General features: G+C 37.3%; 2 long non-coding RNA genes across 2 annotated transcripts; one reads left to right on the plus strand and one right to left on the minus strand.

The window, feature by feature from the left end:
• Nucleotides 1-16105: 16105 nt before the first annotated feature.
• On the minus strand, nt 16106-38135 carry LOC119716333 (uncharacterized). Its single transcript, XR_005264184.2, has 5 exons — nt 38052-38135; nt 36500-36543; nt 33792-33870; nt 32338-32404; nt 16106-16202 (listed from the first exon to the last, which is right to left on the minus strand). It is a non-coding gene; the product is annotated as an uncharacterized lncRNA (long non-coding RNA).
• A 19-nt stretch (nt 38136-38154) lies between these two features.
• On the plus strand, nt 38155-44867 carry LOC140002254 (uncharacterized). Its single transcript, XR_011808576.1, has 3 exons — nt 38155-38578; nt 39880-40091; nt 42020-44867. It is a non-coding gene; the product is annotated as an uncharacterized lncRNA (long non-coding RNA).
• The last annotated feature ends 27222 nt before the right edge of the window (nt 44868-72089 follow it).

The following is a 72089-nucleotide window of genomic DNA, read 5'->3' on the forward strand; positions in this document are numbered from 1 at the left end:
ACAGTTAACAGTGAATAGCCTCCTACTTACACCATAACAGTTTCCTTAAGATTTTGAAGACCAAATGGTAGCCATACCATCTGTTCTTTGATTCACCAGAAAACACCAAAGCAGAAGGCATCTTCAGATGTATTGTAAGTCAACTTGATCTATTCAGAGGGCCGTGAGATCTAACTGGTAAGTTTACTAGGTTTCTCAAGTTTTAAAATGCTGCAGTTATCATCTCAGCAGTCAGATTTACAACCCATGATCTAGAAAAACCTTCATCAAGACATTGTTTAGTTGCAGAAAGCTGAATTAGAACTTAATTTTTCTGAATTAGAACTTAATTAGAACTTAATTTTTCAGTCCTCACACCCCTCTGTCCAAGTTCCTACCATTAGACACCTCACAATCTCTCCCCTTGGAGGTGAGAGTAACAGTACCTTTTATGCTACAACAACTTTCTTGAGGTTTTGTGATAGAAGTGGAGAAATATCTATACCAGTTCTCATGAAGAGACCAAAATTGCTGAAAGAAATAATTTAATCTGTGTGGAGCTTTCAGGACCTAAAGAACATCAGTAGAATGACCATCAGACACTATTTCCTGCCATCTTTTTACTTATTTATTTGCTTTGTGTGTGTGTGTGTGCAACTACTTAAGTTTTAGAAGGCTCTTGAGGAAAAAAATGATGATAATACGTGAGGTTGAAGTTTATCTTGACTCTTGGGTAGATTGTTCCAGACTGTATTTGAGTGTAGAACTTCTGAACTTAACAATGAATGGGGGAATGTGGGAGTGAGGGGAAGACATGAATAATTACATATTTTTTGTGTGTTCCTAGGGTCCACTGCTTTTCCAGATAAATTTCAATAGATCAGAGAGTCATCTAGTGGCCAAAAAAAGGAATTTTGAATAAGTTTTCTACTCATGAGTATGACTGCCATCAACTCTCCTGTGGTTCATCTCAGACACTGGTGGAAATCAGGCATCAGTGGATGGAATTCTCATGAGGATAAAATAAGAAGGGAGATATGAAGGGCTACAAAGATGAGTAGAGGACTGAAGCACCTGTTGCATGAGAATAGGCTGAGAGAACTGGGCCTGCTTAGCCTGGAAAAGACTGAGGGGAATCTTTTATTTATATAACTCATCAATGTATATAAATATCTGAAGGGAGGGTGTGGAGAGGATGGAGCCAGTCTCTTTTCAGTTGTGCCCAGTGACAGTACCAGAGGCAATGGGCACAAACTGAAGCACAGGAGGTTCTGGCTGAATATGAGAGGGCAATTCTTTACTGTGAGGGTAACAGAGCACTAGAACATGTTGCCCAGAGAGGTTGTAGAGTCTTCTTCTCTGGAAATATTCAAAACCTGCCTGGATGCCATCGTGTGCAATGTGCTCTAGGTGATCCTGCCCTGCAGGGAGGTTGGACTAGATTGTCTTCAGAGGTCCCTTCTAACCTCAGCCATTCTGTGACTCTGTGATATAAAACCCATCCTCTGCTCCAGAAAAAAAAAAAAAAGCAGTGCACTCACTTATGCCAGTTTTATCAGACAGATGAAATGTGAATTTGAGCGTTACTACTTCAGAAGCTTTAGAGTACTAAGAGTTAGAGTCTCAGTCTGACCACAAAGACTATGTTTTGGTAGCACCATGTGGTGGTTTTACCGTACTGGGCAGCTAAACCCCACAACCGCTCTCTCACTCCCCCTCCTTTAGATGAGGAGGGGGAGAAGTAAAGCAAAGAACAACTCACGGGTTGAGATAAGGATAATTTAATTAAAGGGAAATAATTATAATAATTAAATAAAGACTACCATGAACTAAACAATTTAACTAAAGGGAAATAAAAAGGGAAAGGGGAAAGGGAGGGGAAAAAAGGAAAATAAAAAGAAGGGAGGAAAACAAACAAACAAAATAAATGAAGGCTATATGGAAGTGCAGAGGAAAGAAATTACTCTCTAATTCCCACAAATGAGCGATGATTGACCACGTCCTTGAAGCAAGGCCTCAACGCACGCAGCCAGTGTTCGAGAGGAGGACCGACGTCTTCCAAACGAGAGCCCACCCCTCCCCTCTTCTTCCTGTTTCCACCTTTTATTGCTGAGTGTGACATCACATGGTATGGAATATCCCTTTGATTGGTTTAGGTCAGCTGCCCTAGTGATGTTTCTCTCCTCACCTTTTGCCCACCCCCTAGGAGGGTTAGAGAAAGGCCTAAAACTGTGCCACTGCTGCTCAGCAGTAGACACAACACTGGTATGATAACACTGTGTTCCAGCTACAAGTACAGAGTACGGCACTGTATGGGCTGCTGCCAGGAAAGTTAACATTCCAGCCAGACCCAGTACACACCAGTAGCTTAAGCTAAGTTTTATCTATCCACATAACTAAAAGATAGATAGTATTCACAGTGGAAAAGTCCCCCCAGATTTATCTTTTAAGGTTGCCTCTGTAAGTACACAAAGTAAATCAACAACAACAAAAACAATAGGAAATGCCCTAGGTTATTAGTTTTCATGATTTATCCTACTTTATCCTCTTCCATTGATCAATGAATTGTTGAGTCTTTAAATTAAGCTTATAATTCCAAACAGCCAGATTTAATATTATTTACATTTCAATTTTGAAGTATTTTTGTCTTACTAAATCAATTCAGGTGTTCCTCTGACTCACTAATCCATCTTTTTAGAGTGACCAACACCAGAGACTATAAGAGAATACAGAGATATTTATCTTCATCTTCTCTCTAATTTTACAAAAGACACAATATTCTTTCCACAGCATTCATTATAATTAATTATAATTCTCAATAGTCTAGAGAACTTACAAATGCCCACTCCCACTTTGTTTCCCATTAAGTTCTTGTTGCAGAATTTTCCATGGTTTGATATCCTACTTCTATTGTTCATGTAAAAACATGTTTTATACTGTGACATGGCAAGAAATTCCGAATCCACTTTCAAAATATTACCAATCGTTTTCTATCCTTAGTTTTTTTCACCATGCAAAGAAAGGGAAACATAGTGTAACTTTATTGTGAGGTTTTCTCTGGCTCTTTTTTGTGACTATCTTCTGAACCTTTTCATTTTAGCTGTGCTTTTCTTTGTACTTTTATATACCTGAGACAAGCTTCAAGTATTCTATACTAATTTTCACCATTGTTTTGTATAGACATTATAAATGTGTCCATGCACATTATATTTTTTTACACATCTTAACATCTTTCTTGCTTTAAGAATCTTAAGTTATTAAGCAGTTCTTAAATTCTTAAGATTCTCCACTGGTTTTATTTTTCTACAGATTATGAAGAGTGCTGGCAGTCCTTCCATATTATCTGACACAAATTTCAGGCCATTTAAGGCAGATTAACTGGTATGGAGAGATAATTTATACAGTTGCTCTAAGCAAATAGTTTCAGAGTCCAATTGTCAGATGTTATTATAAACTATTGAACTCAAGAACTTGGCAAAATACAGATGAAATTCCAAATTAGATTAAAGAAAACAAAAATAAAAAAATTTCCTACCACGGCAATTTAAAATATTTTAGAGTAATATTTTCAGAGGAAAACAACAATTGAATGCAGGCTTTCAATTATTAAAGCTTTAAAGAAGTTGTTAGGCCTCAATCCAAATTGGATATACTATATATACTATTTTAGTGTCTGTTCTGATTTCCTCCCACATCTCTCTTCCTTCCAAAAGTCCAATCAAATGTTTGGATCACTGCTTCATTTCATAGAATCATAGAATCATTAGGGTTAGAAAAGACCTTCAAGATCAGCTGGTCTAATCATCACCCACTGTCACCAGTGGCTGACCAATGTCACCCACTAAACACCAAGCGTCCCTAAACACCAAGTCCAACTTTTTCTTAAACACCCCCAGGGACAGTGAAGCCACCACTTCCCTGGGCAACCTGTTCCAATGCCTGATTACTCTTTCTGAGAAGAAATGCCTCCTAATTTTCAACCTAAACCTCCCCTGAGTTTCAGTGGATTCACACTGGTCAACAGGCTTTTGCTTTCTTCTCTCAAAGTACTCATCCAGCGCCTAAGAGACAAAAGCAGGTTAGGCTTTGGTGCTCTGAGAGAACAAGCTGATTATGAGAAAAGTGCAGCTATGTTTTGTGCTACCATTGGGCAGGTTTTCTAAGAATGATGGAGTAAAATGCTACTTCCCTGCTCCTCTAAGTGACAAATGGTATGACTGGTGTAAAGAGGCATTCATAATGTTGCAAAGGCATTGGCAACTTTGGTGCAACCTTGGCCAAATGTGACCAAAAGAAAAAAAAAAAAAAAGAAAAAAAAAAGAAAAGAAAAAAGAAAGTTGGTGTTTTCTTTCTTTCCTTTTTTTTTTTTTTTTCTGTCATCTTGCCTTTTTTTCCCCAATAAAGTGTCATGTGGTCACATCTTTAGACACCCATGCAGGGTAACCTTCAGCAATTCCACCACCAGCAATGGATGCACAGCTCTAATTAAGTTCATTTTGCTTCATCAGACATTGGTAGAGATGTGATATCAAATAAAGAGTGGATAAGATCTCCTACTTGCCTGATTCAGCCTAGATATTGAGAAGTAGTTATGATCCACAGTGCCCTGTTTAGAGGTATGCAACAACTTTTTTATTATTTGTGGAACACCAGAAAGCCACAAGCTTTCCATGGCAGATTTCTTGAGCTCTTAGGCTTGACACACATGAGACAAATCTTGAAAATATTCCAGAAATTATACTCCACATTGTACAATGCTGGACTACTCAAAAGTCCTAGATAAATAACACATTATCCTCTTTATGGAGCATGCTGACAAAACTTGTCATTTAATTTAACCTTCAAAACATCTTCGCTGTCTCTCCCTTAGATACAATTTGTGAGTTCAGCAGGGAATATCATTACTGAACAATGAGTGTTTCTCAGGAAAAGAAAAAAAAAAAAAAAAAGAGAGAAAAAACAAAACAGAACAGTGAGCTTGGAGAATAAGCAACCTTTTCAGTTTTCTCTCACTAAAGTACCCTTGTAAATTTACTTGAACTCTGATAAGAAAAAGATAGCTGCATTCAAGAGGAGTAAGGCAATGTGAGTCACAAGGAGCATTTATTCCCTGAAAGAAAGTCAGGAAAAAAAAAAAAAAAGAAAAAAAAAAAAAGGCACAGTTCTTTTACTCTATCATCAATAAGGGTCCAAAATATTGGTGGTGCTAGCAAGAACCTAACTTAACTAAAAAGTGCCCTAGCAAGGAAAATCTAGTCTTGCCTTAGACATGAAAATATTAACAGTTCAGAAGCAGAATCACTGTGTGATTTCACTCTAAAAATTATTTCAAAGAGACTGCTAGTGTCAAACAGCTGGTTTGGAAAGACAAGTGGCTTACAAGTGTTTGTACAGCCTGCTCTTTTTTATTCTTTCTCCTCTTCTTCTGGATTCTCAGGGAAATAAATGCTTTGTATCCATTTGTAGCATCTAACATGTAATTATCCCTAAACTGTGAGTGGCAATTGAGTCAGGTTCTCTTAAGCACATACACAAATTATTAAATAAATAAAGAAAACTTATTTTTCTAAAGAGCAAACTGACAGTAGAAAAATGATGTGAAATTCAGTAATTAAGGAAGTAAATAGATGTGGAGCTACGTATTCTAAAGATTTGATGTGATCAGCAGTATCCACAATTACAGAGTTTTTCAAAAAGTACTAATGGCAGTATAAACAGTTACAGAACTGAAAGAGCTTAGTCTACAATATGCAAAATATGAAAACCTTCTCTTGTACTTTAGTAGGAGTAATGCTGTCATAAATAGGGTCTAAAAAGCTTTTAAATGAGCACTTTAGCTTCTTTACACAGCCTATACTGAACACCATTAAAATAAGACATTCCCATCTCATCATTGAATATGGTGTACAGCTCCTAAAGGGAGGAGTTTCCACAGGTTTTTAAGCCATGAAATAAGAATTAGGCAGAAATATTATCCAGTGCAGAATGTTATTATTCAGCCTATGATAATATATCAGCTTCATGAATCTGGAGGAACTGGAAAATCCAGATCTTCTGCAAAGCTGTATGGCAACAGTAAGACAGCAATGACCATAGCTTCAGTATTACCAGTAATATAGCAAACACTATAACATCATAACTTTTTCCCTCATTGTCCCTCTTGACCTGCTGGAGAAGGCAGATCAAGGAGTGAGAGCCACAAATGCCTAGATCCTCAGACAGTAGCTTATACTGGCCATCGCAATGTATCTAAATATACAGATTGCTCATTGGAAGCTCCTCAAATCCTTGTTTCAGACACGTTGAGTCTTCACTTTAGTTTCCAAGAGGATTTCTGCTTCTCATGAGACAATAACTGAACAGACATCAAGAGTCAATTTAAATATTCCAAGAATTTGAAATATCTTGAGTGAAAACTTCAGGTGGGGAATGACATCTTATTTTTTTCCTTCCGTGCATGAATTATGTCTCCAGGATTGACTCTCAATTCTATGGAGAGATGTCTGATCAACATTTCACATTAGTGTCTGTCTGGAGACTGTCACTTTGCTTTTTATTAATGTTCTGTTTCTTTTTCTATGCATTTATGAAGATTTAGTATTATTAGTGTGTGTTCAGAAAGAGTCTTTTTCTACATAGCTTACATGACAAAAACATTCAAAATTCAGTGGAAAGGAAAAGGTAAAGATACAATATTTTTAAAGCGTTTGAATATATCATCATAAAATCAACAGTTTCCAGTGACAGGCAAAGCAATATGCACATTGTATGTTTAAATTAAATGCTTGAAAGCTCTAAGGTTCCTCTGCAAACCCGTTATTTTTCTGTATGAATTGGTTCATAATTTTTGATTCCACTAATTCTGTATTTCCATGAAATGGCATATTAATCTGTGTGGAAGACTACAATATTTTGTTTGTTTGTTTGTTTGTAAAACCTGTTTAACTTGGATCTATGTCTTTTGTTTTCATTAGAAGAAGGGACAGAAATCTATCTGCAATACTTTGGAGAAGTGATGTTTATAATTGTACGTGATTCGTATTTACAGAAAATTTTTTCAAAGGAATTCAATTTCTTTTTTTTTTTTTGTTGTTGTTTTTCAGTCTTCTTCTAGAAGTGTGTAAATGATTATGTCTTGCTTTATTGATGTAACTCAGATAGGATGCTTCAGTCAGTCTTTAGCCTCAAAAGGGCTTATGGTGATGTTTTTAGAGTAAGAAAATCTGGAATATTTTAAGCAGTTAAAATGCTTTCATACTTTTTTTGCAAACACAAAAATTTTGGTCTTTGCTATACTGTGTACATTACATACTTGCATTTTTCTTTCATTAGCTTTGAAGTACTTTTTGTATCAAGGGTAGTTCAGTAACTTAAAGAGAGTGATATTGCTGAGAATGTAAAAAATAAAAAATCCAGAAACCTGTGTAGACATGGTCTCTTCTCAAAGAGACTTAAAATCAAAAGTAAAGGACACCTCTGAGATTTCTTTCCCTCCAGTATTTGTGAGACTCATTTTCATTTTATTCAAACCAGACACTAAGCAGTTACTTAATAGACAAAGAAACCAACTTTCCATAACAAAACTGTGGAGGAATAGATTCTGTGACTGTATAATGTAATCATGTACATTTCTTTTTAAAACTACGTGCTTTTGTTCTGTTGATTAGAAATAAAGATATTCCTAGCAGTGAAATTCAAACTGAAAAATTGCACAACTTACTATTCACTCAAGCTCTGAGTCAATTATTTGTCTTGTTTCTTTTTCTTCCTTTTTTTTTTTTTTTTTGGGGGGGGGGGTGGGGGTTGTATATAATGCACAAAATGTTCAAGCCCCGCTGGCAAACTTAATTCAAGTCCTTTTTTCTACTGAAAAATAATCATACATAGCTATCTCTGATACTTACCATTTTCCAGCAAAGAATAAAATTATTTGCAAACACTCTCTGCTATCTACCTCAGCTGTATACTCGTGTAGCTTTTATTAATTTGAAGCCCGTGAGATGTAATGGTCTTCACCTGCACAACTGAAATTAAATCAATTTTGCTAATTATTTCCAAAAATAAGTAGGATTTAAAATGTATTTCATTCCCTTGCTGCTCTCCATTGCCTAGTCAGGAGAATAATTCAGGTATCGGAGCGTAGTTGTATACTTCTATTTCACATGTTGTAGGCAATCTGAGGCATCAGCCTTAAGCTGGCAAACACAAGAGCTATGCAGACAATCCACTCCATTTTGGAGTAAGGGCTGGAAGCAAAGTGAAAACAGCATCTCAGACAACACTGAACACTCATATTTAGGTATTATTTATTTGTTTGTTTTTATTGTTTGGAAACATAAGTGCTGAGGTCTACTCCTTTGCTTACCCCTGTCACCAGAGTGGTTCCAAAGAGTGTTTATCAATATGGTGATAGGTACTTTATATATATATAAATATGTACATATATAATCTTTCTCACTCATCACAGGTGGGAAAGATCACAACCAAAAAGGAGGAACTGGTGTGTCCAGAAGTTATTCATTACACCAGAACAGATGAAAAAGATGTTCAGGATGAACAGGTTTCTTTGTTTCTCTCTGTAGAGGGAGCTTAACTGAATATTTTCAGTTAGACGCCTTATTTTACATAGCTGAATTTAAACAATGCATTGTATCCTTAGAATAAGACTTACTGGGAATCAGAGAAAAAAAATAATAATTTAAATGTGTCTGCCTTTTTTATCTAAAAAGCTTGTCTGCCTTTTACAAAAAGATAAACTCCCATCCAAGATGAGTAAGTTATTTGAGTGTAAATGCATGAACAAAAAGTTTAGTTTGAAATGATGTAAATGAGAGCTGAATAGTCAGAGCAATTGCAACAAACTAGTGAGTTATTCACAGAGGATACAAGTGTAGCTCCCAGCTAGAGAGGGCTGTTTCTTAGCTCAGGCTGTTGCATTTAATGTTCATAGCTCTTGAGGTTGCTCTCAGTCCCTGTCATACTAACCGAGTTCAGCTGTCACAGAGATGCTTGCAAACACAAAGCAGAGAAAGTAAAACTGAGATCCTTGATGGTGCAGGAGGATAAAACTCCTTGTGTTGCTGTCCTCTGCAGTAATTTTCTGCACGAAAGACTACATGGGTTCTATGAACCCCATTTCTGTGAAATTAAAAAGAGCCCAAGGAGGAGTTTCAAAGGATTCATATATCACAGCTGACAAATTACAATCCTCTTTCTTATGATGATATTTATCCTCTCTGGTAGAAAGCTACACCACATCCACCAGTGAGTGTACTGACTAGAATTAAACTATACATAAAGTAAAACATTATTTAGATGTTTGATTTTTAGCTATGTATTTAATTTTATCTTCTGCCAGTAAATCAGAGCGTGATTGAACAGTCAATATCTATCTGTTCCTAGAAAAATAGGATAACAATTTTTTTAGGCTCCTGGGACCTAGCTGAAGGAATTATATATGTTTTGAATGTTTCTCTTAACCTCTTGTTGGAGATGAATGAAAATAATAGAGTATAGATAAAAGTATATATGAAGATAACATGAGTCTTCTGCGAGAAAAACATTGTTTGTTTGTTTATTTATTTATTTATTTATTCTACCCTGAAAGCTGCAGTTCAGGGTTATTTACCTTAGGAATCTTCCTAATAGGTCTGGTTTTTTTAGAATCATTTTGGAAGTTGTTTGTTAGTAGAGAACAAGAATAGAAAATAAATTGTTTTTTGTTTTCTGTTGTTTGTTTTTTTCTTTCTTTCTTTTATGACAGAGAAACATGAAAGTGGAAATAACATATGTTTGATGTAGACACCACTCTGAGAAACAGTGTGTCTTGTAAGCCTTTCTTGATCTACTGTGTCTCTGCTGTCAGCTAGGTCAGAAACCTGTTTGAGCAAGTAAGAAATGTATGTCTCTTTTGTCTTATCCATTAAGTTGTGGACACAACTGTTGAGAAACAACATCATCATCTTCAGAAAGATGGTGATTTCTCCCCTCTTCTCTTTTATTTATTGCCTCCATTGCACTAGTGTTCACAAATGGTACAAGGCCATTCTGTGATGACACAAAACATGAAGCATGAGGAACCATCCTGAGGAATTCACAGTCTCATTTCAGGCAAGACACAGACAGCTGTGTAGATAGTAGTTTGGTCAGCATTAGCCCGTAGCAGCCCTTGAATGGAGGACTGCAAGTCACTAAGAAAAGGAGGAAGATAATGTACACAGAAATCCAAAAAGGTAGCTGTAAGCGGGAAAAATGACAGTGGCAATATGCTATATTTGTTTACACACATACACACACACAAAATGTCCATGTGTCTATCTTCTGTTGTAGTTAAAAGATACATACTGTCCATACTGTCCCTGGAAATAAATATATTTAGTTTTTATTTCTTATTCTCCTTCAATCCTTTGCTTTCTCCCTCTTTCTTTTTTCCTTCTCTTTCTTTCCCTCTGTCTCCCTGTCTCTTTTATTATTTTATGTTCAGCTGCAGTTGGCTGCTGATAATTTAAATTCATTGCTTTGTGAGTGCCTTCCTATTAGAGATAAATGACACTTCACAAATTTGTTACTTGTTCATTTAACAGCTGCCACTCCTAAGTCTCTATGTTGTAGGTATCTGGAAAAATGTCATGTTCATATTTTGTACAGTAACAGGTTTGATTTTGTGTTTAAAAAAAAATAATATATATATATATATATATATATATATATATATATATATATGTAGAGAATTGCAGTTCTCCGTTTATGGTCATTTACCATTTACTGCCAACTTCTGGCACCAAACACTAAGTCTACTTTTGTTTTTAAGAGATGACATGATAGAAATAGCAAAACAATAAATCACAATTATAATGCTTGAGTAAACATCAGAAATGTTGATTACAACACAACAGCAGCAGCATTCTTCTTTGCAGAGACATGATAGCCATCCAAATCCAAAATTATGTTTTCACTTTTAAAATCATGTATGAACTGCAAATAAGATTATTTGGCACTTTTTAAAGAATGAGTTAAAGGGGATTAAAGAATGTTAAAGGGGATAATAGAAGATCTAGGTTTAGTGATAAATCAAAATTCAATATAAAACAAAATAAAAACATTCTGCACCTGGAGAGTATTGAAATGTCCTGACCTAAGTAAGAAGCAACTAAGCACTATAAAGGTCCTCTGGGAATCCATTTGCCAGTATAAGGTACATACATTTGGTTACAACTACATTAAAAATCACACATACAATACTTTTAAAGATGCCCTTTTAATTTTTGACTTATGATTGCTCAGTGAGTATAGATTTGTGTTAGCTACTTTGCTTCAAATTTCTTCTCTTTTTTTTTTTTTTGCTTCAATTTTCTTCTCCTTATTTCTCCTTTCTTCTCCTTAAATTAAACAAATTCTATTAAAAAAAAAAAAAAAAGGTTCAATACTATCATTTCATAGATCAAGGTTATTCTCACTGAGGCCTTAAAAACACGTTATAAAATATCATTGAAAGTTTTCTGAAGTGTTTTATTTCCTGTTTCATTTATTAGCTATTCAATAGCAACTTTTTATACATTTTTATTGTACACAAAAAAAAAAAAAGAGAGAAAAAAAGAAACAGAAACTGTGCTTTGATTAAATTAAGTATATCTGCAACTGTAGCTGAATCCAATATTAAGTGTCAATAACACTAATGCATAAACCTCTATGCATTCAATAATGTTCTTGAGGAGCTTGAACAAACAGAAAACTACTTTTGCTGGGAAGAACCAAAATGCTTGAACCTACTCCTACTCACACTGAATACTTAAATTACAGATTACAGTTATGCAGCCCACTGAAATGCACTGAATTTAGATGCCTAAATCTGGGTCTGGAATTATTTAAAATATATATATATACACATATATAAAATTTGGAAAAATAAATGCAAAATCACAATAAATTAGAGGCACAAAGATTTTGAAATGTAACCTGCCAGTGACTTTGAATTTAATAGCAGATTTCCTCAAAATATTAAGCTTTATATATGTTTAATAAGAATCTTGTCTGTAGCAATATTCAGGGAGCAAAACTATAAAAATCACTCAATAGGCCTTTTCATAAAATAAAATACATAGACATTTTTAGATCAATATGCAGAAATTTGACTGGCTTTTTTTTATTACTAGGGGCAGACTTGAGTCACTGTAAATGAAATCTCAGTGGTAGAGCTGGATTCAGAATCAGTTAAAAAAATGAAGAAAAACAAATTTCTAGGATCATGTGGAATCACTCAAAAGTTATAAAATAGCTTAATTAAGATTAAATACTTCAGTTACCAGAGATAAGTCCTGAGGGAATGGCATGAAGCTACATTAGGGGAGGTTCAGGCTGGATGTTAGGTGAAGGTCCTTCACCAAGAGGGTGGTCAGGCACTGAAACAGCCTCCCCAGGGAAGTGGTCACTTCAGCAAGCTTGCTGGAGTTCAGGAAGCATTTGTAAAATGTTCTCAGATGTCTGGTTTGATTTTTGGGTAGTCCTGCGTGGAATCAGGAGTGAGACCCAGTGATCCTTGTGGGTCCCTACCAACTAGGGATACTTTGTGATTCTACGGTTTTAAGTAAATGTAGTAAGTAATTATTACTTGCTGGTGACTGTATTCAGTAACAAAATAACAAAGTGACCTTTAAAAAAACGTTTGGGGGTTGATGCAGAAATAGTTGAAATGTATAAAGAGGGACATGGATAAATATGACATACAGTAAAAGAGCTCAACATCAATAACTAAATATCTTTCTTACAAAGGAAAAGTGTGCTGCACAGAGCTGATAGATTTCTGTGAACAGGTGAAATAGCACATATATATGGGTGGTCCGCTCAGAGTTGCATACACAAGACTCTCACAAGCTTTTGACAGTACTCTTGTCAGAAGGCTCTTAGAAAACAGTTTCTTACATTGGTAAGAAACAAGTTTCACTTGTGGATTAGTAACTGATTAGGATAAAAACAAGGTTCAAGCCTAAAAAATACCAATAATCACAAAGGAAGGAGGTTACTGAAATCCAGACATGAGCATTGAATCAATAAAAACAATTCAGATAAGGAGAGAATAGTGAGGTGACAGTCTGCTGATGATACAGTTATTCAAGAAAGTCAAAGCTAACACTGATTGCAGAGTTACAGAAGTGAATGGGTAATAAAATATATAAGAGATTCAGTGTTGACAAATGCAAAGTAGTAAGCACAGGAAAAACTGCGTATAAAATGATGAGTTCTAAATGAGCTATTATCACTCAGAGGACAGAATTTTGCAGTCATTGTAGATGTTTCTAAGGAAATGCCTACTTAACAGAAGTCGATCAGGAAACATAAAGTTAAGAAATTATTAGCAAAGAAACTGAGATCAGAACAGGAAACAAGTTTTTTTTTTCCACTATGTGCAGCTGCATCTTGAACTCTGCCTACTATATTTCTTAAAGCACAAAAAAAAAATGTGTTTTGTTTTGTTTTCAAAAAATATAAAATAAATATATGTAACTATTTCGAAGTCTATTAAATACAGTGTTTTAGATTCAAACTCCAGTTCAGCAGCTACTTCAGACATTGCTGCTAGGAGCTAGAAAACATAGTGGAGAAGAATCGGATTTATATTCATTCATAGTTGTTTGTTTCTTTGTTTGTTTTAGCTTTGTTTTAGCTTTTGGGTCACCCACAGTGTCAAGGGAGGAAAGAGTGAGATGTTCACACTGGTGCTGATCCAAAGCACAGAAGGTAATCTTTTACAAGGAATTATGTTCATGAGTAAGCCCATTTTTCTTCTGTGACTGTACAGACAAGCTGAGAGAACCCCTGTCCTAACTAAAGTAAATAAATAAAGAATTCCAAAGTCGGGCAGTGCAGTAAAGTCCCTTTACCTTTCTTTGTATCACATCTGAATATTTTTACTTTTTTATATATATATGTTATTTTATTTGATAAACCAGATTAGCCTTCTAATTCAAAAATAAATAAAATATATGACCTTATATTTCTCAGATTAGTTCACTTATGTAGTGATGAGATAAATTCCTTACACATTGAAGGGACCAATTCCTGAATTAGGTAGGAGCTACTTTATGTTAATAAGAGTAAAGCAAACTCAACAGGAGCATCTTAACAATAAATGAATTGAAGGGTGAAAACATCAGCTCATTATAACCCAGACCAAAAGGTTACCATGAGAATATTACTTCAGTTCTCCTCTAATTCAATAACTACTTTTGATGGGAATTAGACTTGGTTCCAAACACAGAATATTATTACTGGGGGATTCATTAGTTCAGTGAACTGATAAAAGCCAAGTATTTGTTGAAAGTACTTGAAAATCTTTTTAGTGCAGAAATGAGATAATCATCAGCTGCCTAATATTTATGTGAACAGCTTGCCTGATCTCAGCCAAACCAGATGATCAGGGGTTGCAAGCCACTAAAGTGTGGTCAAAAAAAAAAAAAAAAAAAAAAAAAAAACAAACAAAAAAAAAAAAAAACAATAATAATTTCTAGCAAGTTCTGACAGAAAAAAAAAATATATATTCTCTTCTGATAAAAGATTTGAATTAAAATGGCAAGTTTATTGTTGCTGTTCTTTGGTATTCTGTTTTTATCTCTCCATAGCTTTGATCAGTGATTCATTTGAATTCTTTTTGGATACCCTGCAGTTTTTGAGTCCTTTTTTTCTTTCTTTTTTTTTTTTTTTTTTTTTTTTTTTTTTTTAACTCTGGTTTTCTACTTAGGACCTTCCAGGACTGTCAATAACCATTTCCTGAATACCAAAGACAGTCATAATGATTTGAAAAAGAACCTTGCTTATAAAGACCAGCTTGAACTGGAGAACAAGAATATTAGGGTCATAATCTGATAAGAAAAAAATAAAATAAAATAAAGTTTCTGGACTGGCCAGAAAAATGAAAGCCAAACATAGAAGTTTGGTTTATGGTACAGAGGGGCTAAATAATCAGGAGAGCTTGTCACTGGTGTTGTACTGTACAACTTGGTGAGGTAAACAAAATACCCTCATTTGGGAAAATACTGTTAGTATCTAAAGGTTAGAGAAAATATTCTAGGGAATAACTGCCAGACTGTTTGAAGATAAGGTGTTTTATAACACGTGCCATTGTGGATGTGTTTGAGTAGTTGACAAAATAAATAATTATTTCTGACAGTTATTACTGCAATGAAGGGTAAAAAACAAAAGGCTGCTTTGACATTCAATATGGCATAAGGTCACATTGTAATAATTGCACCACTCAATCTGACATGATATATTATGATGAATATTTTGTACAGTCAGGGTCATCAGTGTGATGCTGTACATCTGGTCATACCTCAAAAAAGAGAGAGAGAGAGATTCCAAGGAAAGCTGCAATTAAACAAATGTTTTCCTCTATAAATTATATTTAATTTCAATTAAAAAGGGAATGTAAAATTTTGCAGCAAAGGATGAACCATAAAAATCAGTTATTTCTGTAATGTATTTTCTTCTACAGACATTAAAATAAAAATCAAAACTTTTTTAAAAAGTGGTGTATAAAACTTTAGCTTATGCAAGGAAACACGGGCATATTGGGAATGAAACCTGGTACTAAGCAGTAGCAAAGTAGGCAACCAAACAAACAAAGCAGCTTGGGCCCATAAACCACCATGCCCTATAAAACTAGTTCCCCACACATGCATGTGAAAGTGTGGTAGATCAGAATGCATGCAGGTAACTGAAGAGAGTATTTCTAGTTATTGAGGTGTCTCATTAAAGAACAGACTGAACCTTTAGGTTTCATAGAATCACCGAATGGTTGAGGTTGGAAGGGACCTCTGGAAGCAATCTGGTCTAACCTCCCTGCTCAAGCAGATACCTAGAGCAGGTTGCCCAAGAACATGTCTAGGCAGCTTTCAAATATCTCTCAGGAGGAGACTCCACAATCTGTCTGAGCACCCTGTGCCAGTGCTTGGTCACTTGCACAGTATAGTGCTTCCTGATGTCTAGACAAAAATGCCTATTTTCCAGTTTGTGTCAGCTCTTGTCCTGGCATTAAGCTCCGCTGAAATGAGTCTGTTTCATTCCCCTTTGCTCCCTCCCTTCACAATAGATATTATAGATATATTATATTATATATTGGTAATAGATCTTACCAATAGATATTGGTAAGATCCCCTCTGAACCTCCTCTTCTCCGGGTTGAACAGTCCCAGCTCTCAGCCTTTCCTCCGAGGACAGATACTCCAGTCACTTAAAAAAATAAAAATAAATATAAATATATATATATATATATATATAAAATCCCTCCTTGCACCTCTCTGCCCACTGTCAGGACTTTTTATCCCTGTTCAGACTGTTCTTTAACTATAGCAGTTCTTCTCTCTTGATGTGGAAAAATTCAGTTTTACCTACACTGCTTTCAAAACTTGAGGTAGATTTTTTTGAGAAGGTGGAGAAGTAGGGCCATTCTCAGGAAATGGAGCACTACTCGACCAACCCATCACTCTGGTATCCTTGGCACCTTGCTGTCATTTCATTGATTTTCACAGTGTGTGGGTTGTGCCTTCTGAGGGCAGCTCTGGCACAACTTATCCACTTTGTATTTGCTTTGACAGCAGCTAGATGGCCAATGAGTGCAATTACAAATTAACCAATGTTTTGAAGCTAGCCACAGCATATGTTGTCCCTAGTTCAGCAGTTGTTTATCTGGGTAGAAAAGAACGTGGCTATGGCTGACTTGAATACCTTCAGTCATTTAAAAGTTAGACTTCCGGTTTAGGCCACTTAGTTTACCAATATAGCACTGCAGCTACTGACCACCTTGTAAATTCAAATCGCAGTCACAATCTCCAAACACCTGTCTGAGGATATTTATTACAACTTTTCTCATAGCTTATCTCAAACTGTAGAGTTTTCCAGTTTAAGTAGTTCTATATTTTGCTGGATGAAAAGTGAATGCTGCTATGTATGTCACAGAGTTCTGTTGATAATAGGTTTGTGATTAATATATAATTTCACCTCTCATGCAAGTTGCTCTCAGATATTGTCTTTCTGTCCCAAATCCAGTAGTTTACAAGTGGTAGGGCCATGATAGAGGAGTTCTTTATTAAGCTTCTTTGCAGGAGCCTGTATGCATTTTCACTATAGTTCAGATTACTGTCTGTCTTTACATTGCAAGAAATACATGAACTAAGTCTTTGAGTAAGTAATAAATTCCTTGTTCCTCACATCCAAAGGAAGACCAAAGGTTTTGAGGTTATCTACTTTCAAATGTGGCTCCTCTGTTTTAAATTTTCTTCAAAAGCAGTTCACCAGAGCTTTGGAAGAGAAATGAATAATATAGCCATGTTTAAAATTTCTTTGTATATGTTAAATTATTTTCTCACCTCCAGCTGGTCTCTTCAGGGAAATTAAGTGTTATGGGAAAAAAAATAAAAAATAAAAAAATAAAAACACGATTAATCCATTTCATCCCATTTTACCAGAATTAATCACAGTAAATTAATTTGTGCAGATTCAAAAAAAAAAAAAAAAAAAAAAAAATCAGCTAAAATAACATCAGTTAAATTATATCAATTACTTTTGTTCTGTGTTATATACTCCACATCACTTTGGCAGGAAATCTGAGAAATAGAAGGATTTGAGGAGCTAAATGACTGGAAGCTATGTTTCTACCTATATTTCTAGGTAGGTTTTGTTTCAAAGAAGAAAATCAGATTGATTTAAAAAAAAAAAAATAGATATGAAAATGTTGTTCTGCATTTATTGCAAGTTTTTTTCAAAGAGAAAACATTTAAGAATGAAAACAATAGATGTCAGAATAGATAATACTTACAGCTTTCATACTGGGATTAATAAGTATCTTTCTGAATCTTTAGTTTGTCCAGCTGATTATATAGCTAAACTGTAGAGACATCAGGGCAAATTCTGACATCAACATTCTTCTTCAATGAGCATGGAAATCTGCATGACCTGAAGTATCTAGACTATCTGAAATATTCTGCACCTGAATGTTAGATATTTTATTGCCTAAGCAAGCACAAATATTCAGACTCCATTATAAAATATATAGGGTCAGTCCTATCCTCAGTCTTGGAATTTAAATTTGTTTTTTGAAGTTTCAGGTGAGATTTTTACCCACGAAATGACTGTGGTGTTTGTTTTTTTTTTGATGGTGGTGGTGGTGGTGTTTCGGTTTGGTTTGGTTTGTTGCTGTTGTTGTTGTTTTGTGTTGTTTGGTTTTTGTTTGTTTGTTTGTTTGTTTTTCCCTAAAGTTGTCACTAGAAATCTTTACTAGACTCTTACAGGTCATGTTTTTTTGTTTGTTTGTTTTTCTTTTATTAAATGTTTAAAATGTTAAAATTGGAAATATAGTAGTCAGGAACAGAAAGATGAACAGCATCCTACATCTCTAGGTCAGACTCAATGTGTTGCTAAACTGTGTTGAAAAACTTTGGTCATACCACTACAAAGATAAAATTGGATCAAATCTTCACTAGCTTAAAATAGCTTTTTTTTTCACAGTTATACAGTCTACATTCCCTTGTTTCTTTCCTTCCTAACTTCCTTTCTTTGTTTTGAGAGATTAATTTAAGTATATATATGTAGATTATGATAATGTATAATAAATACAAAAATAATGTACCTTGCAGATTAGATAGTTAATATGCCTGAGGGAAAAGATGTCATTCAGAGCAACCTAGACAGGCTGAGAGAACGGGCCTCCTGAAATTTAGCAAGGAGAAAAATGAAGTCCTGCACTTGGGAAGGAAGGTGCAATGATACAGTTAGAAATGGACTGTCTGGGGAGCAGCTCTTCTGCAAGGTAAACATGACTCAGCAGTGCACCCTAGTATCAATGAAGGTTAACAATATACTGGGCTGTCTTGACAGACCAGTGATCCTTGAATGAGTGGGGGGCTGGCGCACTGCATGAGCCAGGCTGAGAAGATGGGAGTTGTTCAGTTTGGAGAAGAAAGGGCTTTGAGTGTAATTAACGACAACATGCCAATATCTATGAGGAGATCATCAAGAAGACAGAGCCACATCCTTCATAGCTGTCTATGGTGGAAGAATAGTAAATAAGGTTATAAGCAGAAACGTTAAAATTATAGTGGGGGAAAAAGATATATAGTATTTAGGAATGCAGTATGTTAGCCACTTGCCCAAATATAGTATCCATCACTTCAAAGGTAAATTTGAAAGGATTAATCTAATCAAATATTCATGTCTGCATGCAGTGCAGATGGTGACAGATGTCTCCTAAAGATATGAGCAAGTCACCTGGAGCTCCCTTCATAGTCAATGCAAAAAGATAGGCAATTTTAGTTATAATTCAGTATTATTTTTTTTTTGGAAATTAATATACAAAGTGGGCCAAATGAATCAAGTCCTAGAAATGATTATTTCTCTCCACTGATCATAAAGTGGATTTAAGGTGATTAGTTCAGCCATGGAAGTTTACATGTTGCACATCAGAAATCAGATGTGAAGAAAGCCAGCAATTGTATCTAACTCATTTCCTCCAGAAAATCACACAAACACTCCCAGAGTGAAAAGAAAAAAAAAAAAAGAAAAAAAAAAAAGCACAGTCCTGAAGATGTGAACAAGAGAACTCTCCATCCTGAGAACTGAAGAATCCAGTTGTATATAAACTTTTCTTAATCTTCCTAGTAGGATAGATCAGAGTTTACATTCTGCATGGCAATTCAATATTTGATTTTAGAAGGAGGTACAAGCTGAGTAAACAAGGTAGGAAAAATAAATACCTGCTTCTTTTCACTAGGTATTTAAGAAATCAGTAGGAAATGCTAAGCATCTTCCATCCAGCCTTTGAATCTAGGCTGTCTGATCCTTTTCACAGAAAAGATACCTAGTAGAATAAGGTTGACTGTAATAAAATGATGTGTAGAAAATGTGGTCTTACTGTTCTACTGTGTCCTACTGTTTATAACACTTGCCAGGAATGAGTGAACTGCAGTTTCAGAGTATTCTTAGTCTGAGCAGGCTTGAATTTATCACTTCTGCTTCCTAAGAAACTACTTTATTCCTTATGCCTTAGCATTTCTAGATGATACACTTTAACAAACAATATGAAGTTCAGATGTTTCACTTCAAAGGATGCAGTTGTCATAAATTTTATTTTCATCAAATTTCAGAATTGGTATGATTAAAACAAAATGGGTATCTTTAGATATTATATTTAGATATTTAGTATTTTATAATAATTTGTAAACAGGAATAAACTAATAAAAATAAACTGAAACAGTTGGAAGAACAGTAATCAAAATAGTAACTAGGTAACTGCAAACACTGTCATTGTATTCTGATCTCTATGAGTACTTTTTTATGTCTTCTCTTTCTGAACTCCATATATCTTGTGTACATATGCTTCAGTGTTCCCACATGAAAATGCTTATGTGATGGCTATCATATATCTTAACACTAAGAGAAGTCTCCTGGGTTTTAAATTATATAGATTTAATTCCCTCCAGGAAAAAATGTCTCTTTCTTCTTGGTTAAATATGTGATGTGATAAGCTCGTAAGGAATCCATCAGCAGCCTCCCTTTTATCAGTTTTTATCATCATATTCAGGTTCATGATGAAGTTGACAAAAATATAGATTTTCCTAGGCAGACGTTTTCTTAGACCTGGACTGCCAAGAAAGGTAAGTTGTCTTTATCTGTCTTTCTGTGTATGCTTTGTGTATTTCTGCGTGTGCTTTGATGTCTGTAATTAAATGCCAAGGAAAACTATGGACCATTAAGGACAGAAAACATTACATGTTTATCTATATGGACAGTATAGGGAAAATATGTGATTACACTGCTGTGTTGTATGTAAGCAAAACTTGAGTTCTTAGTTATTTTAGGCAGGATTTTAGATAGCATAGTTCAATCAGTTCTTAACATTGCTGTGCCCTAGTTAAAATGCAATTTAGTATAAAATAGTAATAACAATAATCACCCCTCATGACAGTCACATGGTTTGTGTCATGTTTTTGTTCTGTGGGGTTATTTTGATTTTCTTTTTTCCTTTTTTTTAAAAAAAAAAAATCTTTATATTAAAGTTCTCCATCCTTGATGTTTACCAAACAAAAAATCTTTCTAGGGTGAAGTTTTAGAGTATGATTGTCCTGGGGGAAGATAAAAGTGAGAAAATACAATTTATTCGTTATTGTGCCAAGAAAAGAAAAAAATAGTGACCTTTTTTGAACAGCTGTACAGTAAAGAATCACGCAGTTTGAAATATGCTATTCTGTATAGAATATCTATTGACAATTATCAGTGAATGACCTTTTCCTGACTTTTTTTTTTGTCTCTTTTTTTAATAAGGAGCAAACATTGACAAATTTCATCATGAAATACACTACATATTTTTCATTAACTATATAAAGGCCTGATCCAAACCACCTGAGGGTTAACTGAGCATTTACAGCATATCTCAGTAGCCTCTCAGTCCGTCAGCTTGCTGTTACTGATGTATCAACTTGGCACTGCATCATTTTAGGAAAAGGATTTCCCTATACTGGACTGAAGTTTGATTCTACTTTGCTAACCTTCAACTTTGAAATATGAAGCAGGAATAAAATCTTATATTGTTCTAGTTAAACCATTATATTCAAAACAAGCATTAAGGTTCTTTTTGTTTGTTTGTTTGCTTGCTTGCTTTTTGAAAACCTAAAACTCTGTAATTCTTAGTCAAAATTTTGCCATTGTTTTTTGCTTTCTAAGTAAAGACAATCTGCAAAGCACAACATAATTTTATTGAAAGCCATTTAGTTCATCATTACATAGGATTTAGGCAAGATTCTCCCCACAGAAAGTATCTATTACAGAAAAAGTTTATATATATTTGTAGAATTTGATGTCAATCACACAGAATCACGGAATCATCTAGGTTGGAAGAGACCTCCAAGATCACCTAGTCCAAGCTCTGACCTAACACTAACCAGTCCTCCACTAAACCAAATCACTAAGCTGTACATCTAAACGTCTTTTAAAGACCTCCAGGGATGACCACTTCCCTGGGCAGCCCATTCCAATGCCTAACAACCCTTTCAGTAAGGAAGTTTGTCCTAATATCCAACCTAAACCTCCCCTGGTACAACGTTAGCCCATTCCCCCTCATCCTGTCACCAGGCACGTGGGAGAACAGACCAACCCCCACCTCGCTACAGCCTCCTTTAAGGTACCTGCAGAGAGCAATGTAATTGCTCACAGGAATATATGTTTTTTTCAGGGTGCTGGAGTTTGCACTATTATGGTCCAAAGTTGCATATAAAAAAAATCAGCCTTGCTCCTGGTTTTATATGTACCTTGTTGTCCTGATTTCAGCTGGGACAGTTAATTCCTTCTTAGTAGTTGGTATGGCGTTCTGGATTTAGGATGAGAATAATGTTGATAACACTCATGTTTTACTTGTTGCTGAGCAGAGATTACATGAAGTCAAGGCCTTTTCAGTTTCTCCTACCAGTAAGGAGGCACAAGGAGCTAGGAGGCTGGGCGTGCACAAAGAGCTGTGAAAGGACACAATGAGGACAGCTGACCCAGACTGACCAAAGGCATATTTCATACCACGTGATGTCATGCTCTGCAATAAAACTGTGAGTTTCACCAGAGGGAGCTGATGCTGCCTGGGGACTGACTGGGTTTTGTTTGGTGGATGGAGAGCAATTACATTGTGCTTGTTTTTTACATTCCTTTGCTATTGTTGTTATTGTTAATGTGTGGGGTTTTTTTTCTTTTTTCTTTTCTTTCCTTTTTCATTTTTCCCCCTTTTTTATTATTAAACTGTCCTTATCTCCACCCATTAGTTCTTTCATTTTTCTGTTCAGTTTTCTCCCCACCTCACGGGTGGAGGGAGTGTTTGAAAGGTTGTGTTTGAAAGGCTGAGCTTCCTGACAGGTTAAACCACAACACGTAACTCTTTGAACTAAGATTTTACCAGCTTTTTTCTCTTCCACCTCCCCTGTTTTTCTCATTGGAATTATCTAAAACACCGATCAAATTTGTACTTGAGATACACATTTTCTTTTCAGGTAGTATAATTTTTGGTTATCAAACACAAGTATAATGTCTCATATTATATATATATATATATCTTTAGTAATAGTAGTAGGGTGGTTTTTTTTTTCAGATTATTTTTATAGAAGATTCCATATAATTTTCTACTATATGTTTTCTACATAGTTTGCAGTTAGGTTGCAATGGGGTTAAGAAGATGAAGAACACTGTAGAATAATAAGCTTAAAAGTGACATTCATTTCTTCTCAAGATATGCTGCACATGCTTTCTATAAACATTATTCAATCTATTTCTTTAGCTAAAAAAATCACTTATTTTATATTAATTCAGTTAAAGATTGTAATTAACTTCTGCTGTACTTTAGTCATTACTGATCCCCTGAACTTTGTCCATTTTGTCATTTTAATTTGCAGTGAATACATTTTTCAAATCCTCCTCACACCATACTTTGCTGTGTTGCCATTGATAACTACCTTTTTGCCCTCTTACCTCTTCTATCTGCTAAAAGCAAAGCATGAGCTGAAGCAGAAGTATGTAGTCTTTGCCCTTGACCAGTAAAGTTCAAAACCAAAACGTAATATATTTTGTTTAATCTAATCAAAGAAAATCATTACTTTGAAGACATTTTCATCTTAGCCTATATGAATTGCTCTCATATCCTTATTCCAGTCATTCTTACTTAAAATTGGTAATGGTTGTGTTAATCTGCAGCTATCACATTGAAATATCACAGCAGAAACTGAAAAAATCACAGAGAAAACCGCCTGCCTTGCTGAAAACTGAAATACAGTGTTTGTCTTACTGTTAGGGACAAAATGTCCATACCTAGAATTGTAAGTAGATGGTACAGGCTTTTAGTCTGACTGCTTGTTTAAAGAACAAACTCTTCTGCAGATGATTACAGTCATTATAGGGCAGAGTAGGTGTCCAAGGAACTCAACTGTGGACTTCTGGGAAGTCAAGTTACTCATCTCCACGTGAAGTTGCAATTCAAGCCAGTCTCAGTCAGATATCTTTATAACTTTATAGTTTGTCTACTGATATTGTTCCCCCACTGTTTTTTTTGTTGTTGTTGTTGGTTTTCGTTTTTTTGTTTGTTTGTTTGCTTGTTTGTTTTTTGTTTTGTGTTTTTTTTTTTTGTTTTTTTTTTTTTTTACATATTGTTATTACATGCACTTTACACTCTTTACACTCACCTTTCTGTCAGGTTTTCTGACACTTCCTCTGAGAGAAGATTTTTGTTACTTTCTTTTGGAGTTTTCACAATATATGTTCCAGGCTTTAGACATTACTAGCAGAGAAACTATTACTGCATTGCTACATTTCCATGAGATTCTTGTTTCATTTGTTGTGTGAATTCATGGTGAAGAGGTACAGTCCTGTACTACCTACTAAATAGAATTATATTCACTTTTTCTATTTTTTAAAATTAGCCAATTAAGAAACAACTTTTTTAATAGACTTCTGCAATAGTATTTATGAATATTTATTAATTTATTTAACTTTCTATTCTCACAAGCAGGGGTTATAGACTAAATTAAATAAATATATATTTTTAAAAATAATTATTTAGCCCTGTACTCATCCATTCATCTTTGCTGCAAAATCACTCACATCCCAAAGCTGGCAGTGACTCACCCCCACTCCCTGCCCTTTTTTTTCCCAGCTTCTAAAACTCAATCATGACAAGGGTTTCCAAGCAAAGCTACTTAGACGAGTATTGCTAGCTTCCTTAAAAGGTCATTAATAAAGCAGATGAACAAACTGCAATGATAAACTATGCAAATAATACTTTACTACTAAAAAAAAATGCCAGAAAATGAGAGCTAAATCCTCTCCCCCCACTCTTCACCTACCAAGCATGCAAACAAGGAACAAGGTGCTTAACAGCAGTATCAATTTTATGCAGTGAAATTTTGCTTTCACTCCCACCTAACTGGTAATTTCGGGAAGATGGGAAATCAGAAGGATTATCCAGTTCACAGCACAGTATATCCAACAAATGAAACACCAAAAGATACATTTGCTGGTAACAGATCACACCGTAAAACTTGCAATATACCACTACTCAGTGATTTTGGACCTAAAACTTCATTAATCATTCATGAACCTGTGCACTGCTAAAGGGAATAACACAGTCTATAATCTTCAGGAAGTGTGTGGGGAAAAATCTCTTTTTTACTGGAGTAAATAAAAATGCCTTTAACCCCTAAATTTCATAGCTCTGCAGCTCTTTATGAGTAGTAAAATTATTTAGAGTCACAGCACTATTTGGACATGTAGTCTTAGCTCCTGTGCACTACAGATCCTTCATTTTCAACCAATTTATTTTCAGCTCAGCACAATACTGTGTCTTTGACTCACACAGATTTTCCATAAATATCTTAATCTGGAGATATTAAGAAGTGAAAAACTTATCATTTCTCTTAATGATTTGCTCCGGTGGCTACAAATGTACTCACGTCTTATCTAAATGTATCTTTAGCAATTAGTCATAGGAATATGTGCTGTCTTTTTCTATAGGATTACATGTGAATGGGGCTAGCAGCAATTAGTATATTTTCCCCATATTTAGGCATATATGATTAGACCTACAGGACAACTGAGGCACTCCATCATCCTTTCAGGTACCCAATCCAATGCAAAAATTATTTGAGATGTCTGGAGCTTCTGGCTCCATCCCTTGTCTGTTTTTCTTGCCCTCAGTTGCACACATGCTATTGAATTCTCTTTTCTCCCTGCCAAAAATAAAGCGGATTTATCTGTGTTGCTACCAGAGCCGTGCCCAGCCCATGCAAACCTAAATTAGGTATTTCTTGGGAGAGTGCTCTTTGGCCTGAGCTAAAGCCATTACAAGGAACACAAAAACAATTATTCATTACAGATGGCTGCTGTCCAGAGAGCAAACCTATACCTACTCTTTCTATAGACATAGCCCCCATTTCTATGAATAACTTCTCTAAGTGCTTATATTACATGTGGTAGATGTCCAGGGCTTTATCATTTCCATCATGTTCAAGTCCCAGTAGGACTGAAAGACTAATAGGGCTGTTCAAGATATGTGTGAAGCCTCAGCAGTTAGTCATCCTGGCAAAACAAACAGCTGTTTACATGTCTAACACCATTGTAGCATATAATCATGAAAGGCTTACCTGGAGAGCAGAATTATCTGTGTGAGTACTGAATTGGGTTTGTACCCAAACAAAAATTAGTTCCACATTATATTAAAAAAAAAAAAAGTGTCTTCTCTTTCTCTCTCACATGCACAATGCACATATTACACATGCAAAGAAGCAAATTCTGCTTAGATCTCAGGGATGCAGCTATAATAGGCTTAGGGTATTACTATGGTGTGAATGGATGCTGCATACTAAAAAGAGATGAAAATAGCACTTTAAAAATTTCTGCAAGATAACATGATATTTTCAGGAATACCTTAAATCTGCAAATTCCTCACAGAGATTTGGCTTCTGCACTTCCTTGAAATATCATATGCACCAAATATTCCAATAATAAACAGAAACCTGGTTTATGCTAGCTAGATTGTTAAATAAACCCAGACACCCAGTTTGCCAGTTAAAAAAGTGTGTTGCTGTTGTGATGTTATCCATCTGTAGTATATACCACATTGCTGTTACTACCTACAATGAGTTAGAAAGATAATTAGAGGGGGGGGGAAAACTTCATAATTTACAAGATAATCTCATTAGGTGTGTTTCATGCTTTCTTTTATATTTTTTATTTTGATCCTTTTCAGCTCATACTGATATGAGGTTATATACTGAGTCCATTACGTATGGATACAGTAGAAATGGAGAGAGGTAGAAAAGACTGTAAGAGAAAATAGAATGAGGATGAGGAGTTGGAAGGTGCAGGAAGACCCCATGAAGCTGTGAGAGGGCAAAATGTTGTGCCTGAAGAGGTCTCAGGGTCAGATAGGGGAAGGCAATGACACCAGAACATAGCAGCAGCAGTGCTAGGAGATGCATGAGGAAAGGCCCAGGATCATATCTGTGGTAAGGAGATCTGTATGTCTTGATTGCTGCCTGCCTTCCACTAGGGTCAGGCTGGGGTGTAGATGATACCCAGAGGTGGTGTTTTGCTCAGAGATGCCAGCAGACAAGGAAGCAGAGACAGAACCCAGAGATTTTTAACATCCTGGAAGTATGGGGACTATTGTCTGCAGAGCTCATGAGGAGCTCGTATACCTCACTGGAACTGCAGGTGGGGAGGAAAGCTGGGAAGGTACACGTGAGGAAACAGTACAAAGTGAAAAGCAGACAATATTATTAGAAAAAGAAAATATTTGAGAAACTTTAGCACAGATTGTCATTAATGTATTTGCACAGCATTTAAATCTCTTACTGCTAATAACTACACCTCTTTTTTATGAGACTTCTTTTGCAAAATAAGGTGGCTAGATTTCAAAGCAAATAAATGAGATAGGCTCAAGTCCTTTCCTTTCTCTATCTGCTATTCACACTTTTGCGGCACACATGCTTCCTGCGACTGAAATTTGTAGGCTTAAAAGAGATAGTATTTTTTAAAGGAGGCACTGAATGAGACGTTGGATGCAAATGTGCTGACAAAGGTTTTGACACAGAAGCAATAAAGGAGCCCATTAAGTTTCTGCTTAACCTCTCTTGCTGCTCTATTGCATACACCTATGCAAAAATATAATTACCAAAGATTTTTTTCTAAAATCCTTCTAGACAGTAAAAAAATAATCCTTTTGAGAATGTTAACCAAGTGAAAATATTTGCACTTAACACTAATGTTGCAGTTTATTAAAAAGAGAAAGGCAAAATCTGATTATTTTATTTTTAATTTCAGAAGAGGGTTTTGATCTTTGTCACCATTCACATCCATTTCCCTAATTTTTTTATTTTTTTTAATGATAATTTGTATGTACTCTTTCGAGGGATAAAGCTGAAAGGTTTGCCCTCACCTAGTCACTATGTGAAATGTTAAGTTCTAATCAAAATTACAAAAGCTTCAAAACCACAAGTTTCAAAAATCAAAGATCAAGTATAGAGTAGTCATAATAAAAAAAAAAAAAAAAAAAAAAAAAAAAAAAACATGATGAATTCATACATTTTATAGGTGTGTACATCTGTTACATATATAATTAATTCATGAATTATTTATGGAGAAATTAAAAACTGTTTGCAGTATTACAACAGAGAGAAAATGTGACTGAATAGGTCAAATAAATTATTAAGTGAGCATTTTTCACTTCGACTAAGTAATTAATGATGTAGGATTTAGTATAAGAAATGGATAGCTATATATTTTAGATGGTCTTGAACACTTCCCACTTCCACAACAATGTTTCTACCATGGAGCACACATTGGGATTTACAGGACTGAAAGAGATATATTTTTGCTATATCCACAGTGGAATGAAACTTGAATGTTACATAGTTGTATAAAACAAATTCAAATCTTGGTGATCTGAAGAGAATTGTCAGTGAACTAACATTCACAATTGTAATTCCAGAAATTTATCTGTATTCCTGTAATCCTGGAATTAGCCATTAACAAGTGCTTACATTTTCTGTCTGATGAATGATGATTTAGTGTCATGCTTTTGGCTGGGATAGAGTTAATTTTCTTTGTAGATGCTCACACAATGGTGTGTTTTGGGTTTTTGAAGAAAACAGCAACAATAACACACCGATGTTTTAGTTGTTGCAGAGCAGTGCTCACACAGAGCCAAGGACTTTTCTTCTCCTTGTGCTGCCCTGTCAGCGAGGGGGCTGGGTGTGCACCAGGAGCTGGGAGGGGGCACAGCCAGGATACGTGGCCCAGGGTGCATTCAGAGTGATGGTGTTTGTCTTCCCAAGAAACCATTACATGTGAAAGCAGGGGTCACCCTGCTTTCCTGGAAGTGGCTGAACAGCTGCCTGCCAAGGGGAAGCAGCGAATGGACTCCTTGGCTTGCTTTGCTTGTGCACGTAGCTTTAGCTTTCCCTAGTAAACTGTTTTTGTCTCAACCTGTGAGTTTTTTTTATCTTTCTGATTCTCTCCCCCATATCACCTGGGGAGAGTGAACGAGCAGCTGGGTGGTGCAGAGCTGCCTGCCAGGGCTTACCCACAACAGTCCTATTTTGGTGCTCAACATGGGGAATGACAGGTTTGAGATGACAACAGATTTGATTGCAGTGTGGAGTGCTAGACTAAATTTACAAAACATCTGTTACAGATGTTTAGATGCTAATTGGCAGGCTTCGTGAGGCTTGTTTGCCTTACTGTATGTTAGAGTTCAGTGCTTGTCAGTGGCTGCTTTTGTTTTCACCATTTGCTCTATGCCTTATCATCTTGCTTTGCTGTTCCTGGGAATGTTTTGACGACAGCTATGGCCATCCACCTGGCTGGCCAATTGCCAGGACATCGCTGCTGTTCCTATGCTGCTGTAATGGATAGTCTGGGACTCCAGACTGGACTCAAGTGAGAGGGACTGTGACCTGCAGATGAGTCTACCTGGGGGCATGTACACCCTAAAACATCTGTGGCCACAGGTAAGTCCATTCTGGAGCAAAGTATCCCTTGAAACATCTATAGCCACAGAGAAGTCCATGCCACAGCAGGTACACCTTGCAAAATGTCTGTGTCTGTGGATAGGTCATTCCATACTACCTCAAAGTGTCTGTGTCCATGGATAAGACCATGACACAGAAGGTGTCTGAAGGGATGGACCTCTGAAGGGTCTGTGGCCAATGGAAAAGTCCATGCCAGAGCAGATACACCTCGAAGCATCTGTGGCCATAGGTAAGTCCACCACATAGCAGGTAGACCTGTGAAGGGACTATGGCTCATGGGTAAAGCCTCACAGGAGCAGGTACACCTCTACAAGACTGTAGTCAATAGACAAGCCCAGGCTGGAGAAGGGGTGAGGGCCCACTGTTAAACCCTATAAGCTGTTCCAAAAGGACAAGAGGTGAAGAGTGATATGATATGCCTTTAAACTGTTGCAACCCATGCATGATTTGAGTTGCTTGTTACTGTAAATACTATAGCAGGAACCCCTTGCCACTAGCCAGTCCAGGGGCAAGGGAAGGAGTTCATTGCAATGTTATACCCCGTAGTCTGATCTGAAGGGACCAGGAGGTGGAGATTATACCTTTAAATTGTTGTAACCCATGATCTGAGTTGCAAGTTATAGGAAGTTCTGTAGCAGAAACCACTCAAACCAACAGAGGATGAGCCTTATAAGAAGCAGTGCAAGTACAGCAGTGACCCAACCTGAGCTGGTTTTACCATCCAATAACTCCATGCAACACACCTCCTCTCCCATCCTGAGCAACCACCATAACAGATGGAAGTTAAGTCATGGAGTAAAAGAACTCTGACATTTTATGAACATTTTATGGACATTTCACAGAGGTTAAACCACAACAGTTAGACACATGAAACTGTAATTCAGTATTGCTGCTGCAATAAATTATGGGTTGGTAGCCAGTAGGAGTTATTGAAGAGAACAATAGAAGATGATCTGAAATTGATGCCGCCAAGTTCTAGGTTAAACATCAATGACTACATGGTCAGAATATGACACCATACCAGCAGGTCCACACACTTCAAGGGCACAGACAAAAGAAGAGGTTTTTGTTTGTTTGTTTGTTTTTGTTTGTTTGGAGGGGGGAGGTGTTTTTTTGTTTTGTTTTGTTTTGTTTTGTTGTGGGGTTTTTTTTTGGTCTAAAAGCTGCATAGCTGACACACTCCTACTCCAAAAGTGGGAAATACCTCAGCATGGAAGAACACATTGTATTTTCTAGCATATTGTCACTTTTTTTTTGTGACGGTTTTATCCTTTCAGTTCTGTATGAGGTGTGCCTCTAACATACACAGTAACCTGAGTCCCTCAGAAGTCATACTGCACTTACCAATTTCAGAAGACATACGTAGCCCCTCACTACAAGGACATCCAGGTGCTGGGGTGTGACAAAAGGGCAACAAAACTGGTGAAGGCTTTAGAGAACAAGTCTTATGAGGAACAGCTGAGGGAGCAGCGGTTGCTGAGCTTGGGAGAAGAGAGAAGGCTTAGGGGAAACATTGATGTACTTTACAGTTGCCTTAATGGGATTGTAGTGAGGTGGGGATTGGGCTCTTCTCATTTTCACACTTGGGGCTTGGGAGGGGAGATGGCCTCAAGTTGCACCAGGTTGGATATTAGGAGAAATGTCTTTACTGAGAGAGTTGTGCAGCATTGGAACAGGCTGCCCAGGGAAGTGGTGGAGTCACCAACCCTGGAGAACTTCAAGAAATGTATAGCTGTAAAACTTAGTAGCATGGTTTAGTGGTGGACTTTAGCACTAGGTTAAAGGTTGGACTAGGTGATCTTAGAGGTCTTTTCCAACCTGAATAGTGCTATGCTATGGGAAGCAAAAGGAAAGAAAAAGGGAAGGGAAGGGAAGGGAAGGGAAGGGAAGGGAAGGGAAGGGAAGGGAAGGGAAGGGAAGGGAAGGGAAGGGAAGGGAAGGGAAGGGAAGGGAAGGGAAGGGAAGGGGAGGGGAGGGGAGGGGAGGGGAGGGGAGGGGAGGGGAGGGGAGGGGAGGGGAGGGGGAAGAAACACTTAGGACAGACTACGTAATCTAACTTGGAAACAAATAAAAGTTAACTAAGGGTGAACTGAAAGATGTAGCAGCAACACAAACACACAGTGCTGAGCTATATGTAAACTAGTATACTGTGGGTGGGAGAAGAGTTAAGGTGATGTATGCATGCTGTCAGCATAATCTTCTAATTCTTTTTTCTTTTTTTTTCTTTTTTTCTTTTTTTTTTCCACCTCCTCTGCCCTAGTCTGGTACCCAGGGTCAGTTCTTGTTCTGTTACCCAGAAGAAAAGACTGAAAAATAGAAGCATGGCAATGCTTCTACACTGCAGATAGTGTCAGACGATATGTATGGAAGAGGAGAGGAAGAATATATTTCTCAGCATGTTCTCAGCATTTTTATCAACCTTTTTCTGCTTATTCCATGCTCCTAGCTCCCTTGGACTCTCCTTGCTCATTCCTAACACTCACTCCCTAACTAAAAGCTGTGGTCAATGTTCAAGGTCACACACAGTTCTCAATACAAGACTTAAATTTTCTGGCTAAGAATCAGATAAGTAGATGTTTCCTAAGGTTGTAAAGTCAAATAACAATTCTACCCCAATGGATGTCAGCATCTAAGCTAATTGTAATTACTGTTTTCATTATTCATAGAATATTCTTTACAGAAAGAAAAACAAACAAACAAACAAAAAAAAAAAACTAGCTTTTTCTGATGATGTTAAGTGTACAGATTTCTGAAAGCATTCCAAGAAAAAAGAAAATAATAATTCCACAAGATGAAGGAAAGGAACTGTTCAGTACCTTGCAAAAATCTCCAATATTACCTAAGTATTTTTTCTACCATTTCTCCACACCCTCCTCTGCATTCCTGAAAAAAATAAAATAAAAATAAGATAAATATTTTAATGTTGATATTTTATTCCATTTTCACTTCTGCATTTTATGCTATTGTAATTACCAAATGTGCTAAGAGCTAGAAGAGTGAACATTCTCTGTCTAATCCATTCTATTCAAATATGAATAATGTCAAACTGAGAAATGTTTGCTTTAATAATTTTGCAAGCCAAATCATTTTCCCAGTGTTGCCATCTCTTTAAACATCTAAACACAGATTAAATAAAACAAATGTGATACCCTAAATTCTCTTGCAAGGTGAACAAACACACTCAGTGTGCTCCAGCTGATATTTCTGTCTAGCTTATAAAACAACTGCCACCTTTTCACTGAGAAGTGTCCCATTAATTAAAAATGAACATCAGTCTGCTGCATTATGTAGACATATGTGTATTACCTAAACCTGTCCTCTGCACCACTAGCACAATTTTAACTTACTCCAGCATCCATAGAGCATTCTTCTTGCAGCTCATCACTGTGATGTTGTCAAGTAATAATAATAATAACGATTTGTTTTAGGGGAAAAAAAAAAAAAAAAAAAAAAAAAAAGAGGCAAGATAATACAGTTAGTGCATAGTGATAAAAAAGGACAACATTTCAAAGCAAGCCACAAAAGACATAGTCAAAGCAGCAGCTGCACCTCACTGGTGATGAGCCCAAGAAGAGTAAAGCACATCTGTTAGTTGCTGTTCCTTTTTTGGCAGGCTTAATACAAAGCCCTCGGTTGGTAATTTTTAAATACAGCTAAAGCTGTCAGCCTAAAAGATAATTAAATTACTGACAATGTTTTTCACTGCTGTTTTGTTTTGGGGAAAAAAAAAATAAAGCGTGGTTTTATCTGGGCACTTTCATTCTCTTTTCTCCGGAAGAGCAGGAAGAACGTAATACATATTTGCTAAATGATCGCTCAAGTAATCAGCCTGCTGAGAATTAAGACTGCTTGAGTATAAGGCATCCTGTGCTACCCAGAGTGAAGGATTAAAAGAGATGGAAGATTAGGGCCCAAAGAAGAGGGCAAAGTGAGATTGCAACTCCCTTCCCCCTGCAAGAACAATGACTTCAGTATTTGGGATAAGGGTTTGCTCTTCTCACTCTTTGCTTTAGTAGATCCATTTTAACTGTGGAGTAACCACACTTCGTAGTGGATTTTCAGTTTAGATAAATTTCCATATGAAAAACTGAGTCACACTAAGCTGGCCCAGCAGTACCTTCCCTTCTGTATTCATAATTTCAGAAAGGATTTGATTACCGTTCTTTTGAGGGATTATAAGAGAGAACAGCTACATGGGAGACCCTGAAAGCAGTGGACAGATACCCTGAGATTCATAGGTGTGACTCAACTCTACCTGCTCTTTGCTTACCAAGGTGAATGAGTCTTGTCCTTTTGAGTATTCTCAGGTCAGTGAGCATATGGCCCAGACTGCCTAGTTCAGGGATTTCCTGCATGTTCAGAGAACATAGAAATGCGTAGTTAGTTCCTAGGCATTCACAGACTAGGCACTCATGTAAGGATATACTCATACTACCAATTATAGGTAACTACGTAGGCATATTAACTCTGATAGTGCTTCAAGCCAACATGTTATGAGCAATTTAGATTCCCTACTATGTAATGTCATTTAGTCATTGGAGAGAAGTCATGACACCTAATTCATCAAATGTGGTTATATGTAGGTTAAGTAAATTAAACCATCTTGGGTGTGTTCCTGTGCTCCAGCAGCCATCATCTACATTTATAAACAGAGTATTCTTGGCAGGGTTTTAGCCTATGTCCACTAGGACTTCTTTCCAAACTACTTCCAGACACTATTCAGGATCTATCATTGGCCAGACAATGTTTGCAATGTGCAGCACAGTTGTGACCATCACAGTCCACAGTCTGAGACAGTAGAAAGTACCAAAGGGTCATGCCAATTAACATGACCAAGAGCAGGCCATCCACTGCTTAATTTACTGCTATGGATAGGCTTCACCATCAGCAGTCTGCCCAATTTAAACATTTCTTTCTCCACAAAGTATAAAGGAAGCCATTCTCAGGGGGATCTGCCTAGGAGGCAGCTGGAACCTCTCACCGCAGTTAAGCATTAAAATTATAAGAGGCGTCTAAATACATCTTTATAAGAAGAATAAAGTTTGTTTTGGCCCAAACGTTGTTGGGATTTGTTAATTTCTTTTACCTTTTGTTTTGTTTTGTTTTGTTTTTATTTCTTTTTCAGTGGAGGGGCTCATAGAGAGAAAGGATATCTGTAAATTAGAGTTAAGATTGGTTTGAATTATTTGTACGGTGGTGGTCCTGGTGCTACAATTTTATCTTGTATAGGTGAATGTCTTCAATTACGTTTATGGAATTGATGTTTTCAGTTGTAGGGTCTTTTCCATTCTTTTATTTTGGTTGGTTGGGTTGGGTTGAGTTTGGGTTTAATTTTGGCTGGCTGTTTGGGTTTGTTTTGCTTTGGTTTTCTTTTTATAGTTTAATCACTTGCATTTTTAATGCTATCATTTTGTTACAATTCATTAGCTGGTAATTTGACTATTTTTTAAATAATATAAACTAGAAAATAGAAATTCATACCATAGCTTGAAGACAATTTTTTTTCTGCTGCTTGTAGTTACTGTAACTCAATCTGCAATTACTCTCTTTAGGAAAAAAATACAATAAAAAATCTTACTTATTTCAAAATTAAAACCTCTGTGTAGATTATAAAATTCTGGATGACTTCAACTGTCTAATGAAACCAGAGATTAATATTTAGTGCAAATTAAAGTGCAGGATAGACTCATAATGGAGACATTGTATCCGCATATAGATGAAATGACAGGAAAAATGTTTGGGACCTTTTTCTCTTCAGGGAAAAAGCTACAAGCTGTTCACAAAATTACATGTTTTCTAGTTAGTTAAGTCAAAATAAAGTACTGTTGTCAGCTCTGGAAGAAACTAGATCACACCTGAAATTGTTTTCTTATGGATAAGTGATTGTATTTTCTTAAAAAGAGCTTTAAATATTAAACAGTAGTGCTTCAATGCTAAGGAAGTATCAGGGCTTTTTTGTGTTGAAACAGGTTTCTTCAACAAGTGAGTAACCATTCTTCACAGACTGTGATTTAAGTTAGATTTTTAAAGTGAAGCAAGTGGTAGTAACATGAACTATCTACAGAATATGTTAAGTACTCAACCAGGTGTGAATGCAATAGTATTGGAGACTACGGGCTGGCAAAATATTTCCTTATATCACCAAAACAACCTGCTCAGCTTTGGTGCCTAGCAATAAAAAGATGAAGTTTAGTGTTAGGCTTCAGAATCCTGTAGGGAACACAGTGTGGAAGAAAAGAGCATGTGGTGAACCATGCATTCATGGGATAGCAGCCAAGAACTGAGACAGTATGAGCAGTTGCTGGTGAGCAGGAAGATTCATGGGGAGCAGTGCAAGCTCATGTTTGGCTTCTTGGTTAAATGATATCCAAGGTAGCATGACGGAGAAGGAGGAGCAGAGAGAAACCAAACGGTTACTGTGGCAGCTGATACAGATGGGGGTTCAGAGGCACTGCCAGAGACTGAGTGGGGCTGCCAGAGTCAGTACAGCAATCAATGGTGGCAACACATGGCAAGCCATAGTACTCTGCTTGATGTCACCACTGCTAATGCACCAGACCCTTCAGTCTAGACTGAACTACTGTGTCAGAATGCCATCCCTTCTGTACTATGATCTGGTGACCACTTGTTATGACCTACTCTCACGAGTTGTGACCTACTTAGCAAAGTGGGACAGAAGTATCTTTGCCAGCAAGCTTGCTCAGGATCTAGGAAGGCTTTAAGTGAGGTTTATCAGATAATGGAAGCCAAAATCCAAAGCAATAAAAGAGGAAGTAAGGGGGAAGCAAAAATGGGGCATGGCAAAGAAGGAGGTTCTCAGAGTTTTCTAAATAAAGAAATAGAGAACCCAGTGACTGTTAGATGAAGAGGTCACAGATCCTGAAGGCAGTCAACTTGTACAACTTGAACTTCAGGAAAGAAGATTTTTTTTTTTTTTCCTTCAGGTATCTGATAGGCAGGATCACATGCAAGACTGACCTGAGGGAGCCCAAGGAGGTGAGATATTTTTCAGTGATATTCTCCTGAAAGAACAAGAACATTCTGTTTTGATTGCAGAAAGTACAATAGGAGTAGAAAGATTCCATTTTTGTTGAGGTGGAACTACAGACTGAGCTGAAATATATATATATTTAAAAAAAAAAAAGATATGGAAAGTGAAAGTGAGGAGGGGTTATCCTAGAGAATCACCTGGATATGCAAGGATGGAATTAGGAATACCAAAGATTAGCTGTAGTCAAAACTGGAGATGGCTATCGAGTGCAACACAAATATGGACTGCAGTTATGTCAGCAGCAGGAGTTCTTTGCAACATCTAATTCCATTGTTTAGTTTCCAAATATTTAACGTCTACTAAATCCATTAATGATAATGTAAATTTTGTATTTCACTCAACTGATTATTTGGTTGACACTTTCTTTTGCTGGAAGTGCTAAAGACATCTAGGCTTTCAAACGTCACTCTTCAAATCATGACCTAAGTAGTTTCAGTGTTGCCATAGCTACCACAGATTTTGTATGTTCCTTCTGAAGGACTGAATAGCTCAGCCAGCTGATCCATATAGTCGAAGATCCATGTTCCATAGACTTCCCATTTCTGTTAATGCAGTAGAATAAATGGTAAATTTTGGTGACATATAGGTGTTATGGATCATTGACATTATGTTGTGTGCTCTAACTTGTTGTTCATATTGGTTCTTTAGCAGTCCAGGCATTCCATGACTAGTAGGTTATGTGAGTTGGGATTTCATAGTAATCGATTACAATTACTGTACCATGAAATTCTTTTTCATAAAACTGTTTAAGACTTGATGATTCTGTCTAAAGTTAAAAGTTGTACTGAGAGACTTGCAGAAGAAATTGCATTTGAAGAACTAGCCATTTTGAGCAAGCCAGGTCTGCTCTATTGCGCCTTCTTACGGCTTTAGAATCTCATATGTTAGCATGAGTAGCTGCTGTGTGGGAGCTTGCTGGAGTGTACTATGTCAGGCTGTGCTGCGCGCTAGTAGGTGTGACACAAATAACAATCCAACCAGTAAGGAAACTATTACCTGAACAGCTTATTAATATAATTTGTAGTTTATAATATATTTGAGAAAGGTAAACTGTATGTGGATTGAGGGGTGGCCTTTCCTATTGAGATCCTAAGAGAACCTTGCACCATCTCTCTCTCTCATACCTCGTCTCCTTCCCCATGCAGAACAATCTGCTTTAAAAATGCAGATTTCCGTCTGATCAAGCATGGAACTAATTTATAGCTTTATTGTTTCCCACTGTTTGCTCCATAAACTTAGCTTCATAAAAAAATCCAATACAGTTATTTAGTTCTTCTTAGGATCTCATATTAAAAAACATGAAATCTAGCATGTTCAGAAACATAGGTGGTCAGTGCTACAAAACAAAACAAACAAACAAACCAAAACAAAAACAAAGAAACAAACAAACAAAAAACAATAACAACAACAAAAAACTCAGTCACCTATAAATATGAAAGAAAAGTTATCTATAGGTCTTTAAAGGTGAATGAAACTTACACCCATTCCAGATACAAATGAGTTGGTTGCACTGCTCCTCTACCACAGGTATAGAACTCCTCAGATTTGAATTGTTGACTTACCCTCCTGATATTGACTCCTCAGATATCTCTCTGTCACTCATTAATGTATGTGTACTGGGTCTGGTTGGAATGTTAACTTTCCCGGCAGCAGCCCATACAGTGCTGTATCTGCACTTGTAGCTGGAACAGTAGCGGTATCACACCAGTGTTGTGTCTACTGCTGCGCAGCAGTGGCACAGCATTGGGCCTTTCTCTAACCCTCCTAGGGGGTGGGCAAAAAGTGAGAAGAGAAACATCACTAGGGCAGCTAACCTAAACCAACAAAAGGGATATTCCATACCATGTGATGTCACACTCAGCAATAAAAGGTGGAAACAGGAAGAAGAGGGGAGGGGTGGGCTCTCGTTGGGAAAACGTCAGCCCTCCTCCTGAACACCGGCTACGTGCGTTGAGGCCCTGCTGCAAGGATGTGGTCAATCATCGCTCATTTGTGGGAAGTAGCGAGTAATTTCTTTCCTCTGCACTTTCACATAGCCTTCATTTGTTTTATTTGTTTGTTTTCCTCCCTTTTTTAAATTTTCCCTTTCCCCCTCCCTTTTCCCCTTTCCCTTTTTATTTCCCTTTAGTTAAATTGTTTAGTTCATAATAATCTTTCTTTAATTGTTATTATTATTTCCCTTTAATTAAATTATCCTTATCTCAACCCATGAGGTGTTCTTTGCTTTACTTCTCCCCCTTCTCATCTGAAGAAGGGGAGTGAGAGAGCAGTTGTGGGGTTTAGCTGCCCAGTATGGAAACCACCACAGTATGGAAAATGGAAAATAAGTTCTGACAGGCAGTTATAGAAGTCTCCTTTGTCTAACCCATCTCATTATGATTAAAACATACTAGGAATTTTTCCTTCCCCATTCCAAAAGCAGGTCATTCACATAGCAGAGTAACTTCTTACAAAGGGCTACCATTAGAATTGTCAATGATGGGATGAGTTGATTTTTGTTTCAGAGAAGACTCATACACAGGTTACAGAACTATGTGCTCAGACCCATTCTCATCCCAGCTAAGGTTAATCATGAGGTATGTAGGATTCCGTTTCCTCTGGGCAATCAGCACCATCCTTCTTCTTCATCCTTTTTAGAAAAACAATCCCGTCAATCAAGTGTTATATGCAAGTCATGCACAGTCTTTCTCACAGAAAGGGTGTTTCATTCCTTCAGAAATATGTTGTCACAGTGTTAAGATATCCTCTGTCTTTCATAACAATTCATTGCCTGTGTGAAGTATCACATGATGGTGTTTGTGATCATTGCTTAACAACTAGTTGCATGGAGAGTATTTTCAGGAATATTTGGCTTGTCAATATAATTTCACTACCTTTTATTTCAGAACTTTTTCCCTTATGTTAGTAAAAAGAGCAAACAATTAGAAGTTCAGAACATTGTATGGTTATATACCTAATGGGAATTAAATAAATAAATAAATTATAACAATATAAACTAAAAATATTTAGTTATAAAAAGCTGGATATGCTCATTTTTGTGGTGTGTTAGGAACTTGAGATCAGCCACTGCTGCTTTTGAGCTGCATTTAGCCTCCTGGTTCAGTGTACTACTCTGATATTAGGCAGCTTCATCATTCTTTTTAAATCAACAGTGAAATATCTACCCTTTTTTTTGTTGTTGTTGTTGTTATTACCTTCAAAATAAAAAGCAGAGATTGTTCAATTTGGATCATGTTCCAACATCATTTACATTAAACATATGCATCACAGCTTACTCAGATTTCATCTCATTCACCCCTCTCTTCAGCAGCCCGTCCAAGAGACTGATGGAAGAGCAGTGCTATTAAGTTTGTCTCCAGTTGGAAGCCTGCCTGGTTGTGTGAGAAAGAACCAGGAGCATCAGATTCCCTCACTGCTCTTCAAACGTCTGATCTCACAGACCTTTCTGCTTCAAGCCCTGGCATTTGGGATGCTTCAGGATGGAGCACCACCACTGTCCATGGGACTGACGCCACAGATGTACGAACTGCCCCACAACTGGGGTTAAACTGCCTTTTTGTAGAGTGTTTTGGGATTTGAGGTTTATTATCCAAATAGCAACTAAAATAAATGTTTAATTATTAATATATATATATACATGTATATTAAAAAAGACTTAAGTCTATACTTTCTCTTCTAGGTCTTGCTATAGCACATGTTTTTTAGAGGGTGGAAACTTTGGCTAAAGCCTAAGTTTCATTTAGTATATGACGCTCGGTGCTCTGCTATTTTCCCCTCCCTGATGCATCATTTTCCTCAAGGCTTATTCTTTTTCTTTCCTATTATTTTCTTTCTGTTTCCTGCCTAATAGTCTGTCTCAGACTGCCAAATCAATTCTATTTCTTATATTACTGCCGGGAATGTATGACTAGAAGACCAAACAAAAAGCATTGACTTACACAGATTGTGTATTGGGTTTATGTGAGAAGGGTTTGGTAGCAGGGGGCTGGAGGGGTGGCCTCTGTAAGAAGAATCCAGCAGCTGCCCCATATCAGATCAGAGCCAGCTTCAGTCGGCTCCAAAAGGGACCCGAATGAGTGACAATGGTTGGGCCTCTGGGAAAGCAGAATTATGAACAGGGAAAAGTACCATGCAACAGCAGCTGTGACAGAGTGAGAATATATGCCAGAAGCAGCCCTGCAGCCCCAAAGGTCAGTGCAGAAGGAGGGCAGGAGGTGCTCCAGGCACACAGCAGAAGTTCCCCTGCAGCCTGTGGAGTCCCCAGTGGAGCAGGTGGATGTGGCCTGGAGGAGGCTGAGGCCCATGGAGAGCCCCGGCAGGAGCAGGCCCCAGGCCGGAGCTTCAACCCGTGGAGAGGAGCCCACGCAGGAGCAAGGGGTCTGGGGGGAGCTGCTGCCTGTGGGGAACCCGTGCTGGAGCAGTTTGCTCCTGGGGGATGGACCCCATGGTATGAATGGACCTATATTAGAGCAGTTCTTGAAGAGCTGCTGCCTGTGGAAAGACCCCGCAGGATCAGTTCAGGAAGGACGGCATCCCGTGGAGGAGCCCCCAGTAGAGCAGGGGCAGAGAGTGGCCATGAAGGAGCAGCAGAGACAAAGCATTAGGGACTGACCGCAGCCCCCATTCCCTGTTCCCTGGTACTGCTTGGGGGGAGGAGGTAGAGAAGTATGGGTGGGGGGGGGTTGAGGGAGGGAGACTGGGAGGAAGGAGGTCTTTTTAGTTTGCTTTTAGTTCTCACTGTTCTATTCTCTTAGTAATAGGCAAAGAATTATATTAATCTCCCTCTGTTGAGTCTGTTTTGCCTGTGACAGTAACTGTTGAGTGATCTTCCCCCCCTTCCTCTGAAGAGGAGGTGTGGTAGAGAGATTGTGGTGGAGTAGTGGAGTTTAGATGCCCCCAGAATGGTAAAAACACCATAGATGGGCACTGGAAGAGGTTTTCAGGTCTCAAACTAGTTGCTAAGACACTATGCTGTGTCAGTAATATTCATCATTAAGGTTTGAATAAATGAGAAACATTTCTGTTTTCTGTGTCTGATACTGTTCTTCCTAGCATTTTACTTAAGATCATCTGGCTGTCTTTTGGAAAGAAATTCTGCAATAGACAGATGCTGGATAAACTTGCTTTGTTTCCATCCCAAGAAAAGGAGGGTCAATAGGAAATGAAAACTGGCAAATAAAAGAAGCACTTTTTCCTGCTATAGGAAAAGTAAATAATTAATATATAGTAAAATAAATAAATAAATAAATTACCTATTTCCTTTTCCCCCTCAACACCATATTTAATGAAGGAAGGATTTAAAGAATATGCATTCGCAGCTGATACAGTGAAAGTTTCCACCAGTACCTTAACATGATATCCCAAACTAAATCTCACAATTTAATATTGTAACAGTGAGAAAAGACATTATTAATCTCTTTCTTCAAATTTCCCTTTTGTGAACACAGAAAGCATAAAAGAGTTCTCCAAGTCCTCTGAGCAGGCATGCAAAGAAGACTGGAGTTGAATCCTTACAGCAACACTTAACACTGCATCCCGCTCTACTCTGCGCTGGTGCGGCCTCACCTCGAGTACTGTGTGCAGTTCTGGGCACCACAGTATAAAAAGGACATGAAACTGTTGGAGAGTGTCCAGAGGAGGGCTACGAAGATGGTGAAAGGCCTGGAGGGGAAGACGTACGAGGAACGGCTGAGGGCACTGGGCCTGTTCAGCCTGGAGAAGAGGAGGCTGAGGGGAGACCTCATCGCAGTCTACAACTTCCTCGTAAGGGGGTGTCGAGAGGCAGGAGACCTTTTCTCCATTAACACTAGCGACAGGACGCGCGGGAACGGGGTTAAGCTGAGGCAGGGGAAATTTAGGCTTGACATCAGGAGGGGGTTCTTCACAGAGAGGGTGGTTGCACACTGGAACAGGCTCCCCAGGGAAGTGGTCACTGCACCGAGCCTGACTGAATTTAAGAAGAGATTGGACTGTGCACTTAGTCACATGGTCTGAACTTTTGGGTAGACCTGTGCGGTGTCAAGAGTTGGACTTGATGATCCTTAAGGGTCCCTTCCAACTCAGGATATTCTATGATTCTATGATTCTATGTGTTCACATAGGATGAAAAGTAAGGAATTTAGGTGAAGACACAGAATGGAAGTTGGTTCAATAAGTTCTACAAAATTTATTTTTTTCCATCTCAAATGTTAACAAAACTTAACACTGATTTTAAATGATAATTCACTAAATGTGAAAATGAAGCATCATTAAGAAAAATATAACATCAGGCCTTGATGAGGAACTGTTGCATGTAAATTAATAGTGATAATTAGTAAATGATCAAATTCTAAGATCTCAGACACAGAAATCCTTGTAAGAAGTGATTTTTTTTTTCTACGTAACTAAGAAATTAGGTTGACTTTGTCTTAAGCTTTTACAATTTCATGCTATTTCAGTATATAATTAGCTGAGAAAAAACATTAATAAGAGTCATGCTTGTAACTAATATCGGTATGTATGTGTAAAATTCCACTTATAGTCAACGAGCCCTGGGAATAATAAAGTGTTAAAAGTGAATACTTCACAACATAGCAAGATGGAGAGTTATACATCTATGTCATCTCAGAAGATTTACAAACTTTTTTTTTCTATAAATGCCATATTGATAGTTCATGTTTCCTATGGAGTACATGCTTTATTGAGAGCAATTTAAGTGAATTTGCATTGCAACCACAGAACCAACACAGAACTTAATCTCCTTTGCTGGAACTCCAGAGAAGACTTTTAGACATCTTTAATGGCAGCTTATTTCTAAAGCTACACAAGTCAGTGGGATTTAATGACACTTCTAGAAACATGAGAATGGAGATTTAATCAACCAGAACTTTAAACTATTAATATTTTTTCCCATGTAGTGGCTTGTTTTATTTTTATCCATTTTGTTTTACCCTTGTTCATAAAAATCAGGTTGGTCAAGTATGCTTTACTTTTAGTAAATCCATGCTGCCTGTCCTTAGGCACCTTCTCAATGATATGCCCCAAAATGTTTTCCAAGATGTTTTTCTCAATGTTTTTTTGAGAGATTGCACTGGTATGTTGAAGCCTGCAGTTTTATGACAAATCATTTTGGTCTTCTGTGAAGATGGCTACAGTGTTTGCATTTTTTTCAGGCAGTGGGGTTCTTCCCCAGTCTTCATAGCCTTTAAAAGATGGTAGACAGTGTCTTTGCAAGGACATGGCCAGCTCTTTTATTTATTTTTGTTGTTGTTTGTTTTGTTTTGTTTTGTTTTTTAATACGCCATCAATTCCAGTAAAATTATTGGAGTATGTTTTGAGTAAATAATGTCTCCCCTGATCAGCCTATATCTCATGATTCTCTATTGAAGTTAGAAGTGCAATGGTTCAAAAATACTCTTTGTATAATGTAAAGAAAAAAATCCACAGATCATATCTGCTCTCCTGCAAGTTAAAGGATAGTCAGTTTGTAAAGCTACTTTACAGTAATGAACATGCATAATATATGTCAAATTCAGTTTGGCCTAGAGAACTGTAGGTTCACCAAGAAAAAAAATATTACTTTATAAATGAGGTCAGGAAGCCCTCAAAGTTCAAACACTGATTCTTCTGCATTGTTCCTAAAGCTATGCATAGAAGCAACCTCATAATCCAGTTGGAAATGAAAGACAGGGAGATGCAATACATAATAATTCACAGAATCTTCCTGGCCTTTTGCCATTACAAGAAGAGTTTCATGTTGCATACAATCTACCAGCTGCCATTTATATAAACAAATATAGTTGCACACACAGATACAATCCAATAACGGCAACAAAACCTAGAATGGAATATATATGCCAATAAACAAGTAAAACTTTATAATAGATTGTTTCTAAGCGCTTTCCAAAGAAATAAGGCATATGACTTTTCCAGGCATCCAAGTAGTTTCGTTTCTTTTCTTTCCTTTCCAAGCTGTTTATTAGCAGTATAAAATAAAAAATAATTCCAAGGGAAGTTAATTTGATGCCTTATTTAATTCATAAATATAATTTGTATAAATGGGGATCAGAATTCCCCCATAGAAGTTATCACACCCACTGAAAAATGAAATGAAAACAATAATCTTATTAGTAATTTTTTTCAGGTGTTTCACTATTCTTGGATTTCCCCTCAACTTTTATTATGCTCTAAAATGTCCTGAAAACACTGCATGTCTAGAAGACTTTTTTTTTTTTTTTTTTTTTTTAAACACAAGCATTCTTTGCAACATCGCTGAATGTCCATTAAAATTCCTTTCTGAACTAGGGGAGTATACATGTCTAATTCCTTCTTTTCACAGTTTGGCATCTTTTTTTTCTGGAGTTCAATCAAGCTGTTGTGGTGATCAAGGTATTAAATATAGTAAATAAATCAATTTCATACATCAAAAAGCCAGTGTTCGTTTTACTTTAACAGACTTGCACCAAAAGTAAATTTACATCTTTCTTTCCCTCCAAGTTTCTAGCTATTTTGGTATATGTAGTTGTCATTTCTCAGACAGTTGAAAATACTTTTAGGCTGTTTCATGATGATATCATTACTAATATGAATTTCTAAAAGATATGTGATTATCCAGCTTCAGGCATGATCCACTGACAACTGGAGAAGTGTTTTCACCGTATAGATTCAGGTATCTGGGGTACATACAGCAGGAACATAGTCTCTTTGGGATTTTTATATAGTCAGTTGGGAGAAATTCAAAGACTGTATGAGTCTGTTGTACAAAGTAGAAGTAGAGACATTAATGAGAGGTGCAAAGCTATGTAACAGTTGGGTAGTTTTGGATTCTTCCTCTTATTGGTGCCTTTCTCATTGTTCTTGGCATAGCCTTGCACCCTAACGTCATTGTTTATGGCAGGACACAGAAGTATGTTTTCTTCTTACAGTGTAGTAGCAAGAAGAAAAAAAGAAAAGGAAACAAACATACAAACAAAAAACCACAATGCAATGTAAGTGTTAGGAACTAATGAAAGTTTTAAGTCTGATACTTCTCAAGTTAGGAAACGATATGCAGCTCTTCAAAGCTGTGATCCCAAGCATTTAATTGGTGTATACAGGAATAATCTCTAGCTTCAGGGTTCCTTAAGAAGAGCAAAGTGCTGAGAGGAAAGTATCTGATAAATCAGGATAATGTAGTTTTAAGTTCTGGTATCTCATTACCTGTCACGGCTCCTAGATTCAAGCCAAAGCCTGGGGAATTGAAAGATATCAGATCTCAAAACTAATCCTGTTTTCCTGTCTTCATTCTGTGTCAGAAAGTGCTGTTTTTTGCTGTTGCTATTGCAGTAAGAAAATTAAATAGTTTTTTTCCTTCCTGCTGCTGATAAGTTGGGGCCTATAGAGTGTACTAGAGGGTGCACTGGCTCCCAGTCTTTGGTAGAAACTATGGTGAATAGAAAAGTATGTGAATGCAACAAAGTTATTTCTGTTATTAGCATATTAACACTATACCTGCAGAGGCAACAGAGCTTTACAGTTTATTTCTGTGGGTCTTCCTGTGGGCCCGACAGTGGAAGCTGAGTGCCTGTGTGCCTCTTGTGCTTCTGAATATCTTTAGCTAAGTTGCTTTCCATTCAAAAGCTATGTATTCCATTTTTGGTCACCTCTGTCAGTATTGCTTGTTTTGTTCAATCACTTATCTTGGGCAATTTTCTGCCACCAAGATGAATGCTGTGTTGATTCATTTCCCTGTCTCAGGCCCTCATGGAGAAGGTACTCAAAGATGTCGACTTGTGTTGCCGACGGAAGGAAGACCCAGCACATCAATATGAGTGAACAGTGAACTTCAAACTTTAATGGATAGCTCAGTCGTCTTTTATCTAGTTTGAACATAATCAACTCATACATATTGCAGAAACTAAGCTCAGGATTGGTTGACACTTCCCGGGCTTTTCAGTCTGGTCCTCCTTCTTTTGGCTACTTGTCCCACCTTAGGGACTTTCCCGATGGCCCAAGGGCATCGTGTCCTTGAGCCTGATTGGCTCTCAGCCAGCGGTGTACGTGCCAAGGCTCATGTGAGTTGAGTACGGTGCTTCACCAGCCCATTGTCTCCCAACTGCTCAACATTCACATGTCCTGCCTCACTTAACGATTCCTCCACAATTCCCCCGTTTTTATTTTGCAGCAACTATAATCAATATAACTATAAGTAGAAAACGAAGTTCCTCTTTGACGAAGAAAAAACCATCCACCCATGTTCCCAAAAACAGATTTAAACCAACCTTCAAACCAACTATCTTGTACTACAATTTTTTGCGTATGATCCCTTAACCATTTCAAACATAATCAACTCATCAACAAAAGGATCAGACGCAGAAGCGAGGAATAGGCAAAATGAACTTTGTCTGGTTTAATTTGCCCAAGTGACCCACATATTGGTTTGAGGATCGATTTTGCTTAGGATGGCACTATTACGTCCAACCGTCATTGTCAAAGGTAATGCAACCAGAATCCCTTGTGCCGTTAGATCAGCCATGGTTGCTGTTATTCGTACTTGATGACTTTTCTTCAATGGCTGGTTTAACACACCGACTAGGCACCCAGGTTGGCCCTGTAGGGGAAGAGATACACACATAACCTCGCCCCATATAAATCACGTCAGCAGGCCCCAGCCATTGTCCCGTTTTCATATCTCGGTATAGTACTCTCATAATACATTTATTATCATTTTCAGACTTAATGTAATGACGTGTTGCGGGTGGTTCCTCATCATCTCCATGCTATGAACCCCTAAACCCTGCTTAGCAGCGTCATTGTAATCACAGGTGTTCTTTGTACTTTTGTACAGGTATGGCCTTTTCCAGGTTCCTGTAGCAGGAATCATCTGATATCCACGGCTACGTTCACATTTGTAGCCACCTTTCAGGTTGATACATATTTGACTACAGATACCAGGGTTTTGACATTTATCAAAATCTCCACAGTTTCTCTTGTCTACAAACTCAAACCCAGCTGGACAGTCACATTCATTTATGTTGCATTCCTTCAGGGGCTCATCACCCCAGTCCTTGCAGTCCCTCTGCTGGTTACACACTTTATTGATATCTATGCATTCTCCACTTCTGCACTTGAATTTGCCAGGTCCAGAGCACTGAATAACATTGTTACAGTTTGCTTCATCAGTGCCATCCAGACAGTCTCTCACACCACTGCACTGCCTACTCCTATAAACACAGTTCCCATCTTCACATCTGAACTGGTCTGGCCTGCAAGTCTGAGAAGGGCAGTTAATTTCATCACTTCCATCCTTGCAATCAGGATCTCTGTCATAGTCTTTTTCACCTGAGCCGCACTGCACCTCACTCACGTAACACTTCACCAGAGGTGCAGGCTGGCGGCCACACTGCTCCAAAGATACATCCGAGTGGTCGGAGCAGTCACCTTGACCATTGCAGACAAAGCTTTTGGAAATACATTGCCCACTACTGCATGTAAATTCTGCTGCACTACAAGTCACAATGCCGCAATTCTCTTCATCTTCTGCACTGTCACAGTCCTTTTCACCATCACATTTCCAGGACACTGGTGCCTGCCGCCCCGCACCTGTGTCACTTATACTACTGCTATTACCCGTGCCATCAGTGTCAGTGGCATCCTCCTGGTACCATTTCTGTCTTTGCCGCCCCTTACTCTCCCCCTTTTCTTTTTGCCACTGACCATTCACCACAAATGGATGAGACACATGATTACTAGTTAGGAAAGAGCATGTAACATCTGCTATACAGCTGCAGGCGATCTGCTGGTTTTGGTAATACTCTAGCTGCCTCTCTGCCAGGTCCATGCGCTGCAGCAGGTTCTCAATGAAGTGCTGGAGCCTGGCTTTTCCCTGCAATTCTTTTTCTGTCTCCTCCTCGAACTTGCTGAGGCGCTGCTTTAAGGCCGCGATCATCTCCACTGCCATGTCCACCTGCCTGCTGAGCACCTGCTCCCTCCGCTGCACCTCCTGCTGCTTCTGCGAGAGCTGCACAAAGGCCTCCCGCACCTCCAGCAGCTCCGCCGTCTTCTGGGCCAGCTCCCCGGTCAGCCTGTCGAGCCGCTTCTCCTTCGTCTTGTCCACGGCCTCCACCATCCTGCTGAACTTCGCCCTGACACGCGCACCGCAGTCGAACCGTCCGCGCTCCCCGCGGCGCGGGCGGCGGAACGGCAGCACCGGGCCGCCCACGGGCAGCGGCTCCGGCCACGGGAAGCCGCCCCGCTCCGCGCCGTCCTGCTGCATCCTCCGCCTCCGCCTCGGCGGGGCGGGCTTGGGAAACTTCGGGCACAGGGACCGAGACCGGCCCTGTGGCCGCCCACGGCCATGTTGCCCCGGCCGGTGCCGGGGTCGGGGCCGGGAGTGGAGCGGCCACGGGAGGCGTTTGCGACTCTTGCCGCTGTTCCGGCCGTTTCCCGGCATGTTGCGTCGACATGCCGCTTCCTTGTGATTGTTCGACTGACAATTTGAGCACCATACTGCCCCAGCTTTGCAGTGTCGTCTCACGTGTCCAAAAGCACCACAACGATAACATCGGCAGCGGTGTGGTAATTGGTTACTAGGGGGTGGTACTGGACCACCGGCGGTTTGCAAAGGAGCAAGAGCTGCAAGGACCTGACTCTGTGTAGACTGAACATGCTCTTTCACAGCCTGTGCCTGTTCTCGCATGCTGTCACCTAATTGCTTTAGTGCCTCTACTGACATAGCCTGTGGGCCTACTGGTACCTGAGCCATTCTTTCCAACCCTTCCTCGATTGTCCAAGTTCCCGGTAACGTAGCTAATATACTACGAGTTGAAGGGTTGCAGTTTTGAATTGCACACTGCTTTAGAATAGTGCCCTTTAGATAATCAGGTACCGTAGCCGCTTGTATTGCGTTTGCTACTCGATCAATAAACAACCCAAATGGTTCCTCCCTTCCTTGCTTGATGCCCATATAGGATGGTATCCCCCCTGGCTCTCTAATTTGGTCCAAGGCTCTTCGAGCCAATCTCATTGATTCTTTAGCTTTGTCTGGACCCAGCAATGCTTGTGTCTCTAATCTATAATATGGTCCCAGTCCCATCAATTCCTCCAACGTGACACCATACAACGGATCTCCAGGTGCCCTTATTACAGCTACTGCCTCTTGACAAGCACTTTGCCAATGCGCATTAAAAAGAAGCTGTTGATGTTGTGTTAGGATCAGCTTCATTATACCACGTATGTCCCCGGGGAGCAATATATTTGTTCCCCAAATATAATCTAACATTTGCCGAGTAGGTTCCCCCTTTAAACCAGAATCATTTACGGTAGATCGCAATTGAGTTAATAGTTTCCAATCTAAATTTGTCATATTAACGGTCACATTACCCTGTGCATGTGTTGGCGAGTATACTACCGGAAAAGCTTGTGTTAACTGTGCTGCTGTTTCATAATTCCCTTCCACCTCCTGGGCTGCGTTGCAGGACCGGCTTCTCCTTTATTCCGTCCAACCGTGGCCGTGGATCACTGCCAGCAGTGTCCAAATCCTGTTCAGACTTGTCCCTGTTCGGGCGCCAATTTGTTGCCGACGGAAGGAAGACCCAGCACATCAATATGAGTGAACAGTGAACTTCAAACTTTAATGGATAGCTCAGTCGTCTTTTATCTAGTTTGAACATAATCAACTCATACATATTGCAGAAACTAAGCTCAGGATTGGTTGACACTTCCCGGGCTTTTCAGTCTGGTCCTCCTTCTTTTGGCTACTTGTCCCACCTTAGGGACTTTCCCGATGGCCCAAGGGCATCGTGTCCTTGAGCCTGATTGGCTCTCAGCCAGCGGTGTACGTGCCAAGGCTCATGTGAGTTGAGTACGGTGCTTCACCAGCCCATTGTCTCCCAACTGCTCAACATTCACATGTCCTGCCTCACTTAACGATTCCTCCACAGACTTGTTTTTCTTTTTGTTATCCTTCCCTTTCCTTCTTTTTCTCTCCCTGTTCACAGTGACATGGTCATCAGCTCTTCTACTATTTTTGTTTAATTAGAGTCACAGTATTCTACATTTCTACTGTAGTTGTTTATTAACAAATCTCTCTGTCTACTTCACAGATGAAAAGCATGTATTTAAAGTCTTACTGACTTATATTTTCCTCTCCCTTACATGTTTTTTTCTTATAAGTGTGAAAAATCCTCCCCTTCCAATAAACTCATGTCTGGCTAAACTCAAATGTCAGACTGATTTAATTCACAATCCCAGTTAAAGCCCTAATTAATTAATGCTAACATTCTTTCATACTTGAGGCTTGCCATATCAAAAACTGCATACGCAGAAGCTAAAGGTTATTACATTAAAATAGTAATAGTAAAGCAAAATTTCTTATGAACATCAAGACCTTGGAAACAAAAATCAAACCACAAACCCATTATTTTTGTCCAGAATGAGTTTTGCAGGAGCAGCGGCTATGTTAGTTTCCCCCACTTCCTACAAACAGATTACATCTGAGTCAGAAGTACCATTCTTCAAGGAAATAAGATGTTTTAAGCTCTCTGCTGAAAACTACATCCGAAGTACAAAATATTAGAAACACATGCACCTTAAAATTATGCTCAGGCTAACAACTGCTTTCTGATTGCCCCTCACCCTGAATTTGAAAAAAAAGTCACATACTTTCCTCAAAGCCCACTGCATTTTTGCAGAATTTTCTCTCATTATTTCACCACTGGAGGTTTCAGTGGCAATGTCATGAGTGACTGGTTTTCTGAATCTGAACTTTGATGTTTTTGATGTCAATGTACTTTCAATCAACCTTGAAGAGCTGGGGAGCTGTGTTACCACTAAATGCAATTACAGAGCTACAGAACATGACAAATTGTTCCATTTGCACTATTATGACTATAACACTACACTTTCCTTAGGAACAAAATATAGATAAAATGTAATCTGAAGTCTTCTATACCTGATTCTCAAAAAGGAGTACCGGAAGGGGCAAAACATGATCTCTTGTTAAGATTTCCTTACAAAAGAAATCATATTTTCCATGTTCCACATTTGATTTTTATTTTAAATTGCTAAAGTCAAATCTTCTGGCTCAGGTTTCTGATGAGAACACAGGCTATAGGATTATGTGCCAGCCCCCATAAGCTTGAAAGAAAGATCTGCCTTCCTCCTAGGATTTACAGTGAGGCATATCTGATGTACTTTAGATGGCTGCAGCTGAGACAGTCCAGTAAAAGGAAAGAGGAAGGCACTTCTATGTCACAGTTCATCAGACTGATATAAAAAGTTTGCTTTAGAATAAAATGATTCACACTGTCACACTCATTTATTTATCATTGACTACAAAGATATGCTTGGATGATATATTCAGATGTACATGCCTGCACTGTAGATATATCTATTTAGAAAGATGGATATGAAACACACTGTCTGATGGACGTATATGTCTAAAACATATTTTCTGTGTGAAAACAAAATAAAAGGAACCTTACTGACAGAAGGAAGACTTATTAGCTGGGTAGCAGAAGAGATTAGCTCAAGTCTCTGCTACAGTTAATTTTACTTGCTTATGCACAGTGAAAACCTATAGAAAAAGATACTGAAAAAAAAAAATAAAAAAAAAATCATTGCAGAAAACTTCCCTGTTCACTAGCTAGGACCTTTGAGTATACTTGTGCCAGGGAAAGAACTGTCTTCACATCAGTCATTGCAGGGAAAATGCAAGATGTTTCATAGGCAAATCTCCAGTCCCTTCACCCTGGACTAATGGATGGTTTTTGTAAATACATAATCAGGAAAAGGAGGGCTAAGGAGAATCTCCATCCTTTATTGGATATGGATGGAAACAGTGACAAGAGATGGGGAAAAGACTGAGGTACTTAATGTCTTCTTTGCCTCAGTCTTTAGCAGCAAGACCAGTTGTTCTCTGGGTACTCACCCCCTGAACTGGTAGATAGGGACAGGGAGCAGAATGAAGCCCTTATAATCCACAAAGAAATGGCTAGCGACCTGCTACTCAGATGTATGCAAGTCTATGGGGCCAGATGGGATCCATTCGAGGGTACTGAGGGAGCTGGCAGAAGTGTTCTCCAAGTTGCTTTCCATAATATCAGCATTTTCACTTGGCTGTCAGGTTCCTGGCTGTCAGGGGAGGTCCCAGTCAACTAGCAAATGGTGTCTAGCAAATGTGATACCCATCTACAAGGGCCAGAAGGAGGGGAGCAAAGAATCTTGTGTGTGTGTTTTAGCAATCCAAGTTAACCCCTTGAGAACAGATAATCTCATCACCAGTTATTCTCTCTTCACCTTGAAAAATACCAAAATGAATATTTTGAATATCTTCTTCTTATTATTATTATTAATATTATTTGTTTCTGATGAAACCAGTGTATGCAATCACACAGTCTGTGTGTCTGTCTGTACATCCTTCTTGCAACTTTTGGACTTTCTATTTAATTTCAATGAAGACTAGAGCTCCTACAGAGTATCCCCTGAAACCAGTAAACTAGGTAAATGTGAATTCAGGATAGAAAATTCACAAGTTTTAACCAAATTATCATTGATTCTGTTAGTAAAATACAGTATTGAAAGTTAAATTTGGCATCATGTGTTACTTCCAAAATTCTCTATGAGAAAGAACGCTTTTAGATACAAGCACAGATAGCAGAATATATTATCATAATTTGATTTAAGGGTCAATCAAATAAAAGACATGTACGTATAGGAAATTAAGTTATATTCATTTAAAATTGAATGTGATTGCAACTGAATAACGTGAGTGATATTATAATTTCTATGACTGCAAACTTTTATTTAAATAAACTTACAGTTTATAAGTAGGTATACAGGAAAGTTATAGTTTTAGGGAATGCTATTCATTGAATGCATTCAACTGTGGACATCAGAAGTACCTTGCTGAGAATCAGTTCCAGTTTCCATTGATGTGCTTACAGACTTTTAAGGTGGACTCCATTTCAGAAGAACTGATTTCCTTAATGTTTTCAAAGGCAGAAGAAATTCACACTTCTCTGAATACCACTTGACTGCAACTAAAAATGTTAACAGCTTGTGAGAGTGCTAATTAGAGCATCATAAACTTTATTGGGCTTCTTTGACACTAACTTAACCAGAAGATGAAGCTCAATCTGTTATGAAAATCTCAGGATTTTACTTCCATCTTGCCTGAGCAAGGAATTTTAAAAATATGAATTCAGTTTTAGTTCATATGATCATATTTTTTGTTACATGTAATTTCATCATATGCTTCTGTAAGTTCAGGTTCCAGAGTCACTTACCACTGGCAGATCTGTTAGGTGTGTACTGGAAAAGAGAGATTCATTATAGCATTTTCCTCATTCAGCTCTTTAACATGGGGCACATATACCTGCAAACATGTACCCCCTTCCAATTAATAAAATTAACACAGGACATACATAATAACAGATATAAATATGCACATAAATGTCTACAGCAAAGGGACACAGTTCTTGACTTTTATAATTGCATATACACATACAAATGGGGACAAAACTTGTTACTGATATTTGAGCAGACACTTATTCAGAGTTGTTTTGGTAGCTGTCTATACATGTACAGTGCCTTGAAGGGAAAGTTAAAATACAGCAACATTGCTTTCTCAGTAAGAAGGGGCTGAAACTTTATTTAGGCAAGTAACTGTGCCTGTATGGTAGGTATCTACTCAAAACTGGATAAGAGTATTTCATATAAAGTTGATAGAAGTAGTTAAGATTCCCAGAAGGTCTCAGCAGAGATGTCTGTCGTCTGCCTTCACTTCTGTCACAGGCTGTCCCTCTGGAAGCCTTCAAAGGTGCCTCTTGTCATTGGTCTATATAGACACATATGTGGTACTTTCACATAAAGTCCTATACACATGGAACGGGCACAAATATTCACACAAATATTCACTTCACTGTTAGATGAACTAGGATTCCATGTCCCTGATCCAGACATGGCAGCAAGGGAATCTTTGTGAAATCTACTTGATTGGAAATTATTTTTCATGTTATATTTTAGGAACAGTTTTACATATCAGGCTTGTTGCAACAACTACATGTCACAGCTAACGTAGCAGCTCCCATTGTTTTTTTCCTGTATTTGAGGTTTGAAAATCTTGCTAACTTTTCTTCAAGTTAAGAGTTCAATTTAGGTCATTTTTTCTTAAACGAGACCCAAAATCCTCTGAAAATCTGTCTTCAGTTGCTCAAGGAGAGTTTGAAATCTGAATCTTAGTACTGGAAACTACTAAAAGATCTTGTTCCCTTCTTCTTATGACTTAGCTTATGTAGGAAAAAGAGCTATGCTTGATTTCAGTCTACTCTATGTAATTTTAATTCTTTAATGAAACACCACTCCTGATAGAGATACAAACCTGTCTTCTTTGTATATTCAACAAAGCCAAGTAAGCTCTTTAAAAATGGTTAGTTCTTTATTTAAAGCAAAGTACAAAAGTGTAATGAATAAATAAATAAATAAACAAATAGGTAGATAGATAGATAGATAGATAGATAAAAGAAAACTGTGAAAAACTGACATTTTTAACTTAATTTAAAATATTATTAGTTGCATTCTACAATAAAATGTAGATTTGAAATCCAAGTTGTCTGTGACTGGGTGTGAATGGAAATGTCTTTGGAATATGTGGGGGGGGTTCTGCATGAATGTTTATAAGAAATTTTAAACATTTCAATTAATACAGCTAACAATTTGTTTATTTTTAATATACACGCATTAGAAAAGACAATGACAACTGGGGATTGTTTGAAATGTTGAATTGCTTAATTAATTTGTATATCTAATTATTCATGTTTTAATTCCCAAAAGGCATAGTGCATGTGTGGAAAGACTGTTTTCTCAATACAAATACACCAAGATATCTACAGTTTAATTTTTACCATATAAATCACTGCGCTAACCTGTACAACACACACAAAAATAAAATAAAAATAAAATAAAAATAAATAATAAAAAAAATGCTAACCTTCATTTTGTAAACATTGTTGCTTTCCCTGATATTAGAAATCATAAGTTCTTTTATGAGGAAACATTCAGAAAGAGTGTCATGAAAATGTCAAACAAACTTAATTTTTAATTATGACTGTTACTTGCTCATCACATGAAAAAAGTGAGTACTTTTCCTACAACACTGATTTGATTTCAGATAGTAATTTGGTCTACTTAAAATGCTTTTAGTGACACATCTGAAATAGAAACAAGAAAAATATCTCTAAAAACTTCCTTCACATAAGGAAAAAAAAAAATGTTTATCCTTCCACAAAAGTATATCTCATCTGCACAGAATCGTCTAGGAAAATTTGTCACTTATGAAAATTGTAACTCAGGCCCTGAAAATGGAGAGTTGTTTTGTTTTGTTTTGTTTAAGATCAATGTATTTTTTAATTGTCTTCTCGAGTTTTTCCTGTTCTTATTTGAAAGTTTTCTGTAAGATTCAGAAAGGTTAAACATGTATTTATATACATGTATTTATATACATATTTATTTCCTCTTGAATAGAGAAAAAGATTGCAGGAGCTAGGACTTGAAGAACACCAACTGTCCTGAATCTTGAACATAAAGAAATTGCATAAATTGAGCTATAAGAAATGCTTGAATCAGAAGCTACTGGAAAAATAGCATTCAGGAGGTCTAACTAGGGCACATTTCATAATAACTGCATATACAAGAGAAAGTGTGAAATTGGCCAGATGTAAAATGCTTCAAAAACACAAAGCCAACAAAATGAATTCTCTCTGGCTCCTTCAGCTATGACAGTGACACTATCTCTAGAATTAGCTATGATCATAAAATTATTCAGTATGTATTGATTTATTTAAAATGTTTTTACTATATCTATCAATATAATTGGGCTTCTATGCCTATACGTGTTATTATGCATTATATATATTATGACAAACTATATTAAATGACATATATAATATTTATATAATATGTCTACATATATACAGTCTGAGATGAGAATATACACAAATTAAGAGACGGAAATGATTTCTAAAAACTTTCAACTTTTTTCAATACACTTGTGAGCATTAAAATGCATGCACTATGTTAGAAAATAATGAACACTTATTGTAGAAAGAAACAGGAGCATAAATGCATGTTATTTACACTAGGAAGGTGTTGTACCAGGAGTCATGTGCAAATGGGCTTTTAGCACAAAGACTTGACTAAAAACAATGAAGTAGTGTATTTGGCTTTTTGCTAACAAGTGGCTTTTTGCTAACAAGTAATATTTTTGTCTGGTCTCATAAACATCATTACTCCCTTATATCCAGTTGTTAATGATATCAGAAACACTTTCTATTCAGCAGTGATAATAAATTATTAGGAAAAGATGGGAAACACACCTAAATTTCTTGGTCTATAAACTTATGTACATATTTTACTTTTTTATTTTATTTTATTTTATTTTATTTTATTTTATTTATTTTATTTTATTACATTACATTATATTACACTGCATCACATTACATTACATTACATTACTGTATTTTTGAAAGTTTTATTCTTTTTCTTTTTTTTTTGGCAAAACAAATATTTTCCACATCTTTGGAATAAGTATTTCCTACACCATTGCAGACATCTGGTGTGGTCTTGGTCAACATAATGTTCATTTTCACTTAAAAAAAAATACGCTTTTCTGTCTACAGAAAACAGTTCTGTTATAGAACAAATTATCTGATTTCCGTCCTACATCAGTTCCTTTTGCTGTACAGAGGTTGTCACAGAAATACATTTTATTACAAAGCATGTTATCTGGAATTCTTTTCGTTGCTAATGTAATCTTTTTCATCTTCTAAATATGAGTTTCCCACAGCAGTCCACAAATGTCCCTACTCTAGCCATGTAAATAGCCCTTTGGAATTTACAGTTTTTCTCTATTCCAGTAGCATGAAAGAGTTGTGGTGTTTGTCTTCACATGCATTAAAATGAGGGAGAGCTTTTCTCCAAGTTTCTGCAAACTCTTCAAAAGCAATCCATGATTTATGTAGACATTAAAGCAGTAAAGTTACCATTGTACCTGTGTGTGTGGCTGTCCTGGTTTCAGTTAGGACAGAGTTCCTCCTAGTAGCTGGTAGGGTGCTATGTTTTGGATTAGGATGAGAAGAGTGCTGATAACATGCTGATGTTTTAATTGTTGCAGAGCAGTGCTTACACCAAGCCAAGGACGTTTCAGCTTCTCACTCTGTCCTGCCAACGGGCAGGCTGGGGGTGCAGCAAGAGCTGGGAGGAGACAGACCCAGAACAGCTGACCTAAATTAGCCAAAGGGTTATTCCATACCATCTGATCTCATGCTGAACAATAAATAGGGGTGGCTAGCCGGGGTGGGGGGCTGGACTGCTTGGGGTTAGGCTGGGCATCGGTCAGCGGGTGGTGAGCAATTGTATTGTGCATTACTTGTTTGTACACATTATTAGTAGTAGTACTATTATCATCATTATTGTTATTATTATTATTGTCATTATTATTCTGTCTTAATAAACTATCTTTATCTCAACTCACAGGCTTCACTTTCCCATTTCTTTCCCCCATCCCAGAGAGGGAGGAGGGAGGGTGAGTGAATGGCTGTGTAGTGTTTAGCTGCCGGCCAGGTTAAACCACAGCAGTGGCCATGAGTACAAAAAGAGTGGTTTGGTATTCAGACTATAATAAAAGTTCAAAGCTGGGTTGTAGACAAAACATGACCATCGGAATAATTAATAAAACCAAACAGCAATAGCCATGTTTCCCTTTCTATGATAATAAAATAAGACACATGCAAGCACAGAGAGAGAGAGAGAGAGACATGATGACACAGTAATTAATTCTGTATGCCTTGTTGTGAAGTAGTTGCCAGAGCACCTCTTTGATTTCTTCTGATCTTATGTACAATTGAAATATGTCCCCACCTATGCTTCTAGTCATGTAAAACTGCAACAGGCTTTTACAAAATCCTATGCAAGTTACATCCTAAAAGAAGTTTTATGGATCTGAGAAGGTTGCATTTTTTTAGTGTCCAGTAATCAATGTTTATGAATATGTTTGGATCTTTGGGGGTTATATGTACACAGCATAAGCACTGATGCACCCTTATCGTCAGGTCATTAAGTATTTCATTACACAGATACACTAGTCCACATAAGCATAGTGTTTTGTTAACTTCTAGTTGTAGTAATCTGTTGGTTATAGTGATATCACACTTAGATTAGCAAAACTCTTACAAAAATAGTCATGTAAAACTGTAAGCAACATCCTTTACAGACTGGGGTACCGTTCACTCTCCTATATTTACAACTGGATGATGTAAAACATTCCTCATTGCTGCTTCTACCTTGGTGCTCCACATGTTCCTTGAGATATGCTTTCTCTTAATATTTTTAATTAATATCATAAGTACCTTGCAACTGTAACAAAGTCAACAGAGTGATGCAATATTCTAGTTCTACAGTAAAAAACAGGTACTGTATGTAACCACAGAGTGGGTATTTAAGAAGACATCAATATTTGTTTTAAAATTAGCACTAATGATTTTTAAGAAGAAACAATTATATAAGGATTTTTGTTGCTTAAACAAAAAGATTCCTGGAATCTCTTCATAACCATTATCATACAGAATAGGTCTCTAATTTAGCCTATGTATCAGGTAACATTAAGCAAACAAACTTTCTCTTTTTTTTTTTTCTCTTTTTTTTTTCATGTTTGTATGGTAACAATGTGAGGATCAAGCAAGTTGACCCACTATCCTTAAATAAGTGTCCTGCAGAAGCTAATTCATAGGGATGAAAAAAAAAATAATAACAACGACAACAAGAACAAAACAGAGAACATGCTGGGTTACTATCTAGTTATGAAGATATTTCCACTCATGTCTATTAGCTGTATTCTTGCACGTGGCCTTTCCTTTCATCATTGCTCTGAAACACTGAGTGTGCCTCACTGACTATCTTGCTTCATCTCAAACATCTAAGAAAGGCAGTTGGTTCACAGACACTAAAATAAAACTAAAAATTAAAATTAAAGTTACAATAAATAAAAAAAAAAATCATGAAATTTTAGGCTGGATGTTAGGAAGAACTTCTTTACCGAAAGGGTTGTTAGACATTGGAACAGGCTGCCCAGGGAAGTGGTGGAGTCACCATCCCTGGAAGTCTTTAAAAGATGTTTAGATGTAGAGCTTAGGGATATGTTTTAGTGGGGACTGTTAGCGTTAGGTCAGAGGTTGGACTCAGTGATCTTGAGGTCTCTTCCAACCTAGAAATTCTGTGATTCTGTGATTCTGTAAACTGAATGCTTTCATCCCGGGGGGGGGAGGGTGGGGGGGTGTAGGAGGGGAAAAAATTGAAATCTAGAAAATAATTGCATTAAATAAGAATGGACTTTAAATTCCTGTATTATTTCCAACCATGCTACTTTTTGGAATATGTACTAAAACCAGTAAATACCTACTTTTTACTCTCTGCAAATTGTTCAGCTATATTGTTACCTATGAAAGCATTTGAGAAGCTTAACTAAACTAGATTATTCTGTGACCTGTACTCATTCAGAACTGTAACTGTTCAGATATGAAGTTCAACTGAGCTCATACAAATTTGATGGGAATCATAAATACAAACAAGGTCTAGACACCTGATATTTGATATATGATAAAATATTTTATAGAAGGTCAATATAACATTGCTGTTATTACAAGGATCTGTTTAAAAGTAAGCTACCTTTAGTTATTTTTTAAATATTTAAATGTGGTATGTTTTTAGCCTGGAGTTGCACCTTGCACTCACTTAGGGCTTAAACTTTGAAATAATATTACTTGAATGAATCTCATGATAATATAACAGATGTACCACCAGAGTATAGGAAGAAAAAACAATGGCATTACAGTGTAATATCTATGCATTCCAGGTATTCTATATGATGTTTATTATCAAGTAATTTTAATTTTGTCTTCCTTTTTTTTGAAATTCCTATAGTTTAGTCTTTTCAGAAACTAATTTTCTGCTTCCTTCAAATAGATTTTTAAAATGTATGAGTGAATTAAGGAATGAATGAATGTGTTGTTTTTTTTTTTTATTTTTTGTGCAAAACCACACTCTCTTCATGTAAGGAAAAATAAAATAAGGAAAAATAATGGAGAGAGAGAGAGAGGGAGGAAGGGAGAGAGAGACCAATCCTTACTTTCTGACTCCTGGTTTCCCCTTCTATCTTTTTGGATCTCCAGATAAATCTTTGGAAACTCTATATGCATTTCCAAAACTTTGTCTATTCATTTTAAGAATATTTTACTTTGAAAGAAGTCTAAAATTAATTGTAAGTAATTAATGTCAGATGCTTCTTTCAATTGCAGAGTCTTTTGGGGTGATATTCAATTCTTTCACTTTAATATATATCATGGGATTCTGAAACAGGAAAGTTGTGAATATTTAAGGTTTAGAATTCCGTTTTGTTTTGTTTTGTTTTGTTTTTGTTTTGTTTGTGTTTCTAATTTAAAATAATTTAAGGAGAATAGACATCCAAATGAGCAGTATAATATTTCCTGTAGGTACTTCAGCTCCCACAGCAGAAAAAAAAAATAAAAATAAAAATAAGGAAGCCAGAACAGCCAGGACAATTGCATTGTTATAGATTTCAGCACTCAAATTCTAGTAGCTTATCAAGGTTTAAAAAAATAAATTTGCTAAAATCCCTGGGGTGCAGAAACACTTGCCTGTGCACACATACCAGCTAGAATAAGATCCTTCCAGCCTTTCGCACAATTCAAGAGTGAACTCCATCAAATAGCATGTTTTTTCCCAGTTGTTGATCCCTGACATTTCAGTGATGGGTCATCAGATCATCAGTTTACTTAACTGCAGTTAGTTTTGAATGCTTTGAAAACAGAGTTCAGTTTTTATTGCCATTTGCAGAGAGGTCAGTTTTCTCAAATGTTGATTTTTAACTCATCTAAATAGATGAATGTCTGGCTTCAAGGTAATTGATACTTGATTCATAGTTATCTACAAAGTCATTCCCTTCAAGAGAACTGCAGGAAACAGGAACATCAAGGATAATTGCTTTGCAGTGGGCTTCAGCTCTCAGCCCCACTCTTTTTCAAGATTAAGCCACAAGGATATAGAAAGGAAAAGTCCCTGCCCACCAAACAGCAGAAGCCCTCTTCTCTTACCCTCATTTTAAGAGTAACCTCTAACATACATGTGAGTTCTGTACTGTGAGCATGTGGATCAAAAGTGGAGGGTAAAGACTTAATTCATTACAGGAGTTCCTTGATATGGCAAATTGAAGAAGTAAAACCATAAAATTGGAAATACAACAGTTCTTTAATTACTCTAGCAGTAATTACACTTCTTCCAGAAGGATGATCTTGGTCAAGTTATTAATTTAATTATGTATCATAAAGCAACTATAATCAGTAATCTCAATGCATTTTCCTTCCAATTTATCCTATGGGTATGAGGTAGAAAGCCCTGTCATTGGCAAGTTGAAGTGCTCACATTTCATACATAACATGGTAGGACTGCTGTTCTATCCCTTGCATCCTACTTGCATGATAAGAAGAAAAGATTTATCTTTTAGGAGAAAAGATATTTTTCATTAATAACTACCTAGCTCCAGTCCTAAAAGCAGCACAGACTTCAGTTTGCACTGCTTTAACTTGTCAAGGGTACAGGAGAAAACCTTTATTGCAATTAAATCTTAGGGCGAATATATATTAGAAAACCGTATTGTAAAACAGGTCACTGATACATACTAATAATATGGGCCATCTGTTAAATCAGCAGTAATCTTACACCTGTATTGACAGTACCTAATGTTAAGCCTTTGTCCAAGATGTCTCTCATGTTGACTGACAAGAAGAAAAGTGACATTTGTAAGCAGTATTTTTTATTTTTTCTTGTGTCCCTAGCAGTTATTCTTACACTCTGTCCATACTCCAAAATCCCAGCCAAATTTAGCTGTGAATAATAATAATTATAATACAAATAAAATATTTTGCTTTAAAAAAATACTCTAGAACTTTTTTTTTTTTTGAGGGGGAAAAAGAAAGTATATATATAGTTAAGTTGAAACCATAACTAAGAAAAAAAATATTATATATATATATATATATTTATATAAGCCTCTGATGCATTTAGGTTACATTTGCACGACTGAAAAAAGAATTACAGTAAATTTGTTTCAAATGTATCTTCTATGTAATGCATTCATAACTAACAGGGAAATATAAAGAAATCTGCATCTGATTATTAAAATAAGAAGAAAGAAAGTATACTTGCATGCCATTCACTGAGAAGCACTCAGTCTGAACAATTTAACAGAAATATTCTAGTAGGATTATTGTATAGAGGCTTTCCAGTCTAAAAGCCTAAGTAGAAAACAAATAACTTGCATGCTGTGCTTACATTCAGGTAATAGACAGAAACGGTTGCTCGCTCGGGGGTTTCCACTCCGACTGATTGCAGAGCTAGCTGGTGGTCATGACTCTCCTCCACTTGTGCAGCATCTGGTTTGTTCTTTTTCCCTCCTGAAATGATTTAACTGACATGTTCAAATAAACACTGTTTACTCTTTGCCCACTCACTGTCAAGAAGCCCAACCTTATTTTTCCCTCCTGGAAAAGCATATTTGTGCCAGCCACAAAAACTCCTGGGATGCTACTGATATAAGGGCTGACAACATATGGGCTAGCTTCAGAAGACTTCAGAATATCACTGCCCTTCTCATACCTGCTTAAAACTTGAGCAAGATGAAGAGCTAAATGCATTCTTACTAAAAGCATGTTTTAAGAACTGGTTGAAGTATGCATCGGGACATCATACCACACATATATCAATGAACACTGATGTTTTGAAGTGCTGATTGTCAAAAACAGGTTAGAATATCTTTCCTAGCAGAGAGAGGAATAAGAAGAGTCTGAGGATTGCATCCTGAGCACCTCACTTTCTTCTCCAAGACTCTGTGAATGTAATTTATTAATGTTCTAACAATTGCTGCTTTATTTTGTGATATGCCCATATCAAAAGATTATAACATTGAGGGTTAATGAAAATGGTTAAAATATTGGTAGTGTGTTTTCATCCTCAGTGAGCAGATATCAATGATGTTTCATCTAATCAAACTATTATGAGAGAACCACACTTGGAAGAAACTGTGATATAAAATCACTAACAGACTTTAAACACGGAATTGTGACAGCCATCTTGTGTTTTGACATTCAATCTTAAATATTTCCTTCCCTTAGTAAGGGCCACTGTAATTTTCTAATAGGTGCAACACCTACGAAATTGAATGTTAAAGGTACAAAAATGCACTGACAGATTTTGGCCTCAGTGGATATTTTTGTATCTCTGGATATTCTTCAGTTTTATACCCTCAGAAATTAGATTATTAAGCTTTGACCAGCCAGACAGTTGTACTGAGCTGTTGAACTGTACATCTTAAAAAGGGAAACTGCAAGCTCATACTGAACTATGGAGCTGTAGGCCAACAGAGCCACCCTAGTGGGAGAAAGAAAGCAATATTAATTTTGGAAATTACTTTATTTCTACAACAAAACTAATCTCAGGAGAGCTGCCAGAACAATCAAAACTACATTCATGCTGTCAAGGTGTTAGGATGGATTTAAGTAATCCTGAACTTCTCTGCAGTGGTTCGTAAAACGCATTACAAAGACAGAATTCAGAGCATAGCTGCACAATAATAAATGCCATGGAAAATACACAGAGATACAGAAGGAAAAAAAAAAGAGAGAGAGAGAGAGAGAGAGAGAGAAGCAGAGGTTGTTAAGAGAGAAACATGACTACAAAAGATAAAATATCTTTCTGAAAGCAATTGTACTCATATGCAGAGGGCAGGACTCAATTATTCATATTGATTACAGAAAAAAATAAAGAATAATGAATGCAGCATACAGATAGTTGATTGTAAGTAAAAGAAGAAGAAAATTGTTAAAAATGCACTAAAATTAGCCCTAAAAGAAGATTGCAATGATAACTAAAACTACTCTAGGAAGTTTCTTATTAAGAGTGCTCTTTGTGTCATGGGAAGGATAAGAAGAGTTAAACCTAGTCCTGCCATTGCAGAAAGAGGCTTGATTGGCCATTACAGTAATTTCCTTCTGACCTAATGAATTGCATGGTAAACTCAGGGTGCAGCTAAAAATATTTGCAAGACCATCAAAAAAAAGGATCAATGATGTAGAAAAAAAAAAAAAAAGTCATTTGATTTGTGAAGCTATTCAGAGTGGAAAAGCTCAAAAGCATATAAGAAAGAAACAGGAGAAGAGTGAAAATGTGTGATTTGGTCTTCTGTAGATAACAATGGAGGACAGATGTAATAAACCTGGCTAAGCAGAATTGAATCTGGTTATCTATTATAACTGAGGAAATTAAGAGTAAGGGAGGAAGGTACATGAAAGTATCCTCTGAGAGATCTCTCAAGCCTGGCTTTCTGCGGGTCTGAGCTAGCTACCTTGTAGGAAGTGTATTAGGTAAGCTGAATAAAATCAACGCCTTCAAATAAACCTGTATCTTTCCATTGGCTACATGAGGCGTAAACTTTTAGTTCATCTGATCTGAATTATTCTGTTCTGGCCTTGTGCCCTTTTTAAATGTTACAATATCTAGAGGTACTTAGAGAAGGCAGTTAGATTATGGTCTATACATCCTTTATTTTCTTTGAGGTAAGTGAACCACTATCATATAGCCATGCTGGCTCAGAGGAAAGATTCATCTCATCTCAATGGTAGAAGTGCTGAGAAAGAAATCATAATCTTCAGTTTCATTAATCTGCAGCACAAAGTCTTCTTTATGTTGAATAGCTCATGTATTCAGATTTTTTTTTATACTGTCTCTTGGAAATGGCCAAATCTCCTAACTTTTTTCTTGTGCAAGCTCCCTCCCATCAGGACTGATTACAGACACCAAGAACGGTCTTCTTTTTTTTTTTTTTTTTCCTTTTAAAATCCATTATTCCATTGCCATTATTCTGTTGCTGCTTTTTTTTATTTCATAATCACTTTTGCATAAATTCACATAATAAAACATGACCTGGGCTTCATCAAAAGAACCATGGCCAGTAGGTCAAGGAAGGTGATTCTCACTTTCTACTCTGCTCTCATGAGATCCTACCTACAGTAATGCATTCAGCTATGGGTCCCAGAAGAACATGTACATACTAGAATGAGTCTAGAGGAGAGCTGTGAGGATGATCAGATAGCTAGAACACCTCTCCTATGAAAACAGGCAGAGAGAGTTGAGGTTGTTTACACTGGGGATACCTCATAGTGGCCTTCCAGTACCTAAAGAAGGCCTACAGGACAGCAGCAGGGGGACTCTTTGTCAAGGAGTATAGTGACAGGACAATGAATAATGGTTTTAAACTAAAGAAGGGCAGATTTAGACTAGATATAAGGAAGAAATTCTTTATTCTGAAGGTAGTGAAGCACTAGAACAGGTTGCCCAGAGAAGCTGTAGATCCCATCCCTGGCAGTGTTTAAGGCCAAGTTGGAGGGGGCTTTGAGCAACCTGGTCTAGTGTAAGGTGTGCCTTCCCATGGGAGGGGAGGTGGAATTATATGGTCCTTCAGGTCCCTTCCAATCCAGACCATTCTATAATTCTATGATAAATTTTCTTCCCCAGTTTCCAATTTTCATCCAGTCACTGGGACTTGGTTAGAATCAAACAGAATCAAACCTAAAACAACTGATCCGAATTACCAGTCCCTGGTATTTTCTTTATTACTTTCACATGCTACAAAAACTTTGGAAGTGTCTCTTTTTTTTATGATAATAGAATTTGATGTAATGTTTCTCAGAAAACAGTATCCTGTTTCTCAGGAAACATATTGACTATTATTACCAATCCAGACTTTTGATATCCACCCTATATTCAAAGAAAAAAAATAACCTACCTGCTAGTACTAGGATCTGGGATAGACTTCTATTACTATTTTCCATCTCCCTTCCCTTTGTATTTCACTCAGCAAATTTTGCCATGTCTCCTCTCATCTCTCTGGAACGCTTTATATACCGTACTTTCTTCTTGACGTTTTTCCTGATCAAGTTCTATGTTAAATTTCCAGTCCTGACTTTATCTCACTAAATCTAAGTGATGTCACATGACTTCCTTGTTTGTTTATTTTTAATGTATGCTAACATTGAGGTTTCTTTTCATTTACTTCCTATTGCAATGTATACATAGGTAAGAGTTCAACAAAATATGTTGCTCCGTCCACTTGTACTTTTTGATAATTTTTTTTTTCCTTATTCAGGTTTCAAGGTTTCAATCTAAAAGCAAGATTTTCTTCCTATCTTTCTCTCTCTTTCTCTCTCTCTCTCTTTATGTCTCTCTTTTTTTCTTTCTCTTTTTCTCTTTTTCTTTCTTTTTTTCTCTTTCTTTCTCTTTTTCTTTCTCTCTTTCTCTTTCTCTCTTTCTCTCTTTCTTCCTTCCTTTCTTTCTTTCTTCCTTTCTTTTTGTTTCTTCTTTCTTTCAACATGTGACATTTTGTCATTAGTCCCTTACCCATACTTTAAATTTTAAACTTATGTCAATAACTATCTCCTAACTCAGCAGATATATCATGGTATTTCCTAGCAGTCTTCTGTTATGGAATATCATGCAGTGCAATATAAACAAAACTTGCCAGGGAAAACTGATTTTGGAGGATTCTTAACTTAGCTTTTCATAATAGAAGGTAGAGTCACTCAAAATATTGAATTTTTACTGTTGTGCATATCACAGAATCACAGAATTTCTAGGTTGGAATATGATGACAACCTCACCTTTTCTAGAAATGTACTTGTTAAATGATTACAAAAAGATAAAGTCTCCTATTAATTCTTCATTTTACCTTAGCTGACCTCAAATATGTGTTTTTTAGGAACTGTAACAAGTTTTTTACATGAATTTTGGGAAGGACCCCCAGCTCATTAAAATAAATAAATAAATAAATAAATAAATAAAATAAATAAATGAATATGTTTAAAGACTTCTGCTGGTCATTTCAATAAACAGCAGTATTTATCTTGGGAATTATGAAAGCCTGTACTAAATGTTTCATATAACAGTCTATCATACAGTTATAAATAAGCTAAATAGCTATGAGCTGCTGAAGTTTGGTGGATCTGTGAAAAAATCATACAGTTTCTAGACTTATCTTTGCAGTTCATATGGAATAGCCTATATTAAAAAATAGACACTAGAAAACAGAGGAACCAATAAAACTAGAATGTTTCAAGTATTAATTAACGGAGTAAATAAAGCTCTAGAAGAAGAAGAGAAGACAAGAAGAAAACAAGAAGAATTTTGAAACTGGGAGAAGTAACTTCTGCTGCTGCCACCATCCTAAACAAGACAGAAAAGCAATGCCCTTACACAAAATAAGGTATCAAAAATGTGTAACAAACTCTCAGGGTAGCCCAGAGAACAACTGTAACAAGCTGGTGAGGGGCCTGGAGAACAAGTCCTATGAGGAGCGGCTGAGGGAGCTGGGCTTGTTCAGCCTGGGGAAGAGGAGGCTCAGGGGCGACCTTATCGCTCTCTACAGATACCTTAAAGGAGGCCGTAGTGAGGTGGGGGTTGGCCTGTTCTCTCACGTGCCTGGTGACAGGACGAGGGGGAATGGGCTTAAGTTGCGCCAGGGGAGTTTTAGGTTGGATGTTAGGAAGAACTTCTTTACTGAAAGGGTTGTTAGGCACTGGAACAGGCTACCCAGGGAGGTGGTGGAGTCACCATCCCTGGAAGTCTTCAAAAGACGTTTAGATGTAGAGCTTAGGAATATGGTTTAGTGGGGACTGTTAGTGTTAGGTTAGAGGTTGGACTCGATGATCTTGAGGTCTCTTCCAACCTAGAAATTCTGTGATTCTGTGATTCTGCACAGTCTACCTATTGCATTCGCTGACAGTTACAGATTATGAAACCTTTTTTTCCCAATTTGGGAAATCAGTAAGATTCTACTAGTGCTTAACCTATCATCTTCACAATGATAATTATGGTAGTTTTACAAATTTATCTATCCAGATCCTCCTCATGTCTTTATGTCCCTAGAGAATTAATACTCAGCAGAAAAATGAGCAATAGACAGAACCTGTACGTACATACATACATAAAATAGCATTTAAAAATACAAAAAAAAATATATTCAAACTGTAAGTAACCCATTTTAAACTTAAATGCAGAGCTTGGTTTCCAGAAGTCCTTTACAACTTTAATTCCATATAAACATGGTGAGGAACTGAATGTTTAATAAATCAGAAAAATAAAACTCATAATCATCTCAAGATTAAGGGTAATGATAATATATTTAGACTCACTTTTTCCCACACTCTTTTGAGAAAGGTTTTTCTAGTCATAATATTAATGGACCAGTTTGGTCAGATGTTCAAAAAATTAACAATGAAAAACGTATTTTTTGCAACTGGTACAAAAGATATTAATTCAATCAATATTTCAAAAGTAGACCAAAGTCATCATCTTCAAAATCTAATAGAATGAAACCTTCAGAGAGCTATAAATTTGATGATACACAGAAATTATTTTAACTTTTCAAGCATTTTTTTCTGGTCTTATTTTTGGAATGATAGTGAACAGAGGAAATTTGAAATTGGATACTATTTTTAGAAGAATAGCCACAATAGAAGTCATGCAACACATATACACAATAGACAAAAAAATGCTATGTGAACTGCTAGACAACTTCAGGGAAGTTGATTATTCTGTGATTCCACTGTAGTCCACATCCAGGATTTCTTACAGAAAGCAAAACACGTAAGGAAAGTTGAAGAGAAAATATTGGTGGATTTTCAGCTACAGTTTCAGTTTCTAGATCTATCTTTGCACTTCACATAGAATAGTTCCATTGTAGGATTGGAAGTGGCCAGAATGCAGACCCAGAAATAAGAACACAGAAGTGCTCCAGACCCACATATTCACAGCACATACCAGGGATCTAAACCTACTATGAAAATGACCCATGATATTTCTGTCCAAATATCTGCACCAAAAAAAATGTTCAAAAGGCAACAGTGTCTTCTAGATCAACTTATTACCTGGAACAAGTGAAGTCTGTTCAGACACTCATACTAAATTCTTGAAAAGAACAAGGCCAGATCCTTTGAACAACCATTGCAAAGCAACGCAAAGAGGATTCAGCACCTAAACTACCCTGACAACCAAGAGCATTTCCCAGCAGCATCCCCCTTTCCATCCATTAGTCATTCCTGTGAAAGGCAATAGATAGTGCAAGATCAAATGAAAGCTCCAATTCTCCTTGTCCAACTCAGTAGCTGAGAAATTGCTGATTCTGGGGCAATGCTGACTAGGATGATGAAATCGTGGCTTCAGCAGACCCAGGAATATGAACTAGTTCTGTGCTTATAAAACAACTGAGTGAAAAAGGGGGAGAGAGATTTGGGGACAGATCCCAAAAAAGGACAGGAGAGAAAATAAATGAAGACAGATTAGCAGCCTGCAAAGCTAGTAGTCATGCACAGACTAACATGACCCGTTGTTGTTTTTTTTTGGACCCATGTCTCCTATTATCAGACACCTAACAGTTCAGCACCACACTCCAAGCATCATGGATACAAGTGCCTTCAGTGGTGATGCTTTCCCTACAACATGATTCTCCACACACAAATTGCAATTCTGGTAAAGACCTATATGTTTTCAAAAGAGTCCTCTATATGACATCTTCAAAATGCCAAATCTATACTGGAGAAACTGCTACAGAAAGGCTTTCTGAATAGGCCTGTAACCCACAGCCATCAAGTTCAGCTGTTTCTGAACAAAGATTCATTTTTTTTGAATTACAATTGTGATCCAGTAGATCAGTTTTACAGAGTATGCAACTGAGTTGCAAGAGAGTAGGTAATGTAAGATAAGTAAAAACAGAGAAAGGCCTTTGAGAAACTAATTTTTATCAGCTCAAGGATTCAAAATACCTTAATGAAAAGAGTTAAAATGCTAGCAAAATAAAGAATAATGAATCAGGAAAAAAAAAAAAAAAGGCAATATCAAAGATGAGCCTGTCACGAGGAATAATGGAGGTAGACTTTTCCCTGTCTGATGACTACCAGATGACAGGGACTTATCAGCTGTCTCAGTGGGAGTGGGACCATATTAATGATCAGGCTAGTAAAATATAAATCCTAGCTATCTATTATTAACAAAGAGAAACTTAACATGAATTAGCAAGTGGCCCAAATCCTGCTTGTAGAGTCTCTTTTGTATATGGCTCAGGATGCACAAACAAACATCTGGGTGGAGGGAAGTTACATACCCATGCATGAATAAGGAAACTATCACATAGATGACACTCACCTTTATTCTCAGCATGGTTTGGGAAGTAAGTAAAATGAGCTGAAGAGTCTGCTGCTTGTATTCAGTAGTAATTAGAACAGAGAAATCAATTCTTAACTTGAAGTCAGTGCCAAGCCAGCACTTCCTCCTTAACCCAGGGAGGTTCCCTGGATGATCGCCAGGTCCATCTAAGTCTCCCAGAATTTCTCCATGAAACTTCCTTTATTGGTATGCACACTCTGTCAATAAAGTTCTGATGGGGACACCATGAAGAGGGAGTATCCAGTGCATGGCCAAGAAATGGTTAATTATTTACTTTGGCAATGTGTAGCATTACTGCCATCCCCAAAACAATATTATTGATTTGGCCATCCTCAAACAGAAGGAAGGCAGAGTTCAGAAGAAACTTCTAATGGCTGAGCATTGTAAATGCTGAATAAGCTCTACAGCATCCCACATGCTTGTATAGGCCATCCAGTTGTGCTAAGATTGTTACCATCCCAGGCTCAATTACTACACTACAACAATGACTACTTGTTCTCTACATTCACATCACCTGTGAAACTCAATCTTATCTTGGCCAGCAATGTTATAACAGATGTGTGGTAGGAGATAGATACTGTCCATGAAAGTCACAAAGCTAGGAGTTCATAAAAATTATGCTGTATTGCTGGACTGCTTCTTCGTGCATGAATAAGGGAACATGTTCATGTCCTTCAGCATGGCCTTTTCCAGATTCTAACTACTCTGGAAGTTTCAGGACTTCTATGACTCACAGAACCACAGAATTGAAGGGGTTGGAAGGGACCTCAAAAGATCATCAGGTCCAACCCCCCTGCCCAAGCAGGTTCCTTAGAGCAGGCTGCTCAGGTAGGTGTCCAGATGGGCCTTGAATATCTTCAGAGAAGGAGACTCCACAACCTTGGTATACAGGCACTTTAGGGAAGCAGTTAGGGCGCACTTACCCCTGGAGGGATGCATGAAGAAGATTCTGGACGGAGTACTGGGATCATTACCTTCTCTGAGGAGCTCTTGGGCAATCCTATGGGACAACTCAGAGGTTTTACCCTACAATCTTCAACAGTGACAGCAGTGACAACTTCCTCCAACCCTTGTCTGTCACTTTTAGCTCCCCTCCCTTCCCCTGTTTACTCCTGACAGCTGTAGTCAACTTAGCATGTAAGTAGAAGAATGTCCTATATGGACCATAGAGTTCATTTGGGACAAATATAAACTAAACTGAAACAAAATAAAGGTGTCCAC

The sequence above is a fragment of the Anas platyrhynchos genome, chromosome 3 (genome assembly GCF_047663525.1).
Source record: "Anas platyrhynchos isolate ZD024472 breed Pekin duck chromosome 3, IASCAAS_PekinDuck_T2T, whole genome shotgun sequence".
NCBI lineage: Eukaryota > Metazoa > Chordata > Aves > Anseriformes > Anatidae > Anas > Anas platyrhynchos.